The sequence below is a fragment of the Cinclus cinclus genome, chromosome 16 (genome assembly GCF_963662255.1).
Source record: "Cinclus cinclus chromosome 16, bCinCin1.1, whole genome shotgun sequence".
NCBI lineage: Eukaryota > Metazoa > Chordata > Aves > Passeriformes > Cinclidae > Cinclus > Cinclus cinclus.
Window position 1 is genome coordinate 15,308,660 of NC_085061.1, and position 71,367 is coordinate 15,380,026.

The window sequence follows — 71,367 nt, forward strand, 5'->3', positions numbered from 1 at the left end:
CGCGAGGCAGAGTACTGCGCACGCGCACCGCGCCGACGCCCCCGGCACGGGGCTGTGACGGCATAACCAAACCAGCGTTGGCCCCGCCCCCGGGTGTCCCGCTTGACGGACAAGTGACATGGCCAATGAGCTCTGGGAACTCCGCACGGACCGGCGGCACCGGGGCGGCTCTGGCCAATCGGGCGCTGCGGGCGGGGCGGGCCGGCTGCGCGTTCCCAGGCGCCTCGGCCGGGCTCTCAGTGCGCTCGGGGCGGTGCCGGTGGTCGGAGTGTTTGGGGCCGGCGGAGCGACGGGCGGGCCCGGCATGGGGGTGAGGTAGGGCCGGCCCGGCGCAGGAACGAGCGCGTCCGGCTGTCGGGACCGGTTGTACGCGGCGGTGGAACGCGGAGCCGGGCGGAGGATGGAGGACAAGAAAGAGGAGGGCGAGGCGGAGATCCAGGAGCACGGGCCCGAGCACTGGTTCAGCAAGTGGGAGCGGCAGTGCCTGGCTGAGGCCGAGCAGGAGGAGGCGCTGGCGCCGGAGCTGCAGGACGAGGCGGCGGCGCAGCCCGAGCACAAGCAGCAGAAGCTCTGGCACCTCTTTCAGAATTCGGCCACCGCCGTGGCGCAGCTCTACAAGGGTGAGCACGGCCAGGGGCCTGGGGAGGGTACGGCTGGGGCGGCCGCGGCCAAGAGGCCGGTGGAGCCCGGGCGCGGTGGACTCGGGGCCTGGGCAGTGGGGGTGGCGGCGCCGAGCAGCAGCGGAGCCACCGGGATGGGGAGGTTTCCGCAGCGGTACAAAGGGGCCGAGGCGGCGGGAGGAGCGGCTGCCGGCCCGCGGCCGCCGTCAGAGACGGACGGGAAAACAAAATGGCGAGAGGGAGGGGGAGCCGCGGTCGCGGCCCGGACAGCGCCCGGCGCGGCCTCCGGGGCGGCTCCTGCGCCGGCCCGGCCCGGCCGCACCCCCTTCCCCCGACTGCCGGAGCGCTTGGGCTGGAGCGCGGCCGCGGGGTGCTCTGGCGGGGGCCACTCCGGGAGGGTCGGGGCTGCGGGGGCGAGCCCCGAGTGCCGGGGAGGGTGTGGGGGTGGGCCGGGAAGCCCGGCCCTGCCGGTGGCTCCCGACGCCCAGCTCCGGGAAGAGACTCCGATAAAATGGCGAAGAGGGGCCGGGCTCATTGTGCGGCGGGGCCGGGGCGGGGGCGGCCGGGCGCTCCCCACCGCGCCGGGGGCACCGCGCCCGCTGCCCCGGCCGGGCCGCTGCCCGCCCGCCCCGCTCGGCCCCGATCCGGAGCTGCCTCCGGAAGGTGGAACAAAATGGCGAAACCTAACATGGCCGTTCGGAGCGGGTGACTCCAAAATAAACAGCGTGTGTCCTTCCCTCCCTGCAGACCGGGTGTGCCAGCAGCCGGGGCTCTCCCTCTGGGTCCCCTTCCAGAACGCCGCCACTGCGGTCACCAACCTCTACAAAGGTAAGGGGCTGCCCCCCCCCCCCCGCTGCCCCGGCAGCCCTCCCCGCCGAGCCGGGCCCCACTCTGCCTCCTGCCCCGGCTTACTCATAAGTAGGGCCTGTTAATGTCTCTTATTCACCCTGATAAAATCTAACCCGAGACTGCTTCCTGAATCTTGCAGGTTTTCCCTGGGCCACTTCAGCTGACGATAGCTGAATCTTTTCTGTTGCCTCATATCAGTGACTCAAACTCAAAAGCTGTTTTACTTTGGGACCCTTGAAAAAGGGTGTCTTTAATATGTGTCTGTTTCTTGTGAATTCAAGGCAGATGTACAATGGCTTATTAAATGGTACTGAAATTCCCTGCATTGTTTATATTTCATGGTACATTAGATGTTGGGGTGCCAGTATAATGCCTTCTTTTTTGTGGTGAAGTGGTGTTGGGTTTAATGTTCATAAAATTCTGCATAGGTATGTGACAGAAAGTTTTGTCTTCTTGTGGCAGTGGAGCTTCTTAAGTTAGCCTTCCAGTTTATTTTAAGCACTAGAATGTCATTGTGGCTGTGTCCAGTGTGGTTGTAAGAAGGCAGTGTTAGTCAGAACTTTGATAGGAGTTTGTTCTGCATGTGGCTTTGCTTTCATGGTTTTTTACTGGGTGTTTCTGAACTCTGCAGTTCTTTGGGCTGTCGCAGGAATTTTTGTGCACAGAAGGATGGTTCAGTGGTTATTAGTTTGTTTAAAAGGTTGTGCTAAAATGATATGTGTCAGTGAAGGCTGAAATTGGCACATTGTGATTCCCATTGTCACTGCCTTCCATTCCAAAGAAGAGAAGTGCCTTAAAGTTCCAGATGTTTGTTTTTCTGGATTATAGTTTGATTTTTCCCCTCCTTTTTTTTTTTTCCCCCTTGGTCTGTATAGCGCTGTCTGTAGTTCTGCCTCTATTATACCTTCGTTTACTTCCAGTTTAGTCATTTTGGATTTGCTTTAAGCAGTTGAACTTGACGTGTGGTGGGTGTTCAGGTTTCTGACAGATGTGGACAGGGCAAGGAGGAGATGTAGGTACACAGCCCTCACTGCCACAGTCTTGTCTCCTGCAGAAAGTGCATTTGAGTGCTGTCTGTATGTGTCAGGTCATGTGAAGGGCAGCACCTTGGAGCAGGAAGGTGCTGGCCTGAGGGAGTGGGTCACTAGAACATATATCTGGGGACAGTAGTCATTTGAGAATGGTGGTAGAGCAGCAGCAGGTAGAGTTAAATTGTCTGGAATAATTATAGTCTGTCTTTACAAATGGCATGGCTCTCCCTTACACCATCTTTAGTATGAAGACTTAGACTGTTTATTTCTGGTTAAAATATTTGATTACTTGTGCTCTAGGCAAAATGAGCCTTTCTGTTGGCAGTGATGTGTGTAACTGACAAGTAGGTGATCAGGGAAACGAAAGTTTAAGTTGGAAGCTGACTTAGGTATAATGTAACACTTCAAAAACCAGCACCTGAAACAAGTGTTTTCTTCATACAGGTCCTAAAGTGTTAAAGTAGCTGAGTTACTCAGGAATGCCATCTTTCAGTTTTCAGTTAACTTTCAAGTTAGTAGAAATTTGGTGATAACATGGTAGAACCACCTGAACACTGTCATATTTGACAAGTTCTAATCTCCTACTTGTGAACTTGCTTTCCCTAGTGATGAGCATGGCTCTTAAAAAAACTCCTGTTTTTTACATTCTCAGTACTGTTGGTTTTGGAGGACTCTGTCAAAACACTGGAGGAATACTTGGTGTGGTGAACTGAACACCACAAACTAAACTGCCTCTTGCCTTGTCAGCTGCTTTCTGATCTGATAAATACTTGGATTTTTGAGGCATCATCTTTTTAACAAGAGCAACCCAAGGAATGGTGCATAATGAGAATGCCATGATGTCTTGAATGTCAGCATTTCTTCTGAATATAGACTAGAAGTTTAATATCACACTGCACTGATGGTCTTATATCTGGAATTTCTGGTGCTGGTGATAGCAACTGCATTCAAGGCATTTCATTATCTTTCAGATTGCACTAAAAAAGTGAAGGCATGGCTTGTAATACAGGATTTAGAACTTAAGGCCACTGTGGAAAGTTCTAGGTATGTTAGAATAAGACTTCTGAGCCTACAATTTACCTTGTTTGATTTAAAAAAAACCCTGAATATTTTCTAATGCTGATTTTGACTTAGTAATTTCAGAATATATGCAGCTGGACTGCCTAGGTTTTGCCAGTTTAACTTTGTAAACAAAGTAGTTGTGGCTTTTACCGTAAAAATCTAATCTACCCGGGGTAATGATGCTTGAAACTTCTCTGGGCTTCATCAGCAGTCAGTCTTTGACCTCATACCTAGTTCACAGTTAGCACTTTGTAAAGCATTCTCATATACAAAGAAAGCAGGCTATTGACGTGAAGTTGGCCTCCAAGCCTCAGAAGGACACTCCTGGTATTTCAGGAAGTGATTAAAGAAGCATTTTCAGTTTCCAAGTTGGCTCCAGAGTGTTTGGGCAGCTTTTACTGCTAGTACATTGGAGACTGGGCTGCTGTGGAGGGAGTATAAAATGGCAGGGGGAATAATCTGTCATGTTGCCATTGCTTTGAGGAATTATCATTTATGAAGGTAGCTTTTAGATTACAAAGTAGTACAGGCAAAATACTCTTAGACTGGATAAAAGTAACAGGTTAAGTGTATTTTTTGTGCCTGTTTAGTTTATGCTCCAAGATTTACCTTAGCTCAGTTTGAGGTGTTTTTGGTCTGTTATGCTAGGTTTGAAGTGCTGCTCTTTGGCAGAGTAGATCTCTGTGCTGTCTTTTATGGACTGTGCAGTGGTGCCTTAGAATATAAGTCCGAGAATAGAATTTAACAGTAGTTCTTTTCGGGTTCTGGAGTGTGACAAAGCTACATTAGATGTGTATGTCACTGTTTATAAACCAATGTCTTGGGATAGCTGTTCTTAAAGAAATACCTTCATGTTCTGGGCAAATGGCTTTTGCCTTGGGCTTCATTAATAAAACAAGAATATAAAATGCTGTTTAAATCAGCTTTGCCACATAGAAAAAAATCTATGGAATTCAAGTAAGATTGGAGTGGGTATATTCATGTCATTTAAGGAGCAAGAGCAGTGTAACAGTAGTTTACATGAAACTGAAATAGGTGTTGTCAAACCTCTGACAGCAAACATATGACGAACAAGATGAGCATAATTGTGTCATGAACAGGATTTGTCCCACCTGTTACTGTGGTTTGAAACTTACTCAAACTGATAGCCAGAAATACACTTCCCGAAGTTTGAAAGCAACTTAATACATGGCATTTAAGTCTTTTGGAGACACAGTTATAACTGATGTGCACAGGTGACTAGTTATATTAGCAGAATGAAGTTGCATTTTGTAGTAGGCTTTTTTGTAAATAGTGTGTTTAAAACTTTTGTATATCAAAATTGCTGTAGGATCCTAAATGGGGAAGGAAACTTTCTTAGCCTTTTTAAGTGGTATGTTGGCTAATTGGAAGACATTGGTGACACTTGTGTTTAACTTGTTTCAAAACTATGGCCTGTGCTTTGCCTCTGCAGTTGAAATTCAGCTGAAAATAGAGTAACTTGAAAGAAACCTTGAGTTTTCTGGCAGTTTCTTACCTGTCAGAATGAAGAAAAGCAGTTACTCCTTTCTTATGTTGGGGCTTCCTGACTCTATTAATACACTTTGTGTGTCTAAGTCTGTTGTCCATTGATTTAAGTATCTTCCTCAGTCTGACAAGCTCTAAGTGTGTTTTTAATGTAAATAAACATTGCTGTAGTGTCGACCTAAAGTATAGTGAATGCTGCTTAAGTGGTGCTGGAGTTGCTGTTGACTATCTGACTTGTAAAGAGAATGAAATATTTTGGCTAATACTTTCTTCAGGTTTAATGGAACTCCTCTTTGCCGCTGCAGACACCTTGGTGCTGCCTTACGGTATAAGATGTAGGCACTTCTTTCCCGTGGTTGACAGGAAGCCACATCAGTGCTGTGCCATGCTGTGCATTGCTGTGTAACCCTAAGAACTTTTTTCTGTCTTCTTGCAGAGAGTGTGGATGCCCACCAGCGAAGCTTTGATTTAGGAATTCAGATTGGCTATCAGCGTCGGAATAAGGATGTGCTAGCCTGGGTTAAAAAACGCAGAAGAACTATTCGAAGGGAAGACTTGATCAGCTTCCTTTGTGGAAAAGTCCCTCCTCCAAGGAATTCTAGAGCTCCCCCAAGACTGACTGTAGTATCCCCTAACAGAGCTACTTCAACAGAAACTAGCTCATCTGTAGAGACTGATTTGCAACCCTTCCGTGAAGCCATAGCTCTGCATGGTAACAGTCACTTTTTCAATACTACTTGGTTAAAATTGGGTGGGGGTTCTTAAAGCATGTTTGGCATATCGTGATGTGCTTTGTACCTGGTATTCCAGCTGAGTATCCCCTTCATTCTTTAAGGGAGCATTTGCATGTGTAAGGCGTGTGTTGGCTGCTAGAAGTTTGTATAGTTAAGTATTTTAAATGAAGAAAAGGTATTGAATAAAAATGAAATTTGAATCTGTAGAATTGCACAGTTGTGAACTCAACAGTTAAGTATCAAGTCTTGGTAGTGTTTTTGAAGCGTGAAGAGACTTGGCATTCATACCAGTGCTAAAGTAAACAGAATTCTTGGAAAATGGCAATGCTATGCTAGCAACTAGTTAAATATTAAGATTTGACAACTAGAAAATTTTTGGTGGCTTAGGGAGGGAATTAGATGTCTGAGGTTTCTGTCTCTAGCTCTCCAGTACCTTTGTTAGGCACTGGATAATGCAGTTCAGCATTCTACTTAAAGTACCCTGGAAAGGGTGTTTCACTTACACATTTTTAAAATAATGGACTCCTGTTCAGAAGTTTGTTATAGTTCACTTTCAGATTTGCATGTCTCCCAGTGTCATACTGAATTACCTTCTTGCCATCACCAGCAATGGTGGTGGTGTATCTCTTTTCAGACAGGAATATTCAGTAGCTTATTCTGTATGGATTATGATTTAGTAAGTGATAGACAAATGTGCTTTAAACTGCTCTTGAGGTGAGATGAGGTAGTTCACCTCTGGGCTTTATGCCTTCTGAAATTCAAAAGGGTAGCAGATATCCTGAGGTACAAACCCTAGACCATTCTAAAGGTAAAAAAATTAAACTATCTAGAAGTGCAGCCTAAATTAAATTTTTACTGTCTGAATATTCTCAGTGGGGGGGATAGAATTGATAAGTTAATTAGAAGAGTGGATTCCTGAAAATGCAATCTTGGCTTCTGCTGTGCAGTGGTGGTTTTTCAAGATACACAGTCCAGACACTTACTGTCTAGGTGACAGCTGAAGTCTGGTATTATATTTGCTACCCTGTTGCCATTTAAACCAAACATGCTTCTCCACCTAGTCGTGTTGATTTTGGCAGTTTCCTGTCTCATACTGGAAGGGGGCTAGGGAATGCTGTGTACCACTGTTGCTTACTCAGTGTAGATAAAACTAATTTCAAGAGAGCAATGCAGAAGCAAGCTCTCACTGTAACAAGCACCCTTGTAAAAATGGTTTTCTGAAAATACAGTTGAATCTGTGGAGTTGGATTTAACTGTAAAGGCTCATTGTCAGGTGAGAGGACGCTTAGGACTCACTTCAGCACAGTGAGATCAGTGTGAACTCATTTTTACTGGTAATAGGCTCTTTTGTGTCCATGTAGTGTTTCCCAGAATCTGCTTTGTACAGAGGTGGTTTATGGAAGTCCCTTCTGTGTAGCGTGAGGATCTGAACAGTGATGTATGAAGCTTCCTGTATTTCATAATGTAATGCAGGGGCATGAGGAAGTTCTGTCCTCTGCAGCAGCACTGCACGGGCTCAAAATGTACTTTTCCCCTTCATCAGCTGGTTGACAAGATAGCATGTCAGTCACCCTCTGCTGTAAGTTCTCCTCATACCAGTTTCAGTCAGGTTCTTGACACAAATGCTTTTGTGCTAATCCTATAGTGATCAGGGTTGTGTTGGACCTCATAACTGTTTTTAGGTTATTGCCTACAATGTCTACATTACTCCAGCTTCTCCCCCTTTTGTTTTCTTGCACATTAAGAAAGTTGTGATCAAGCCATCTCATGAACTCATTTCCTATTTATTGTAGGGCTTCTCAAAACTGTTTTGATTTTGAAACTTGCTGAGGATCTTCAGGTGTGTGTAAATTGTCCTCATTATACCTGTGCTTATCATAATTTTTGGCATATTATTGGAAGTGCTGCTTCTAGGTATCATGAGGGAACAAGAGAACTTGATGATGGTGCGGAGCAGTCCAGGCATGGAGGTTTTGAGGGGAGTTTCCAACTGGCATATAAAGGAGGGTGGCTGTACTGTGCTGGTTGGGGCTTCTTTGTGGGAATAGAGTATTTCTTCATTGATCATGTGGGTGGGTTGAATTTGATTTGAAGGATAATACTGAAACTTTGCTGCTTGCAGTAAGACCTCTTTTAGTGAAGCTGGGATAGGTATGAATAGCCTATGGCACCAAGTAAAGCTCAGTGGAAGCAGAACTGGTATATTGACTTCTCAGAAATAGGTATTAATACATGTCTAAAGACCACAGCATTATAACTTGCTGATCTTCTATGATAGTGGAAAATGCCTCTTTTTTTCATTATGTAACCCTGAATGCATCACAAGCACATCTGAAAATTTTGACAGAAGCAGTGGTAACAAATTAGCTAATAATTCAGCATGTCTTGGAATGTCAAACACAATTCTAGGTGTATGCCCTAGACTAAAACATTAGGGAATAGCATCCTTTATGCATCAGTACACTCTTTGAACTTTACACATCTTAAAACTGGATTTTTTGCCTTGCCTTTTCTGTCTCCAACCCTGTAACCTCTGACCTGTGTTTTTTCTCTGCAAGATAGTTGACAGTTTTTTGGACTAGATGTTGACCCCAGAATTTAATCTTGTGATTCTGATTGATTATCAGGTCTTTCTACTACAAGAAAACTTGTCTTGAAAGCAGAACAGTAGAGAAGAACTTGTTATAGTAGCTAAATGCAAAATGATAATGAGAAAAAATTAGGCATGAGAATGTTTAAGCTGTGTAATTTCCCTTTTCTTATAACTCCATGGCACCTATGCTCTGCAGTTGTTACTGAAATCTTAAGTGTTACTTAGGTTCCAGTGTCTCCTTCTCACTTACTCTTGAGAGAGTAAACTTTGGTAAACAATGTCTTTTCCCTTATTATCAGCTCTTCACTGTTAGCATGCTCATGGGTAACCTTTGAAATAAAGCATGGCTGGTGACTTGAACTGTCAATATTGGCAAAGAAGTTCAAGCCTTTTAGAAAAGCTGAGTAGTTATCCCAAGGTAATACATGATGCTTTTCTCTGAAGTGCCAGTGCAGTTTTGTGAAACTTTAATGAAACATCAGCCTGATGCTTGGTGTTTTAAGTTGTGGTAGTAGAAGATAATACCTTTATTGTCTAACGTCTCAATCACAGAGTTGTTTTTAACTTCCTTTAGTCCCTGAAATGTGATTGCAGCTAGGGAGAGGATAGATGTAGCTTCACCTACTCTCTGGATGTGTATTGACATTTCCAGTTCTGTAAGAGATGAGTTTCAAATGACAGATTTACATCAATCTGAGCTAAGGGTACAAGATTCCCAAACACTACCACGTGCTTGGCTACTTTGTGCCTGGCTGTAGCTGGCATAGTCAGTCTGCTGCACAGCCCGTGTCCTTTCCTGTGGGATGTGCTCCATGGTTCACAGACTGTCCTCCCAACATAATGTGAGAAAATGCTGTGACGTGAGGAGGGGGAAGAAGCAAGCTCGGAAAGTTAATGCTGAATGCGTTTGACTTGAGCATTCTGAATCAAATCTTAGGTGGATTTGGGAAAAAAATAGGGCAGCATTACAGTGAAAGAATATTAGTTCTTTTTCTCCTTAGCTTTAGTGTTGATGTGTGTCATTCATGTGATTTGGTCTCTTTGGGGTAGGGAGAACACTTGCACATAAATGTGTGGCCTGGCCCCTGAAGAGTCTGAATTTCCACTGATTCTTCATATATGTTTCTTAGAATATTCAAGTGCAGTTTAAAACAGAAGCACTTAGCAGAGTGGAGAAGCAGCAGTTGGTAAAAGAGAGAGGATGGGAGAACCCTGTTCAGATTGGTCTGACACAGTTTAATTTAAAGGTTGTGTGTATATATAGCTGTGATGGAATTGTGTGTTGGTATGTTCTTCTAAACCTTGCTCTTTGAGCCAGTATTATGAAAGGGTGAATATGACAGAAGAGTGACAAGGATCTCTGTGCATGCCATTTTATATTTATCTGGTGTTATTAGCTGATTCTTGCTTTAGTCACACTTATCTAGGCGTGAATATTCTTTTTGATATTTCCTGCTTAAAACTTCTAGAAAACAATAGTTAGTACTGCTGTTGTACAGTAGCTACCCAGTATATTATGGTGTGGTAGTGACCTGAATAAATTGTACGTGGGCATGATTGTAGTGCAGGTGAAACCACATTTACAGTTTGTTAGGCCAGTGGTGATAAAATTGTTAATTTTGAGTTGACAGTTAAGTATTTCGTAACCCATGAAACATACTTTCAGTCAAGCCTTCTATCTTGATAGTTTTGGAGTGTACTTAGTTATAATAAAGATGTCCCTGGTACAAAGGAATGGGAGACTTCAGAGGTGGATGTGAGACTGTGGGAGAAGTAAAGCCACTTCAGCAGCTGTTTGGATCTCTGTGCTGTTGTACTGAGGTTGGGAAATGGTGTTTGCTGACAGTCATGTCATCTTTCCACTTCCTAGTGTCAGTTATTGCTTTAAATGTTTCGGGAAGAGTTCTGAGTCTGCTGAAAGCTAAAACTCAGAGTAGTTCACAGCAGATGGTTTTTCTGAGATTTCCTCTGCCTTGCCACAGCTTCCCAAGGAAAAACTGAACTCTCTTCCCTGTCGACTAAAAGTAGAGATTTTTTTTTTTTTTTTTTTAAGCTTTGCAGATTGTTCTCAGAGATGTTGCTTCCATGAAGTGGCATCTTGATATTTGAATGTATGCCTTGAGTTTCCTTTGATTCTTCCATGTTAGCTCAATTAGTCAATCCTAAACTGTGATCTGAGTGATTCATTTGGAAGTTTTGCTCTCCTGGATGGATGGGCAGTGCTGTGTAATCTGGTTCACTGCCAGGAGCTGAGGTTGTCACTGAGTCTGTCAGTGTACCCAGCCATGACTCTTACTGGGTACTAAATGCCAGTGTGAGATGCAAGATTAACCTGTAGCTCAAAGTCCATGCTGTGATGTAATATCCTTGTATTCTGATCTGTAGAAATTAATTCAAATCTACTCTTCTGCCTTAGACACCAAGTTGGATTGAGGATGTTAATTTCTAATTATCTCCTGAAGGTTGTTTGTGTATTTAAATGTACAGTGATTGAGCATTACCTAAATACTGGGAAGTCAGTGACTGCTTTAGGCATTGTTTGTCAACTTTGGCAGTCTGGTTTACAATATGCTGCAGTGTGTTACAGGTGCATCTTTTAACTGTATCAACTATTTTAAAGAATGCTTGTTACTTGAAAAGGCTCCACTTAAAAACAAAGTTCCTGAGTGGTGCTAAGAAATGTCTTTTCACATCACAGGTTAGTTTTGGGGTTTATTTAGAATAATTTTTCTTTCTTTACTTGGGCACTAGATGCAGTAAAAAGATATAATGATAAAGCTGAATTACTATGTTGCTCATTTGGTATGAGTTGTATACCAGTAAATAACTGATAAGTGATGTAAATGTTGACTCTTAAGTGTAAGTAATGACACTGAACTTGTGTGGTCACAGAAAGTTGTGTTTGGAATAGGGATGTGGGGGGAAATCTCTGGATTTGGAAAAATGTCAACTGTATGCTCAGATGTTTTCCAATTTAAATGTACAGGATGAATTCATGTTTTTTCTAATGTATGTCATGCCAGTTGAAATTAAACTACTGATATCTTTGAGTTGTGAAGTGATTTGTTACCTGCCAAAATTATGCATGTTAGTAGTTTATCCAAGGTATGGTATCTGAATTGGCTTTTTCTCATACATTTGTCATCAAGTAGCTGCTTTACTTTTTTTTGGTAGATGCATGGGAAATTCTTTTCCTGATGGTTTTGAATTTAAGCTTGACCTTAATCCTGAGAGTACTGTCAAAAACCTAACATTTCTGAGTTACTTTTACACTCAGACAGCTTATTCTCTTTGAATACTCTCTGCCATTGTGAATGAACAGTGATTTTGCTGTTAAAAATATCTGTGGGGTAGCTCTTGGAGTTCAGACCATGCTTCTGAGCCCTGCTGGAACACCACTTGGAGGTGTAAGCAAAAGCCCTAAGAAAGCATCAGTGATTAGTGGCTGTGTAATGTAATCTGTGTAAAAGTATCTCCTGTGCTGTTACAAGCTTGAAGCTTTAAATGTTCATTTGGTAATGTTCAGTAGCGTGACACTGGTTCCTTCTCCATCCTGACTTGTGTATCAACCTGCCATTGTTGCAGATGGCTTTGAAAATTCAGCTTCTAACTGAGGTTTCTGGTGACTGATGTTGTAGTTCTAGCAGTCCTCTCTTCCCAGAGCCTCTGAAGTTGCCTATTTGGCTTGCCAGCAGCTGTTGGATTGGGTTTTGTTGGGCTTGATTTGTCAGTCAGTGATTTTTGGCTGCTCATTTGACATTAAGTGGAGATATGAATTAATGCACACACAAGATTCATGATGGCTGGACAGAGCTATAGAAATATTTAAGACTGGAGAAGAGAGCTCTAAGATTTTGAAGGTTACTGAGAGCTGAATCTTCCTGGCATTCCATGCAAAGTTCAGCATTTCCTTGTTCTTGCTGTTAGAAAATATGCAGATCTCTCTTCTTTCTTTCCTAGGACCAGCAGATGTTTCTGTACACTCCTACTAATACTCAAATTTGAAGAAGTTACGATAGCAAAGATGTTTGTCTTATTTCTGAGCTCCTGTTTACCTCTAAATACAGCCTGGATTGGAAATTGAGAAGAGTGGTTAGACTTTTGTGTATTAGTCCTTACCAAGTTTGTTTTGAAATGTGCCACTTTTGTAAAATTGTAATGTTACACAAGGCAGAGGCTAAATCAGTATGAAAGTTAGTTCATGGTTGTCTTTTTGTGGCCTTGTTTCTACAAGAAATAAACTTCAATTTGAATCAAACGCTTCATACGAATACAAACCAAAGTACTTGTAGGGTGCCTGTGACAATGATTTATATCAGATCTGTTGATAACAAATTTTGGGTGATTGTCATGTGGTTTTCCTTGCTTGTTCTTTTAGGTGCATTTCTGAATTTAATAATACCAATGTGTTGGCTATTAGTGTTAGCCATGAAATAAAAGCTTGTATTTATAAACTAGCTGTGGTGTACACCTGTCTGAGACCTGCTGCCATACTGCAGTTTCCTTCAGGGAGTGAAAGGGAGCAGAATGGTGGTGTTGACACAAGACCAGGTCAGTTCAGCAGCCTTAGCCAGGGCTGGGTAACTCTTGGTCCAGTGTGAAGCCTTTAAATTGAAGTTACCTGCTTTTGAGTATGTCCATGTTTTGAATAGCATGTCATGCTTACGGAGTTAATGTTTGCCAGAGTGTGCTGTTACAGCCTGGTGTATAAGCTCACTTTTAAGGTCATACAATGCAGTTCTGGTAATTACTGGATTATTACACGGGCTGAAAGCTGAGAAGGTGTGTTCTGGACTGGAATGGTACAAATAGTAGGATGAAGAGTCCTTAAGGTGTCAGCGGAATCGGGCTGAGCGCGATCCTGTGTGGCACACGTGGGAACTGAACTTTCTGTGCTGTCTGACTGAAGCCCTCTTTCTCTCTCTCCCCAGGTCTTAGTGGTGCAATGGCTAGTATAAGCGTTCGCTCGAGTACCCCGGGCTCGCCTACTCACGTGAGCGGTGGCTCCAATGCTAGTCGAAGGAGAAATGGACTCCATGATGTTGATTTGAACACTTTCATATCAGAAGAAATGGCACTCCACTTGGACAATGGTGGAACTAGAAAGCGTACCTCAGCCCAGTGTGGCGATGTCATTACAGACTCACCAACTCATAAACGCAACAGAATGATCTAAACTGCAAAAATTTCAAACCCACCATGCTGCTTGAAAGCCACTTGATCCTCAGAGTGCTATTGAAAAGGAAACATGAGGCCATCTTTCCATATTCACTGTTTAAGACAAAGAATTCAGTAAATGCCATAAAGGAAATTTTAGATATTACATTAGATGCCTCTTGTAACTGCGGCTTTCTTAAACTATATTCTTAGCAGAGGACATCAGATATTGTGTAGTAGTTAGCAAGATCATCATAGGTGAACATGTATCTGTTCCAAGGCTAAAAGTGACCTTACTTGTATTATTAAAGGGAAAGGAAATTTCAGATGTTTATTTGGCTATAGAATTCTTTTTTTTTTTGTCCTTTATTTCCTGCTTTGAGTATTTGCTTAAACAGTATTGCCAGTTGGACTGAAATTGTCTACAACATGACTTGGCATCTTTGTCAAAACTGCAGGCTTCCATTTTTTTGCAGCACTGTACCATGCACCTAGTTTCTGTATAGTAACAGTGTGCAAGTTATAAATATTGGACTGTACCCTTTTTAGTTTTAAAAGCAGTTGATAATTCTGGTGATTGTGTGATAATGTAAAGAGGTGCTATGATGGTCATGCAATTAATACTTAATATTGAATCAATACAAGGATCTTTATTGGATTCACTTTGTGTGTTCTAGTGCTCTGAAGTAGCAATATTAAACTTTCCCCAATTAACTTCATAGGCTTTTAAATCAGTTTGAGAAAATATATGTACTTATTGGTATTATCCTTGTGGTAATCATACACAGTGCAGACTGCACCAGTGCTGACCTAAATTTAGAGAAAAATGTCCTGTAATTGGAAAATAGGCTTTTCTGTTCAGTATTAGTGAAGGGTAGATTTTGTGTACACCCATATCCTATTTTACATTTCTTGTGAGGTAATTGCCCATTGCTGGGGAGGGGTGGGAGGAGAGGGAACGTGGGGAATAGTTGGAAGAGGGGTGTGTTCTAACAAGTAAGACTTCTGGTCACATGTGGAAGCTTGGACTAACTTAAACAAGATTCTGTTATGCCATTCCCTTCAGGAGGGAGTGACATGCAGGTTCTGTGAAGTGCTAAGAAAATAATTTAAAACTGGAAGTTGTTTATAAAACTCTGGATACACATGCTGTAAGCATGAATTGAAAAGGATAAATGGCTTTCTTTTTGTGTTTAGCTTACATTCATAGGATTGAACTCTGGCTGCTGTAACTTAAGCATAGTCTAAAACTGAAATAGAGATCAAGACTGATCTAGATCTGCTGCAAATCTGTTTCTAAATGGGGAAGGACAGATGTCAGTCTCAGTGTCCTGACTATTTTCTTATGTGGAGGGAGAAAGTCTTTGGTGGAGAACTCTGGCTTTAGGGCCTCCGAATCTCTGCCTTGGAAAAGGATAATACAGGAAGAGTAAGAAAATGAAGAGCTCCAACCTTGCACGTTGGGAAAAGGGTATTTAGAGAGATGGTATCCATGCTTTAACTGGAAGCATTGGCTGATCCTGGGATTAAATGTGACTATGCTAGATTCCCAGTACTAAAAATTGTGGTTTCTGGTGAAGTTAAGGCACCTTGAGCTCCATGTTGATACACAGCTCTTCAAGACTTTTGCTTATGTGCTTGTAGAATCAGATCTCTTTTGTATTATCTTTGCTGTTTGAAGCAGACTTCACTGTAGGTTTGCTTTTTTTACCCTGGTGCCCTCTCATCGATGTCTGTAGTCAAGGCAAGACAGCAATGCTGTGTGAGATACTCAAGGCTCTCTACTTGAGTGCAATTTTCTTGCCTTGTGGTGCTTCCATCACATTTCTTTACAGCCAAGAGCCCTTGAAGATGTCAGCAGTTGCACAGTACTGTAGTGAGAGGCTCTGTAGTTCATGGACAGCTGTTAGAACTGTCCAGAACCAAGTGGTAAGGTAAGAATTGCTCCAACCCCCACCTGTGTTACATAGCTGAACTTGCACATCACTTGAAGACAGTATACATTAATTTCAGTTACTGCTGTTAACTACAGTTCATAAAGTTTAGTTAATGTAAGATGTTAATACTGCATAAAGCTAGTTTTCATTTGGAGACTGCATTTTCAGCAAAGATTTTGAAGATGGTATCTGAATATACATTAGTATTTACTAGACTGTTGGCAGAGGGATTTTCTGTTCTAAAACCAAGGTGGAGTCTTGAACAGGTAGGACAGGTGTGAGAACCATTCTTTGGCTCTTCTGTTTATTTTTTAACTGGCTTGTACAAGTAAGATGCTTATGCTCTGCAACTTCTAACACACTTTATTCTTGATGTGGTACAGGTGACATTGTACTGGTGTCAGTTCTGCACGTGGGGACTGAACTGTAGTAGTGCTGCTGGTCTAGCCCAAATACAGAGCCTGTTTAAATTACTTCTGCCCTTTCTTGCAGTGAAATAAATCTTGCTAATGCTCTGAAGCATTAATTCAGTCTATTGCCATCTAAAACTAAATTTGTCTGGCTTCTTATTTAATTTGTGCCATTTTTCTTTGAAAGAAAGCAGACTTTGGTATTAAACTGGTTGCATTAATGGTTTTTTGCTTGTACCTTAAATATTTGGCAACTTTTGATTGTTTTTGATTTAGCCCCAACTGTTGTTTGCTCTTTGACCTCTGCCAGAATGATCAAAAATGCATGTATTCACCTGGTAAACACAGGAGAACAGGTTGTCTCTTAAAAAAAAAAAAATAAAAAACAAGTCCAGTACCTATTGCTTTGAAGACTATTTCTTGTGCCAGTGTAGAAAACTGATGTTCTGGAAATAGCTTTGGGCTATTATCCAAAGTGTAGCTCCTAGAGCCAGAAGTGAGTTGATTTTTGGTAAGGAACACTGACTGGAGAGCTGTTTAATTTGGTAAAAATGGTGCTTACTTTTGCTTTGTCCTCTGAGTCGTGCAGTTGCCCGGTCTCTTCTCCATGTACGTCCAATCTAACCTGAATGTGCGGCAGTTACATAAAGTACATCCTGCACTGAAGCTGCTGAGCTTGGCTTGCTTATTAATGAAGTAAGTTTTAAATGTTCAATTTAAATCTATATTACAATAAAGTAATGCAAAAATGATTTTGGTTGAAATTGAAGTCCTGCAGTTAAACTTACTTTCAAATGTGGTTTACCCAGCTGGAGTAATAGAAACTCTTAAGTCATAATAAACCTAATAAAAAAATCCAACTAATCAGGCTGTTTTGTACTTCTTTAAAGTTTCTGAATAATACAGTCCATGGGTAATCCCAGACAAGATGTGATTAGTGTGAGCTGGCAGGCTGCCTTGGTTGTGTGGATCAGGACTTTCCTTGAATGCACTTTGGTGGTAGCTGTTGGGTGTAACTTAGACAGAGGTTTTTGTTTTGTTTCCTTTGGACTAATGACCATACAAAAAATTGGGGTGTACTACATTTTGTACAAGATGTTCTGCAGATTTCAACATCACTAATACTTAAAAGAAGCATCTTAAAGAGATTTAAGTGGCATAGTTTAGGAAGTGAAGTGGTGTTGACTTCAGTAGTAGAGCTTTCCAGTCTTTTGCAACAGACTCTTTGGACTTAAGTGAAATCAGGTGCTTTAATTAGCAACATTTCCTGTTTCATGTGGGTGTCCCTAAACCTGCAAACTATTTTCCACTTGTTTTATCAGCAGGTTTTAAATTCCATTATGAAGGAAAGCTTTATTTCATAGGAGCTTTCAAGTTAAAAAAGTATCTTTTTAATTACTGTTAACATTTTTCTCACTTAGCCACCGAAATGTTCCAACAGGAATTTAGATTCTTTAATGGCTTCTGAAACCCAGCACTTTCAGTTATTAGCCTAGGGCTAAGTGATCCTTTGGCAGAGATGAGGAATGCATGCCTGATGTGTTCTGTGGGGTTCTCTGCAGCAGGTGGGGCTGATGTGGTTTTGTGGGGTGGCCACAAGGCCCTGTGGGCTGCTCATTGCAGAGCCTCTGGTTGTGCAAGGTCAGGGGCAAGGCCCTGGCACTCCTTGTCTGTGCATGGGGCTCCTGGGGATAGATGGAGCCTGGGGAATTCCCTGGGAGCCCTGTCAGCCCTGGTGCTTTCTGCTGCCCTGGGCCCCTCTCAGACTGTCCCAGAAGGACAGTGCACACGGGCTGTAGTGAATAAAGCAACCAGGGTCCCTTCTGTGTAGGAAGCGTGCATCACCTGGCTCTGGGGCCTTCCATAAAAGATGGAAGCCAAATGTTTCTCAGTGGGTAGTGAGACTGCAGCATTTCCTGTGTGACTTGGGCTGGAGTTGCTGCTGTCCCAGCAGTTAGCAGGGTTGTGGAACACCAGGGCTGTTCATTGGTCACAATGGGATGTGAGGGGTTAGTGCACAGTAAAGTGCATCTCCTTGGAATCTGCCGTGAGCCCCTTTGGGCACATACTGCATTGTAGAAAGTCTTAAATTTCAGTATTAAATGCAGCGATCAGCTGGTTAAAACAGCATGCAAGACCAGTCACAATCATGTTTTGTAGTATCTCACTGTTCTAGTGAAGTTATTTTAAGGTAAAGTTGTCTCTGGATGCTATAGAACAGCAAGCTATCCATAAAGGGGAATCCTGGGGTCCTTGTTGGTGTTCTGGTGTGACAACTTTGCATCTTAGATAAACTCACAATGCTTTTCCAGCTCTGAAACTCAAGCCATGAGAATTTTTTTTGGTACTTTGAACACCTGGTGTGTTTTTTACAAAACACCAAAGCAGAAGATACAGAACATTTGCATTTTAATTAGGTATGCTCAGAACCTTGTTCCTACTGGGGTTCTCAGAGGGCCACGTCCAGCTCCTGCCCATGCAGCCCTGTGTACCTGTGCTCACAGTGCTGCCCAGTCCAAAGGTTGGAGTTTGGTACTTTCCTGGGCATTTCCATTTTGATATTGCTGTTTAAACCTAGCTTTCTTGTTTTGAAGATAATTCCTTGGGTATCATCTATAATGGGGCATGGAGATTAAGATGGGGAGAAAATACCAAGTTCTACTCTTGGGGTAATTACTGGATCTCATTAAATTAATAACTCATAGTCACTAGTGTTACCTCTCTGCAAAATGATGGTTTCTAGATCACTTTCAAACCACAAAAATCTCTGCATCTTTAGTGTGCTTTAAGCCAGTCTTGTGGCCTAAAATATTGTTTTTAAAAAAAACCTGCTGTGCTTTTTAGAATATATTTCCAATTTCAGAGCTCTGGGGAGAGGGCTTCACTGTAAGTTTGCAAAAGTGGTATTGCCATACCTATTTCATAGAGTACTGCTGAAGATAACTAATGCTGTCTTCAACGGAAGTGTCCTAATGCCTGTTCTACTCTCTCCAAAAGTCCCAGCAAAAAGAAATACAAGGTTTGTGCTTAGAGGTGAGTGAACTTCTCTGCTGAAGGGGACCATATTCTAGAAACTTGCATTGAATGCCCTGCCAGTAATCCAGCTGTTTATTCTACTCGGGGAACTATATTTTGTATTTTTGCTTTCATCTCTTTTTCATCTGTTGAAAAACTCACTCAGTGAAACCTGCTTTTTTCCTGACTACATTTAAATTACTTCCTGTGAAAGAACATCTGTGATCTCCCATGGGGTAGGCAGGCCTTTTTCCTCTCCCTGGAAGAAACTGTTGTCCTTAGTGTGAATCACTGAAGATGCGTGTCTTGCTGCTAAAATGAATTCTGAAGTCTTGATTTTAAGTGATTGCAGTTTTCAGAGCAAGAATCTGCTGAAGATGCTCTGAATGTTGTAGCTGCAGAGGCTTATGTGCTTCCAGATGACAGTGCAGGGATGCAACTCATTTGGAGTCTGAGATTATTAATTAAAACCTGATTTGTCTGCATCTGCTTGCTTTGTAACAATTTCTGATGTAGTCTCACCAGAATTCAGAATTCCTTAGGCCTAGATGCATATGCCAAAGTATGAGCGGTTCATCTGTCCTGTGTAGAAGTTTCCCAGAAAAATGGGTTCAACATACATAAATCCTAACAACTGGGTCTTTAATACCTTCAACACAAGGCCTAAGAGTTCCCTCAGTGTAAGTTTTCAGGTTGACTTGATCTTTCCTGATAGACCCACAAGCCTTGTCTGCATCTGGTTTGCTTCCTCCTGTGTGTGACCATACCCAAGAAGCTTCTCTTTGTGCTGAACACAGCCTGTCTGAAGGTTCAGGTGTTTCTGGTAAGTGCTTTTATATAATTTGTGGTTGTTTTTCCAAGATAACGTAATCTTGGATTGCCTGCAGGTTGTGGGGCTTCCGCCCCTGAGGACACTGCGGACTCCGTCCTGTTCTTGGACCTGCTTTGGGCAGAGATAGGAGCAGGTAACCTCCCAGGCTCCCTTTCCACCTGAATTAGTCTTAAGATTTGCTCTGTTCTGACCTTTTCAACACAGTTTTATCTGTGAGGGGGTAAAAGGCACTGTTGTGTTTGCTGCCAAGCCATACCTACTGCTCAAGACACCGACTGCTGGCAAGAACAGATGAATTTTCCTTTCCTATGAGGCACATGCTTCTCTGGAAACTTAAAGGCAGTCATCAAAATTGCTACTCCTAGGTATAGGTAGCCCTTCAAAGCAGAAACCTATTCCAAATTTGACAACGTGGATTTCTTGTCTCAGTCTTGCAAGTTTCATGAGCTTTGAAGTAACTGGATGGATCTGGGCTGGATTGTGAAGGTGCAGGTGTGTGTTGGGAGTTTGTGTCACCTGATGGACACATCACCTCCAGCGGAAGGAGAACATTTGCCAGAGCCTGGTTTTGATAAAGGCATAGAAATGCCATTTTCTAAGGGCTGAAATTCCAGTTAAAAGTTCCTCAGTGGTTCTGTATTAAGGCCAAGCCCCCTCCTAATTAATGTTTTGTCAGGTTGGCAACTAATGCATTGAACTGGGGAGTGAAATGTTGTATATGCTGCATTCTGTTAATGTGCATTTTGATGTGATTTGTTAAGGGCAAAGGGCAGAACACTGGGGATTAGAAACATCATCAGTTCAGGCTCTAAGTGTTCTTATGTCCATTTCTTCTATGACTTATTTAGAGACCCTAACACTGAACTTAACATCTGTTGTTTTGCATACACTTGGGATAGTGCAGAAAATTAGACTCAGAATTAGTTAATTCTGTTTCAGCCTAAAATCTCCAGAAGTTCAGATTTTTCTGAAGTTGTTCCAATGCCTGAGTGAGCCCAGACTATGCACAGATGGTCAGCAGGAGATGCTGAAAAATAGAAGGAGTAAGTGATATGGACAAGGTGGCACAGGAGCATTGGAAGGTGAAGGGAATTTTTCTGTGGGCTCTCATTGCCCTCAGCTGCAATAGCTCTGGGCTTAGACTGGGATAGGTTTGTATTCCCGCTGGCCCTGGTTCAACATTGGCTGCAGTTGCCAATGGATGGCTTGGTTGACTTCAAAAAGTCATTTTTACAATGGTCCACGTGCAATATTACTTAGAGCTATGGAAAGCCAAGTGGCCTAAATTCCCAAATAAAGCTTGATGCAATGGTAGGAAGGGGAATCTTTCTCCTTTTTAAGCCTATTGCTTTGGTTTGTGGTTTAGGCTCAATGGAGGCATCTCTGTGTCACAGGGGATTTCATGGGAGTGATGCTGATGCTTTAAAATATCTCCCAAATTTTTTAAAGCAATGCAAAGAGCCCTTGGGATTACTTAAATACTATGCCTAGTCCCTTTACCCCTTTGAAAACCAGTCCTTCAGCAAACTAAAATAATTCCTCAGGTGAATCTTGCCAGTGATTTTGCAGTGTTCTTGTGAAACAAAATGCCCAGAGTCAAGTAACAAGTGCTGTGCTCAGAGACAAGCAGGTGATCTGCTGTTGCTGCACTGAGAATCTCACTGCTCTGAGAAAAAAAGAACCAAACCCAAACTGCTTGACCACAATAATGAAGGTTTGGTATGAAGAATGTGCAGTTATGTGTCAGCTGTCCATGGCCTGTGGTGCAGGGTAGGATGACAGCAGTGCTCCTGCCAGAAGGCTGGAGAAAGCGCAAAGCACCAGAGCTCTCATCTGCTGCCTTTCCAACCTGCCTGGCAAGCACTTGAGTAGGTGTGAATAAGGATCTCCTGAAGGAATACAAAAAAGGGCCACCAGGGGCCATCACCTTGAACTTGCCCTTTCAAGTTTTATCTATAAATATGGTTCCCCAGAGCAATCCAGCTGGCACCCTCTAGTGAAGCTCATCATGATCTCAGATAAAACCGGCAAGCCGAGCCAGACCTTCAGCTGCTTTATGGAGCCTTGCCAAATTCCACTGCTTGGGAATGACCTGGAGGAGCTTCTTCCCATGCTGGAGCCTCCCAGGAGAGAAGAGGGATGAACCTGCCAGCGGTGCCTGTGCTGCAGCTCACTGATCTTTGCAGGGTGCAGGTAGAGAGGAGGAGGTGAGAATCCTCTCCAAGATGACAGAGATCTCGTGTCCTATAAGTTCTCATGTGGCATTGGAGTCCCTGGTTATTCGGGTGTCTCACACTGGAGTATCCCTCTAATGTGACAGTGATCTACCTGCTGCCTAAATATTTTTAAAAAGCAGCATTTGTCCCCATATTAGCAGGCAGAGAAAAGGCAAGGTGGTATGCACAGCCTGAGGTGTGTCCTGGGAAGGAGTCCTCGCTCTCCCAGGGTCCAGAGTTCTGCTTCTTGTGTTTTAGCTCAGATTTTCTTTTGGAATGTGGCATCCAGCAGGTTGGGCCAAGAGATGGTCTGCCCTGTGTGATGGCAGGGCTGCATCCCTCCCCTGTGGGTTTGCTTCCCTGTGCCTTTGCCTGCTCCTGTGACTGGTGGGGAATCGATGCTTGTTTTAGCTGATGAACTCCTAAGATTATCAGATGAACAGAACTCTACAACAGAAAATCTTGAATTTACTAGCTGTGTTTGTATCCTCAGAAGCACAGTGTGCTGTCATCTTGCCTTTATAAAGATCAAAATCCATCCCGACAGCCTGCTTTGCCTACTTTGAATGGCTGAAGGCAACTTTGCAGGCCCTTGGAGCTGGAACTGTCACTTTTTGTTAATCCTGTGTGTTTCTTGTGCTTAAACTTTCAACTATATCAGTAGAGCTGGTGTAATCTCCATAATCATCACTTTATTATACAAGAGTAACTCTTGAATATCTAACCAGAAGTTAACTTTTCTCAGGCAGCAGTGAAATGGGTGACAAGATGGCCAAGATATTTTTCAGGTGATTTGATAAAACCTGTGGCACTGCCCAGCCCAGCAAGGTGAGGCTCAGGCTGGTGCCTTGGTTGCTGCAGGGAGATGCGTGAGGCAGTGGATGGAGTGATGCTTTCCCACTTCTGTTACTTGTATCTCAATCTGTTTTTCATTTGTAGATGTATTGTGTCCATTTTGTGTCACGATGGCACTTAATCCATGTGGAAAAGTCCAGGCTTAACATTTCACATCTTGAAGCTGGTGATACATTGCAAATTAAACAACATTATTTGCTCTCTTTTCTTCTCTCTCAAGTTCATGTCCATACAGGATGTGCTCAAGAAATGCAAGATGGAGAAAGAAAATCAATAGTCATTGATGATAAAATATTAATGTTTCTTCAGAATAAGGGGTGTAATAGAGTGAACTCTCAGGAGTTCACTGCAGGCCTAACTGCAATACTGCAGAGTTTGCAAGAGCATCGGAGAGCAGAGGTAGTGCCAGCATGGGCAGGGACAGAAGAGTCGGGTGTGAGCTGACTTTTCTGGATTCTCTGAAGGTCTCTGACACCTTGCAGAGTGAAATGGGTGCTGTGCAGTGCCTCTTCTCTGTCAGCATGGGAATGGCACCCAGCATCAGGAAAAATCCTGACAGGGTGGGCATCCTCTGCTCCTGGGTGGATGCAGTGGGAATGTCCCTGCAGCTCCTGCTGTCCAGCACTGTCCCAGGCAGCCATCGCCCCCCGTGTGCCCTGTGCCACTGCCAGATCTGTGCTCCTGGACTGGGACTGTCCTCTTGTCTGGGTACTGAGAAACCACGGGCACAAGTACTGGAAGGTGTGCGTATGGCTGAGAAAGGATTACACAGAGAAATGGGCCAAGGTTTCCCCATGGTGAAGGTGCCATCCCTCCTCAGTGGTTCAGTTACCCCTTACTCCCAGTTACCCCTTCACAGCAGGTTTGTTGCCATTGCTGTGCCAGATGAGTGTGCTGGTGACAGAAAAGAGCAGACTGTCCTTGTGATCTTTGCAGGCTGCCTGGCAGAACTGGCTCTGTCCTTGCTGTGCTGGCGTGAGGGGATCTGCCACCGTGGTTCCCAGCCTCCAGAAATGCTCCGTGTTCACCTCATGCTCAGCTTTCCAGAAGAATTTCTTTTTAGATGGAAGCCTTCAGATGGGATTTCTGTGAATGCGAAAGCTCATCAGGCATGGGCAGATTTGGGTTTCCCAGCCCATTCCTTGGGTGCTGCTGCCATCTAGGGTGTGAGCCAGCAGAGCCTCGGTGCTGGCCAGGGGCAGCCACGGCCTGGTCACGTCGTCCCTCGGCCTCGTCACTCTGTCCCACGGCCTTATCTCGCTGTCCCACGGCCTTATCTCGCTGTCCCACGGCCTTATCTCGCTGTCCCATGGCCTCATCGTGCCGTCCCAGGCTGTTCTGCAGGGTTTGCTCCTGAGGGGTTCATGGCAGCCAGGCCAGGCCCCGGCGCAGCTGCCAGGGCTGAGCCGCGTTTGGGGCCGAACATGGCCGTGCCGCCTCACTGCAATGTGTTATTCCAAGGAAAAAGCTGGGTCGAGGACTGCGGAGGAGCGCTGTTCTGGGGTGTGACTGTGGTGTTGGGGACATGGGTTTGTTTTCTGGCGCTGCGGGGGCAGTGACCCCTCTGGGGCGGCCAGGAGCCCTGGGCTCGGAGCAGGCTCTTGCCCCTGGCTGGGCAGGTCGGCTTGGTTGTTGTTTAGAGGTCCCTGTGCAGACTGTCAGGGTGTGCGGAAGGGCTCAGAGATGGCCGTGGTCACTCTGAGCTGCAGCTCCTCTGAAGAAAACTTGTGTCATGTGTTCCACCTGGGCAGTACTGCCGCCTTTGTTTTACACATATTTAGAGAGAACTGGAGCCAAAGCCAGGCTGGCTCCCGTTCAGCCTGAGGGGAACAGCAGGGACAGATCTCACTTCATTCCCAAGCTTGAATCTGCACTAATGGCTCTGGACCCGCATCAAGGTCTTCAAAGCAAAAGGAATTTTTTTAATAGTTCCGGCTCAGGTGTAACAGAAATCCCATTTTACAGACTATTTCCACAGACTCCATGTTTGTGAAGCCCAGGCACCAGGACACACTTTTCTGCAGCAAACTGGAGCCTGGCTGAGTGCACTGTCACCACGTGGATTTTCCCTGGGCTTGTGTTGGTGAGGTAAAGCTCTGAGCTTGAACTCCTGGTTGAATAAATTTAACCACGCTGTGAAATCCCCCCATCTGTCCTGGAGCCAGGTGAGTGGCTGCCAGGGCTGTTTGCCACCCTCGGTACGGATGAAGCAGGCATTGAGTAATCCAGTTCAATAACACAGCTGTATTATTGTGACCCTCCTGATTGAAGGAATGGCCTTTGAGATGCATGTGGACCTCAGTACGGGAGACACGGGTGCCACAAACAAGCAAATACATTTTTTTTTTTAAACTGTTTTTTATTTTTGACCATTGATGTAAGTAGAACCAAAGCTGTGCATCTGCATCTTCTTCTGGCAAATCGTTTCCCCCTTGTGCCCCCCTGTGGTACCTCCTTTCTCTGCTTTCAGTTAATAATACCTCGCCTTTTCTGTCATTCTTCCCTTCCCTCACATCCTCTAATTTTTTCCTTTTTTTAAAATAAGTCTGTGTTGTTATCTGTGATATTATCTGTATAGTCCATAGTGTACAGTTGTGAGACAAAGTCCACCAAAGGGCCAGCAGGAATTAGGTGTTTTCATCTCAATGGGAGCTATGCTTTGTTCAGGGTTTCCTATTGATTCTGATTAATTTCAGCAACTTAGAGCACAGATTCTGACATATTTTTCATGCACTGTGGCTGTAGAATGAACCATGGATCAGATATTAGAAGATCTATAGTTACAAATACTTTTACATTCTTTTGGGAAGCCTAATAAAGTTATTAGTCCATTCAGGTAACTTGCCCTCCTCCATTTCTTACAAATCAATTCTTTACACAGCTACTACAACCTTTTGCTCTTCTGATGTAAGCACAGGTTTGATCAAACCTTAGAATGTGCTCAGGAGTGGAGACATGACTTAAAACATGCAAAATAATACATGCAATAAAGCAAACATGCCTGTGGCTTGTAGTGCTGCCTGCAGTGGGGCAGATTTAGTGTTACTTGTATTTGCACCAAGGCTTTGGGACTCACTATTTGCTTACAGTCAATAAATATTAGTAAATGCCAGTAGCCAGTATTTACTTAACTGACTTGCTACATTGTTTTGGTTTCTTCTTTATTTTTTCATGCTTTAAAATTATGTGAAGTTGAAAGAAAATATTCCTCCCTTTGAAAGAAAGCAGAAGACTGCACACGAAGGAGTCCTTCAGTGGATAGTTCCCTGAATTTTCTTTTGGGTAGCCCCTGTTTTTTCCTTACCTTACTTACATGGCAGAAATTACTCAGTGTTGCCACCCTGAGTTTTCCCCCCATTTATTAAGGCTTCTCCAAAAGGTTATTTCCCACTTCTCTGAAACACTCTTTGGAGTCCTGTGGGGCTGGAGGGAAGGTGATTCAATTCCTAGAAAAATGTCGAGCTGGCACTTTTTAATGTGTGAGTGTTTTAGATTAATCTCAAATGAGTACATTGAAAACTGTATTGATTTCAGTGTGCTTGGGGCTTGACTTTTTTTCTTATTTGTTAATATGGATGTAGCTATTGGAGATAACTACTCACTTTAAGTATTACAGATGGACCAAAATCCATCAATGACTCAGAGTGCAATTAAATGCTTTCTACTTTGGGGTATTTAGGGATTTCAGAGGCTGCTAGCAATTTTTTTATGAAAGCAGTTTGGCTATCACAAGTATTTTACATTGTATCTTTATTTATAGAATTATATCATACCTTGAAGTGATGCTCTTGGATCAAAAAACAAGAGAAGTGAGTGCTTCACTGAGGAGGCTTTCTGGATGGGAACTGTGGTGACATTGTACCTCAGCAAGTCCCTCTCCTGTGTTGTGACATTTCACAGGGGTAATTATTGCCTAAATTCACTCCGAGCACATGGATCTCAAAGCTCATTATAGAGGAGGTGGAAGAAAGACACTGAATATCGGCAGAGAAAAAAAAGCAGCTTGCAGGGTACAGGTATCAGCTATAACTAGGAATTTCAGGAGAGACCTTTAGTGCCATAAATGGCTCTAAAGTCATTGATTAATTAATATTTGTATCCCACAGAAAAGAAACCTTCAGCAGGTTCCCTTAGCAGTGAGGTGGATGCAGAGGACGTGCCCACCTGGAGTGTCATGGTGTGTGTCACCTCCTGAAGGATGGCTCTGTCCTCCCTGGGGTTCATCTGGCTGCTGCCCTACAGTAGGAGGGGATACCCACACCTACAGCACATGAACCAGCACTAGGAAGCTCCAGCTCAGCTGCTGCCAATTCAGGCCAGAAGATTGCAAACCTGATAGTTTTAACATAAATGAGATTATTTCACTGATGAAATTGGCCTGAAACTGGCCATCATTGGCCTGATGAAGGTTCAATTCAATGCAGGTAGGCTCCTGGATGTATGGCTTTCCCTTCATATTTTACTTTGGGACTGATTTGCTCAGAAGTATGGGGCATTGCTTCCTGCTTACATGTCTGTCTGGCATCCACTGATGCCAGAAGTGCCTTGATGGGCTTTTCCTCAAAGTGGTATAGTAGGGCTCCTATAAACTGGGAGTTTGAAGTAACAGCCACAAGACATTGCATTTAACTAATTTTAGACTCCAACCACTACAGTTTATGGTGTGGAAAGACCTTTAGAGTCTTCTAAACTTCAGTTTACTTTGGTGCAACATCTCCCTTGTTTTGTAAGGGTCCCAAAACTTGTTCTTAGATAAATCCTCATTTCCCAGCTGGCTTTCAGCAAGTTGCAGATCTGGTCCTAATTGTTGCAGTGTGAGCATATGTTATATAAAGTACTGACAAAACCCAAAATCATCACAGGAAAAACCCTGGTGTAATGATGGGTTTTGTGTGAGCATCCAAACTGGGACACATTAATTTTCTTTCACAGAACTAAGCTGCAGAAAAAAAGAAGTTGTAGATGTCCAACTTTGCATGTGAGGAGCTGTGGGTACCCCCTGGGTGTGGCCACCAAGGCTCTTGCACAGGTGCTCTGTGCTCTGCGGTTTGCTCTTTAGCTGGAGCAGGGCTCTGTGGTGTCACCCTGGTGACATCCAGTGGCTGCAGTGTGACCTTGCTCTTCTGTGACCCCTGTGAACACCCCACCAGGTCTGCTCCCAGCAGGAGCTGCCAGCAAATAGGTTTATAGAATGGTAGTGGCAGGAGACTTGGCAGCTGATAGCAGAGCAGCTGTATTCGTTGTTTCTGGCTTCCAGAACACAATGCAGAATTAATTTAAGCTACTGTACAGGTTAAGACATCCTTTCAGGTGGGAGATACTGTATAAATACAGTGCCACCAACATCCTAGGCAATATTTTAGTATGAAATTTTGTCTGATCTTATTAATTTTACTTGGAGAAAAACATAGAGGAAATGTAAGAAATAGCACATAATGTCAGATTGCCCATCCATGATCACAGAGGCCCTGCTCTTGTCATCCATTGCTGGTTGATGCTGGTGAGAATAACTGAGACAGTGAGAGGGGCACTACAGTCACTTGACAGGGTGAGCTGCTTCTGCCAGCTCACCTGAGCCCTGGTTTTCAGTTGGGAAAACTGGTATTGCTCCAGTTAGAGCAATTGAGCTTTCAGATGGCCCAGCATCCCCAGGAGGAGAGTCTGACCTTGCCAGGATGTACTGTCCACCCCTGGCTCCCTGCAGGGCAATTTCTCTTGGCACTGGTGACAGTGGTGCCACCAAAGCTGTGCTCTGCCCAGCACGGTCTCAAGGAGCTCCTCCTGCACAAGGGTGCTTGTAAGCTTCCTAAAGCTGAGCTAAACATGTTCCTACTCTGCTTATCTTGGGTGTTCTTTGCTCCCCATAAATTCAGCTGATCAGAGTTGTCTCTGTCAGCCTGCTTAACATGCTCTGGGTATGACTGAGATGGTCTCAGCAGTTTGTGTGCCACCTCTCTCCTTCCTGACCTGTTGGGTGGCCCTGGCCCCTGGGGAAATGAGGTTGTGTGAGCCCTGTGGCACTGAGAGGAGGCAGGAGGAAAGGTAATTGCTGGGTTTGCAAGGACAGGTCAGGAACTAGGAAATCCTGTTTGAATGGAGGCCCTTCACCGCATTTACAGTGCTCTTGCCAGTAACCTTGCTCAGCTGAGTTTGTTTTGAGGAACCTTGGGTTCTTTTTGTCTTAGTTTCAAGCCGTTAAGGGTTGTGTTGGCATGTGTCATTAAGTGTGAGTTCTCTCAAGGATGGGAGTTGGAGACCTTCATTCATTGTAGTAGCCTGGTAGCTGGAATTCCCACATTACAGCTTGGCTCCAGGCAGTGGTGATTCAGAAGGAGGAAGAAATGTTCCCTCTGTTGACACATCAATAACAATTCTAAAGGCATCTGAGGGACCTGTCCCTGGGAATATTCCCACTTTCCAATCGTGAAAAGGTTTGCTACTCATTCTTTTAATTCTTTCAGCTGCTTTAGGATGTTTAATAATATCAGACCAGAAAACTTCATCACAGCTCCCTTTCAGAAATCCTTGGGCTGAGAGGAGAGCTGTTTGGAAAAACACTTTGTAGCGGCACCACTGCTTTTAATACCGTGGTAAAATGAGGATAAATCTGTGCTGTTGTATTGCATGACAGTGTAAGAAGTCTGGAAAACTGTCCAGGTAGGGTGGAGGATAAACCCCAATGTCAGATCCTGATGACTCCCTTTGGCTTGGGTTTCCTCCTCTGTGACTTTGTGAATACACTCGGCAGCTTCTGGATTCAAGTTACAGCCACACAGAGTAAAAGTGAATGTCATTGAAGATGTGCTCTGGAAGAAAGATGCAAACCTGCTGTACATAATGACATGGGATAGTTTGAGGATTATTTCTTCCTAAATGGCCCGATACACGCGATAACTCTTCTGGACTGCAGCAAAAAGGATGCAGCGTCCACAGAAGTTCTGCAGCATTTTCACATTTCCCTTAACCTTATAAATACCATTTTTAATGGGCTGTTAGCAGGATGTCAGGCTGGGAATGGTTCCCCAGCCTCTGGAGGCGTGCAGACATGCTGTGGAGCAAGCAGGAAAGCTGGTGCACACTGAACAGGAGAGGGCACTGGCACTCCAGCAGCTGTGCTGGGCTCAGCACCCAGACGCTGCCGAAGGATGGGTTTTTACTGCAGCTCAGCACACACATTCTCATCACCTTCTGCTCTTAATGTAAGAAAGGAGTCTATGAAAAGAGTGAATGAACTGCATTTATTGTCTGTGTCTCTCTGAGGAAAGGGAAATCCACTTGCACCAGGTGGGAACCTGCCCCTTTCCTTTGAACTCCATCTGCTGCTGTCTGGTGCAGCTCCTGGGAGTGTCTTTTTGAAAAACTCTGCTTTAGTGTCCTTTTTCTGTACTGACATTAGGTATTCAGTACACAAACTAAGGTGACATTCCTGTTGACCGAGGCAAGCTCAGGCTGTGCATTCCCTCCTGCAGTTGTCCTGCAGTCCCTCACTTCACCCCAAGAGCCTGTATGTGCTGCCTCTGCTCCTGCCCCATCTCTCAGCAATCAGACTCTCTGAAAGGCTGAATTTCCCTCCTGCTTCACAGCATTAACCACAGTATATTGGGGAGCACTGTGCAAGTGGGTGAGGAACTCTGAGTCAGGCTCTGTGCCTCTGGCCACCATCTCACCATCTCCAATGGTGATGCTCATGAAGGGCTCCATGGCCTGACTCAAAATGCTGGACACAAGCCTCTTTTTCCCTTTTTTTTTTTTTCCCTCCTCCTTGAATTTCCACCATTTTTTTCCCCCACCTTTTTTGCTTTGCACATGTAAAGGGTCTATCATACTGGAAAGAACCAAATTCTGTTTGTTTTCAAATTTAGTAAGTCTTAATTAGACCCAAAGTAAAGCTTTTGTGGAGCTGTCAGCATAATTACAGGCTGGAGAGCCTTCCTGCTGAATCTAAATCCAGACCCCAGCTTCCTGGTCCTGACATAGAATGGCAGAGGAAGAGGGAACAAGGCAGGGGTGACAGCAGCCCCTTTGCTTCTCTCCCAAGTCCTTTGCAATTTTTCCCTGTTCTGAATGAAGGTTTGTGAAAGGCAAAGCAGAATAGGCCTGACAGCAACAGAAGGAAATATATTTAGAAACATGAAAAATAGGAAGAGAAAATGTTTAATTTGCACTATTCACCAGATTCTATTATTTATTACATTGCTGTGCTAGTGCCTGGCTTAATAACTCCCAAAGAAATGATCGTGCTTCTGAGGGCAGCTTTGTGCTGCTGTCTTTTAAATATGGACTCGATACGAGGCATTCTTTGGCTGTTGTTGCTGTGAGGCAGGTGAGGCCCTGGCACAGGGTGCCCAGAGAAGCTGTGGCTTCCCCATCCCTAGAAGTGCTCCAGGCCAGGTTGGAAGGGGCTTGGCACAATCTGGGGTAGTGGAAGATGTCCCTGCCCGTGGCAAGGGGGTTTAAATGAAATGATCTTTAAGGTTCCCTCTAACCCAAACTGTTTCACAGGTCTGTTTCAGTGCTGCTTAGTTTCAATGGTGAATTTGTCAGGTCGGGTTTTGACAGGAGAAATGTGAACACATTTATTCTGATTGCTGTGTCTCCTGCTCAGCCTTCTGCTGATTTTTTTCCTGAGGTTGTCTTGTGAGCTTTGGCAAGGGCAGGAAGCAAGGTGCAGTGGAGTGATTTCCATGCTGGATTTAACAAAGGTGATGGGGCAGCAGGATCTGCTTTCCTGCCCAAGCAGGTCAGTGGGGACTTCATCTTCCTTGGTGACTTTCACAAGCATTGGCTTATCCTCAGGCTCATCTAGACCAGAAGGGCTGTCCTGGGCAGCAAAGACACTTTTCAGTCTTGCATAAGCACGTTTAGGAGGTCACTGCATTTCAGCTTTGTTTGTGAGGGGCTATGGAGCTGCTGGTGTTCTGTGGGGTGGTTGTGATTTGCAGTTATCAGCTGGGTATAAGGGAAATGTATGAGCTTAAGAGAGAATTTTTTGCACTTTTCATACTATTACAGAAATGAGAATGCCAGCTTGTTTTTTAACGCAGGAGAGCAGAAAATTGGTGTTGATGTGGTTTGGTTTCTTACTGCAGGTTTGTGGGAACACTGTCCCTTGGAGCAGGCCTTTTCTGCTGCAGCGGCTGCCGCCCACCACATGGTGGTCATCTCAGATTAATATTTTTCCACTTGTGATACAGGCAAGATTTTTACCCAGTCACTAAAAATCCACAGCTCATGGAATATATGCCTTGCAATACCTCTCCAAAGGCAAATATTTGCACATATGTAAAAAATTCATTAATTTGCATGCAACGCCCCATTCAGGTCCATGTGTCCTTTAATGAGGCTTCACCTGGAAGTCCAGCATTAGAAATTGTCCTGATTCAGTGGTCATCTAAACCTTAAATAGCCTGGAAAAAATAAGGAGCTAAAATGTTTCTCTATGAGAATGCATAAATATTCAAATTCTAAACGAAAAGGGCTCTCATCCCACAAGCCATTTGAGACCATTGCTCATTCAGCCACGGGAGGATTTTATTACTTAAAAAAAATTGCCACAAAACATCTGCAGTGTGCAAAGAGCTGCTCTGCAAAGCATCTTGTAGGTATTCTGTGATGCACCCCTGAAGGATTTATTGCCTCCAGCTGGCTGACTCGCAGCACATCCTCCTTGCTCCATCTAGATGGCACTCTGCAGTCTGCTAAAGCCTTGTGCAAATGAGCGTGGGGGGAAGCTTCAGCAGTCACAGCCTGGAACTTTAGCTGCAATTTTGTCAAACTCTGGTTATGTGAATGGGCAGGAAAGGAAAAGGAGGAGAGAGAGGGGAGAGAAATTATCTCAATGGAACCTTTTAGAGTTTATGAGCTCTGGGAGCTTAGAACAGTCTTTTCTTCTGGAGCAGGTGCTGGTCCCTTAATGTTCATCTGATAATATGTGCTGAGTATTCTCCTTAACCACTTCTACCATGCACCTACATATTTCTTGTCCTTGAAGGTACTTCTGAGTCTTTCTGGTACTGGATATTTGGCCCATCTGAGCTTGTTCACCCTTTCTGTCCTCCAGGTCACACAGCCTAGCTTTCAAAGACTTGCAAATAAAGCAAAAGGGTTAGAAAATAAGGATGTTCATTAGTTAGATACTGGCATACTGCTGACCTGTCTCAGAGTAATACATTTTTACCTTTAAAGGCAAATTTATGTTCTTCTACAGGTTTATTTTTCTGCTTATTCTTGGGCATGAAGAGCTATGTCTGGGGGCACCAAATACAAAGCAGGATCCAATAAAGGCAGCTGGGGAGGATGATGAATGAATGTATGGAGATGTGCTGAAAGGGCTGGGGGAAGTTCAGTGAGGAAGTAGGAAGAGAGATGGAGGAGGTAGAAACAGCAACACGCATTTTTAAACTGCATTAAAATGGCAGCATCCCCAATAGAAGCAGAATGCCACTGGTGCCATTTTTCCAATGGTTTGAGTTCATGGTATGGAATTCAGAATGAGACCATCAAGTTCCTTATTTTTTTCAGATATCCGAGATACCCAGGGTACATGTGTAAGATGTGTATGCAACTCCCTATATAGCTTATTGTAAAATTGTGGAGTTTATTGGCTTAAATGGGATGTTTGGAGAGCATCCCAAACTGCTGCAGGGACCCTTCTTTCCCTGTGCTGGGGCTAGATGTTGCTTAGATGTTTTCCAGAAGCAGCTCTTTGTTGGTGGCAGTTCTCAGAGCATGCCAATTCAGTGCCCATTGTCACCAGGGTGTGGTTCTGCCCTGGAAGCCCACTGTGCTGCTGCCTGGGGTGATGCTATGAGCACAGCTCACATGATCCTGTACCAGCTCCCACTGCTTCCTGTTGGCTGCTGTTACTCATCTCTGGCATGATTACCTGCATGCCTGGAAGCACGTCCTAAAGTTCTACCCTTTAATCTCTGTTCCTCTGGCTGGGCAGCTCTTGTACAGCTGATTCTTACCAATGTGTGAGTTCAGTTTGCCAAACTCACGTGTGCCTCATTTGTTGTTTAGTGATAGTTGTTGTCTCTTTGGGGCTAAGGAGCTCTGGGAAATGGTTTGGTAAAGCTGCTGCCCAATCCTTCAAATCCATGCCCTCAAGGCCTGCTATCTGAAGCAAGGTAGAATAGGATGAAATGTGTGCAAATTAGGAGATTTAAGTAAATTAAATAACATAATCTTCTGGTGTCTATTGACCAAAGATCTGTCAAAAGAAAGTCTACCTATCCATGTGTGTGTACCTATACTCTCTCTCTCCATCCCTGTCCTTCCCTTCCCTGGCCACAAAGCATTTTGTGTGACACTTTGCCTTGCAGCTCCAACCCTCTGCTGCATGACTCGATGGTCCTCCTAAAATTAACAGGTGCTCTGAAAAGCACAGCTCATGGTGGGTTCACGTGAACCCACTCTTTCTTCAGAGCTGCTTGACCCTTGCTTTGGGCAGCTTTAAATTCTGTTGTGTCTGCTACTCCCAGGCGTACTTGCCCCACAAGGATGAAGGCAGGAGAGTGATGGAAACGCTCCTGGTGGGTTGTCACTCATCATGCTGGCTGGGAGGTGTGACTGGGTGGACCACAGGCTTGGTCACGCAGGATGTGAGTCACTTGAAGGAACTGTGTTGTTCTGACACAGAGCAAACAGGGGTAGAGAGTCACAGGTGGCCTGAGCATGCCATGGTGGACCACCAGAAGTAACCTCAGACTGCATAGAGGAGCTGCTGACATGGGGACAACAGGAATTTCAGGATTCTGACAGTGTGTAAGGGGGTGGCAGAGCTCCAGATGGGGCTCCCTGTGGTACGAGCTGGAGCAGGCTTTGAACCTGTGCTACTTTTAGAGCTGAAATAGCTTTTCATGTCTGTCTGCTGGCCCAGCAACACCCTCACTGCACTGAGGAGCCTCTGACTGTGATCTGCTGCACAGAGAACCTGCCAGGGCCCAGCAGCAAGATTAATGCGTCTGGGAATTTCCTGGTGAGACTTTTTGTGCTATTTACCAGAAGTCCCTTCAAGACAGAAATTATTGCATTAAAAGATTAAGGCATCATTAATCTTTTTTTTTTTTTTTTCCTCTTCCATTTTCTTCTGGCAGGCTGGCTCAGTATTACTGGTATTTTTTTTTTTTCTTCATTTTTCTCAGTTCAGAAGAATAAGTTTTTTCAAGTCTTTTCTGTGACTATGCCATCCTCAGGTAAGAAGGACCCTCGAGAAAATTTTCAGCAGCTGAGTGGAATTGCTCACTATTGTGGATACTAACCTTTTGACCTCATCGCTTTCTTGGTTTCTTTTGAGTGATGTATACAGTTTGTGGTTCTTCATAAAAATAATAGAAATGGTTTCAAAAAAATAAGTAAAAAAAAAAGTATTTATAAGATATAATATAACTGTCCAAAGATATTGCCTGGGTGTGAGGGGGCAATGTGGGATGGAAGGTGGCTGTAGAGGTACCGATTTCTTCAGGTGTGGTGGCAGGGCTTGGGATGGAGGAGTTGACCTGCTGGTGGAGCTTCTGGGTGATTCCCAGGTATGGTCGGGCTTCAGAATGAGTGTGGTTGAAGCACAGTTTAGATATCCATTTTGGAAATATTTGGAAAATGCATCCTAACTTTTTAAGCAGAAAACTTGAAATGTAATCAAGGAAGAAATAGCTGCTATGATAGAAACGAGGTGAATTTTTAAATTTGCTTTCGTTATTGAGAGACTGCACCACGGGCCATAGATAGATATGACAAAAAGTTTTGTCCTGGCTCCCTGGTGCTTCATTCATTTCCATCCCCACAGCTTTCCTTCTGTGCCTGGTTACTACTGCGAGCAAAGCATTTCTTAATTTATGTGCTAATTAACCTGACAGAGCGACTTGATGGTTGGGAGCTTGGGCTCCGGGCAAGCCTGTGTTTGCAGGCGGGGTTCCTTCCCTTTTATTTGAACCGGAGCAGGGAAGGCGAGGCTGGAGCAGTGGGAGGCAGCGGCTCCTGCGGGGCGGGGGCGAGGGATGCGAGCGCTGCGGAGGATGCGGCAGCTTCAGAAATATCTGCTTTCAGCTCCCCTTTTAATGGAAGTTTTATCTTAGAAAGTTTTAGTTAACGTCATTCTAAAGTTTATTTCCATTTTATCTTTTAAATAAAGAGGCTGTAAAGCTCCTGGCTGGGTTTTTCATGTCTGCCGGCTGGGAAAAGAGAGGCGAGCGAGCATCCCCGTGTCCCGCGGGGATGCTTTAGGGGCTGACCTACCTAGGGCCGGGACTCATCGGGACTCGTCCCGCAGCCTCCGCAGCTGGATCACCCTCCTGTGACACCGCATGCCTGTCACTTGTGCCGCTCTGTCCTGGGGCCGCTGGCTTTGCTTTGCTTCCCTCGCTGCCGCCGCCCCGGGCTGGCCCCGAGTCTGGCCAGAGCCGCTGTTAATGGAGAAGCGATGAATCCGGGCCTTGCTGCCAGGGTGAGGCAGCTTTGTGGGGGCCGTGCCAAAGTCTGTGCCCTGGCCGCTGGCGTGGGGAGGGGGATGCAGCAGGACAGGGCTCCCTGTGGCCGCCCGCAGCTCGGGGGATCCCTCGGGATGTGCTCCGTGGGCTGAGGGCGAGCCCTCCCATCGCCTCTTGCAAAATGAATCTAAACGGCACGGCTGGTCTTTCCGTGCTTTTCCTTAATTTCTGCTTTCCTACATGCTTGACATAAGCTAATTTTACGGAAAGTCATATGAAATGGAAGTACTGTAGTGACACTTTTCCTAACGAAACCGATTTTGTGTTAAGTGGGAGCCCTGCAAAGGCCAGTTCCAAAGCTGGACTTCGGCCACTTTTGGGTTAATTTCCTGCACTGCCAGAGGCTCCTTTCCCGCACCTGGGCAAGTCACTGGAACTACTGCGGGCTCTTGATGGAAGTGTGTGACGAGAGCACCCAAATCCCTCGGATACCAGAATTCTCCGTGCTCCCACCCGCGTCTCGGCTGCTGCTCTGCAGAAGGGGAGCAAGGGCAGCATTTGCTCACAGACGTGACGACCGCAAGAGCCACGCTGGTGTTCTCTTTACCCTGTGATGGTACCCAGGCTCCTCTCTTCCCTTGCTCCTCTGTCCTCTTGGCTGGAGCAGTCCTTCTCTGGAAGGATGCACACGTACAGCCAGTGTGTGAGGGTACTCTGTTCCTGAGGAGCTTTTTCAGCCCAACACCAGTGTTAGGACGTTTGGACTGGAAGCAGACTTGCTGCTCAGTTTATTCTTTGGTTTCCTTGTGTGGAATAGGGGAATTCTGAGCTAAATCAAAATGATAAAGTATTTCATTTCAGACCGAGGGCATCCACACAAGAATAACTCTTCCAAAATAGCTTATCACATAGACAAACTGAAAAAAACTGATCTATTTTAACCAGAGGAGTGAAGGAGGCATGGTGCTCTGGGTGACAAGCACAGCTCCCATAAACACATAAATCACAGATCACAATAGGCTCTTTTAGAGCTGTAGAAATGGTAGTGCTGTTTTGGTAATGGAGCATCCTGATCCCATCTCTATGTGCATGTACTATATTTATATTCTACACATGTATATATTCCATTTATATATATGACAAATCCAATTTACAGGTGTGAGCTTTAATTAAGAGCTCTGATGTGTACATTTTACTAAAATAATATGATAGAAAGAAACGTAATTTATCAAAGAAATGCTGCTGAATTTATGACGAGAACAGGGAGATAATGGGATTTATGAGACTGGATGGATACTCTGCAGTCATTTGAGAGGGCAGGATATGGGGGAACTTAACTGAAAATGAGTTTTTCTGAGATTGTTTTAAACCTAATGTATTTGCAACTCCTATTTTATGGATGCACACAGATTCTTATATGAATACTAATGTTTCTAGATACTTTATTGTAACAAGTAGCTTTTGCCTGGAAAAGATCTGATGCTGCAGGTTCCATTACAGTATATTCTGTCATAATGCCAGCCTGTATTTCTTTTTAGTCAAAGCATTCTAACAAATTCTAGACTTGAATTAAATCTGCTGTTCTGACATGTGAAACATTGCCTAATCACTCTGGAGCTTTGAAAAGTACTTTCCCCCACCTTTTAACTGGAAGATGGGCAGAGTCCCCCCCAGCTAATCCATGCACAGGTTTGGGTGGAAGTGCTTGTGGTGGTTTGGAAAACACAACATACCTGTGACAGCAGAGGATGCTTCATTTATGTATAATTGGGCATAGAGGCTTGATGAGCCCTCCTGTTCTCCTCTTGTACATGATAACCGGATCCCAGTGCACTCTTCAGTGAGCAGAAATGAATGTTTCTGCCTTGTGCCTGGCATCAGAATCTGTAGTTCTGCAGATGTGAGGTGGCCAGTGGGGAGGAGGTTGTCCTGCTCCTCTCTCCCAGTGACTTTGCTGAGGCTTTGTGGGTATTGGGCAAACCATGTGGACCTGGGGAGAGGCTGGGAGGCTGCTGGGCAGCTCTGCTGAGGCAGCTGGAGGCACTGTCCTAGGTATGATCTGTCATTTTTTAAATTCATTGAGTCTTGCAATGGTCTCAGTGGAAAGGTACAGTAACACAGCCCCAAACCATCCTCAGGTTGTGTCAATATGAGGAATAAGCCCCAAAGATCTCAGTGTCCTGTGCTGCAAATGGCCCTGGCAGGCAGTTGGAGCTGTTGGCTCCTCATGTGCTCTCCATGGAGCATCCTGGAATTTTTCCCACTGCTATTAACCTCAGTTTTGATACTGTTAAGGGATGTGTCACACATGAGTCAGCTGGGGAGGGCCATTAAGTGCAACTGGGTGGGGCTTGTCACCTGCAGGATCCCCACACCCTTCTCACTTGTGTGTCCCAGCCTAGGAGGTGCTGCTTTGCACATCCAAATTCCACCTGCACCTTCTGCTTTGGGCTCCTGACTTCAGCCAGGCATTTTGTCCACACGACACTCATGCTTCTCACTGAGTGGAATGGAGCTGATCACAGTCCAGGGTCCTGCTTTAAAATGTTTGCTGCATTTACTGCTTCTGCAGTGTGTCTGTTTTGGCTGGGCCAGGAGCCAAAAGGTATCAGATTTTCTTCCTCTCAGAGGTAATCACAGACTGGGGCTGAATTATCCCTGCCACCTCTTGGGAAAGCTGCATAGCCTGAGCCACAAAAGCCTCTTACTAGGAGGCAACTTTTCCAGAGCCAATATAACTTCAGAGTCTTGTCTGAATCCTTCATATATTTTCAGGCCTATCCTTGCAATATGGTCACCAGAGCTGCTCACAGCATTTAGCAGTGGTATCTTGGATACTGGATGCTGAAATAACACCCTTTCCCTGTGCTTGCTGGTTAATCTCCTATTTATGTAGCCCTGGATTGCTTTTCCCCTCTTAGTAACAGCATCACATGAGGAGTTCATGTACAGCTGGTTCTGTACACACCTCCTCATTTCCTTTCCTTAATTGCTGCTATCTGTATGATTAGCATGACCTGTGTACTCGGTCCTTACACAGGCACTGTGCCATTTGCAGCTATGGAGAGCACTTTGCTCAAATAAACGGATATTGCCTGGCTTTCCAGATCTGTTCCCATCATTAATGCTGTTCCTGACACCCAGTGCTACTGTGCACCCTTCATCATCATCAGCTTTGTGTGTTTCCCACATAATTGAGTAATGTACTGAATACAAGGACAGAAACCATTGGCTACGTGTCTGTTTATCGTGTAGTACCTATTGGATAATTAATTTTAAAAGAATTTGAGTGTCTTTGTTTCTTTTATAAAATACTTTTAGACTGAAAAGCTGATGCACCTGGAAGTCTGCTTCAAGCTTAGGTCTCTGTAAAAGTACTGATGCAACCCAAACACCTGGTTTACTTGATATTTTATTTTCCATGGTTGATGACATGCAGATTAGCTGATCTTTAGCAGATCTTTCCCTCATACCCCATTTATTTATTGATATTGGCTTATGCTGAGCTTTATCCATAGTCCTCAGATGGATCTTGCTGTATGTTTTGAATGCATTAAAAGTTGGCTTGAACTGCTCAGGGGTCTCCTTGGCACCTGGTCTCCACATGCTTGCTGGGAAGTAATACAAATCTGCTTATTTAGGAGTTTGTTTAATGAGAGTTTGTCATAGGAGAAGGGGTTCTGGCCAGAGGTGCAGGTCCCAGCAGTGCCGTGAAACACACTGAGAGTTAAAATATAACGACCTTTTTGGTGACAAATTTTGGTGACAACCTTCAGCTGGCTTGGTCAGCCTGTGCCTGTCCCAGCTGGCTCTGTCCCCAGCCTGTCTCACAGGCAGCAGGGCAGTGCTGGCACACTCTGCTCAGCTGCCCTTCTCAGGGCTGGGCTGGCACTGCCAGGGGCAGGCGTGGGCTGGGGCTCTGTCGGTGCTGCAGAGCCCCAGCTCAGCCTTTCACTGTACCAGCCCACTGCTCCTTAGGGTCTCACATGGCCAGGATGGAGATGCTGACTGAAAGTTCTGCTGCACATCGCCAGATGTTGATACATAGTTGTCAACAATTGTCCTGGGATGGATGCAGATCTGAAATGAGGTTACTTCGCATGTGGTTTGTTCTGTATTCCTTAAGCACCTACAGAGAATTATTGCTTCCACAAATAGGAGGGGAAGAGTGTCCTGGTTTTGGGTTTCTATATCAATACTAACAGGATTTTCTCTGCAGCTCCCCCAGTGAAAGCACAGGCAATATTGGCTTCCCTGTCCCTGAGGTGTGCCTCACCTGTTGCAGAGGCGCTGCAAGGCTCAGTTGGAGCAGAGGGAAGGGGTCTTTGCCTCCTGGAGCACCCCATTTGAGAAGTCTGTGACTCAAAACAAAGAGCAACCTGGCCCATAGGTGTAAACCCATTCCCAGCCAAGCCTGCAGCTGTGCCCAAGTCAGCAGCACTGGTACACTGGAGCTGCAGTGCAAAGCCTGGCTGCTGCACAGGTAAAAACTGCTCATCCTTTGGGCAGAGTCCAGAGCCAGGCAATATTTGGTTTTGTTTCTGCAGCACGTGCTGCTGCTGTCATTTCTGTAGCTTGTTGCTTGAAAAGAGAGGGCACATCATATCTTGTGGGGTTCTGCAGGGCAGCAGCCTGGTCTTTCAGGAGGAATTTGCCTCAATCTGTCCCTGTTAGGGATCTTCTGCATGAGGATTGTTCAGTATTGCCTTCAAACCAGGCAGTACCTGCCAGGGCTATCCCCTGGGATTTCTTACTGTCAATTCTCCCAATAGAAGAGACATATTCACATCAGTAGAAAAACAAAACAGGAACAATTAACCCAAAAATACAGGTGGGGAGAGAAAGGCAGATTTTTGGGTCCTGTGGCTGTCATGGAGCACGCTGCTCACGCGCCAGTCCCCTGTGATGCACAGCATATGTCAAGGCAGCTCCATTTCAAGGGATTACATCAAGGCATCTGAAAAGCTGCCTCCTTTTTGCTCTTATTTCATCCTGTATTACAGGATTTTATTCAGGTTTTTCAGTGTCCTCCTGGGTAATGTTTTATTACAGTGACAGTGTGGAGTTCTAGTTTGCAATAATGGGATCTATATAAATAACACTGATTCTGCTGCCTCCTGTAATGCTTCCTGCCTGGTGAATGCTCAAAAGCTTTTGAAAATGTTAATTTCCTATAGTCTGGGATAGAGAAGCACCTCTGTGTACTGCAGAGGGCATGGCAGCAGTGTGTGCTGTGCTGGTCAGCTGCCTATAACAGCCATGCCTTCAAATCAAGGGCTTCAAACAATTGAGGGTCTTTTTGCACCCAGAATGAGTAATTAAAATAATTGTTTTTATAGGTGTTGGGATTTTTGCAGAAGCCAGGTAGTATGAGACTCAGTTCCAAGCGCTGAAGATACTGTGAGGGGAGATTCAGCCTTGAAGATAGTCAAATGAAGGCTGGGAGAAAGGGATTGTTGCACCACTTCACAGATTTTGACTTGATAGGCAAATAGATGAGAGATTCTGCGACCCAACAGAGTGCAGTGCTGTGTTGAGGACAAGTTTTTTGGCTCAGAGCAGCATCCTTGGTCCCATAATACAACTTTCCTTATGGTGCTGCCCTGTGCTGGGTGGATCAATAGTCAGATACTGAGGCACAGGATAAGGCCCCAGGTATCCAGGCTCAATCTGGGCATTTATGCTGCTATAAACAACCTGTGCTTGGTCTGGAAGAGGAGGGTGACCTGAGTCCCTCAGACTCTGTCCTGCTTTTCCCTGGGGAGCTGTTACTGGTGAGAGCTGGTGGGAAGGGAGATGCTGTGCTGGGTGTGGAGCAGAGCCCAAAAGGCATGTGTGGCACTGGCAAAACGGCAGCAAGGTAAAGGCTTAATGGATTTCCTGGAACCATGCTCTGTAAGGGCCTGGATTGACATGAGTTTTCAAAGAAATGAGGGCTGGGTCGTGCAGCAGCACTGCCACTTCCCTTGGCTGAGCTGCCGTGCTCCCTCCTTCCAGGGGAACGTTAAAATGGATATTGTACAGCAGAGAGAGCAGAACAGTTGGCTGCAGACAATGCATGTGCTGCGCTGTTCTGTGCGATATCGATTGCCCCTTGTCCAAATGTCTGTACCTAGGATCAGTCCATGAAGCAGAGCCTGTCAGGTGGATGCCAATCCTTCCACTGCCGGGGCTCTCGCTCCATCCCGGCCGTGCCCCAAGCGCCGTGCTCAGTCTGCAGGCACTCCACAGCCTGGCACACAGGGACACACAGCCACGGGCAGCTCACTGCCCAGCGTGCTTCCCCAGCCACTGCCTTTGTGTGGGAATATTCTTTGCTCCAGTGGAGATGTCCCCCCTTGTGCTGGTGTGGTCAAACTCTCAGTGATGAGTGAGTGGCACTGGTACCACGTGTGCATCAGGGTTTCGTGAGGCTGCAGTTAAATCCCAATGGAAAACTGGTCTTTTTTTTACATAGATCAATTAAGGGGCGAGCCCACCACGGCTTAGTAGATGCGGAAGGGAGTCCTGGAGGTTGACATCATGAGCAGAAGTGATGCAGGTGCTGCTGGGGCACATCTATGTCCTGGCACACTGAACAGCCACCTGGGCTGTTGGAGGTGGTAAAACCAACAGTGCAGCTGCTGGATGGGGCTCTGCTGCTTGGTCATGCTGGGGCTGTGTTGTGTGTGATGCTGTGCTGGTCTGTCTGCTGGCACCCACCCACCCCCCTCCCATGTCCCCTGCAGGGATTGATGGCAGCACAGCTCACAAAGGCTCATTGGTGGGGTTTTTATTGCCTTTTAACACTTAAAGGCTTCTAAGTCTCTGCATTCAGAGAATAACAGTGGTGCTTCTCCAGCAGTGCAGAGTGTTGCAAGAGAAGGAAGATCCATGCTGCTTTTCTCTGTCCTTCATCTCCAGTCTATGCCCAGCAAACTCACTCAACAGCACGTGCCAAAGCTGTTTGGTCCATGTGCTCCTACATCTTATTCTATATATGTGTACGCATACATGAACGGGAATCATTCCTCTGTTAAATCTAAGCCAATTACTCCTTTCCTCCTGCAACCATTTAGTCTCCTAGCAGATCCTGTGATAAATTAATCTTTATCACTTCTTTAATCAGTTCCTCATAACCAATGAGCAGTGAATTTTTCTCACCTATTGATTGATGTATAATGTAAGATTAACGTATAATGTAAAATAATAGAATGCAAATTACAAGAGCTGCCATGTGGTTTGGTGCTGCTGCTGAATATGTGCTACAAGGAACTCGTTCAGGGTCAGTGTCTTAGTCTGTACCTTGCATGTAGGAGCAGCATGCAAATGTTTGGGGAACAAGGACTTCTGTGGAGTTAAAACTTGAATAGTGGAGAAAAGGGGGTGTCTGCTATTTTACACGCCCCACACTATCTGTTCTAAAGAGAGAAGAGCAATATGCTGTGATGTGACAGACTGCTAGGATCAACAGCTGAATTTTTAAATAATGTAGAATGACAAGGAGCCTCAATGTTTGACTGTTGGGGAGCTGTGGGTGGCAGTAGTGGCTGTTGGGAGGGGAATGTGGGTTCATCTCACCTGAGGTTTGACATTTATTCCATGGGATGGGACAGCATTCCCTGTGGGCTCACTTTGCAGGAAGAAAAGACTGAGGTGCTCATCTGAGTTGTTATTCAGCTCACCTCAGCTGTTTCTCCCTCTGAACTTTGAAGGGTGCCATGTGTGGGCTGTGGGCATTTGATACTTTAAATTAAAGTTTGCTATTTAGGTGGGATGCAAACCTGCTCACAATCAGTTCTTCAGTGCCCTGCTGTGATCTGATGTGAAAGGCTTAGTTATAAACTGTGCTTATTTTGGCTACAAATAATGCTTTAGGGCTTCCCAAAATTCTATTGTTTTAATACAGCAGTTGGCAATGGTTGAAACTGCTCTACGTACTTTTCCCAAGACAGTGGAGGGAAGGAGAAAAGCAAAAAAGGAAACACAATAAAATGTCCCTGTGGAATTTCTTCTATTACGAACCTGCCAAAACCTGTAGTGGGATGTTAAGATAAAGGGCTGAGCCTTCAGTGTTGTCCAAGGGAAAAGCACAGAAAACTCTATTAAACCCTCTGTATTGCACTGACCTTTGGTTTGTTCTCATCTTTTCCTGGTTTCTGTGATGTGATGCATATCAGCTGAGGGGTAGGGTGGGCACTGCAGGTCCTGCTCTTGATTTCAGCTCAGAGATTTGAGGCACACAGGTAACACATGGAGTGAAACCATCAGGGCAAATGGAAATCTTGTTTCTGTGCTGGGATTCTCCACAACACTTAAGTGTTGGCTTTGTCCTGCTCTTGGACTGCTCCTTTGAGAAGCCAGTGCACCCCTAACCTCAATCTGCTGTCTCCTCAGCCCTCCACTGAAGGTGCTAGCTGCTCATGCTGCATACCAGGGAGCCTGGAGCTGCTCACAGCTGATAGAAAAAGAAGAAAAATGTGTTTTTTCACCTGTTTTTTCTTCCCCCCTTTGTTATGGGGAAGAACCAAGGACCAGAAACTTCTGTGAACTGTCCCAGTACAAGGAAGAAGCTCGAAAGGAGTCAGGAAAGCATGTTAATCCTCATGGCTGTCTGGATAAGGCACAGAATTTCTGGTGACACTCGGGCATGGTGCTCTGTGGTGACAGGAGCTGTGTTTCTGCTCCTGGGGAGCTCTATCAAACACCCCTCAGAGTAAAGCAGAAAGGAAAGGTAAGCTGGAAAATGTAATTTCCTTTGCTTAGCAGGAATATTTACTAGGGCTGTGGTCCTAGTTCACAACAGAAGGGACCCTCACACTCCAGAGTCACTCATGTAAAAAAGTATCTCCTCCTGTTTCTACCCAGTAACTCTCACAACTAAATAAGGCCTGTTTTTTAAAAGCTTAAAATGTGGGGAGCACCAAAGATCAATTCAAATAATAAATATAATGTAATCTAGTGAGAAATTACAGAGACTGAAGATGGACTCTCTTCTGAGCTGCAGAGCAAAGGGCAGTGATGAGCTGTTTGCAGCAAGTGGAATTGTGGTTAGATAGGAAAATGGTTCTGTCTGTGAATGTGGTCAGGCATTGCCATGGGGACCCCAGGAGGCAGGGAAACCTCTCCTTGGAGACACTCAGAGCTTCACTGGGCACAGCCCTGAGCAACCTGACCTGACGTTGAGGTTGGCTCCAATGTGAGCAGGGCTTGGAGTGGGGATTCCTGCCAACCTTGACCATTCACCGCTTCTGGCATTTACAGGGGCAAATCCTCTGTTACAGTTAAGCTATCATTTTGTAGACCTGTTTTCATCATGAAAGTACACAGCTTCATGAACAGTGGTGTCTCTGAGCATTCATTATTCAGAAGAAATTTGTCTTCCAATTACAAAGGATCATAAGAAGAAAAGTGTCTGGTTTGTCAGAACTGCAGAGCTAAAATAAGCTGCAGCAAGCACATCTCCTTGGCAAGGAGCTTGTGTCTCTAATTAGAAAAGCTCTGGAGAGTTAATCTACTTGGGTATGAGACCTACTACTTCTTCCTGCAGCATGTGATGGCTGGAGCTGAGCAGCATTGAAAAAGGCCTGGAGGCTGGGCTTCAGATAATTAATATATCTTACTTGGTAAATTATATATATTCATATATATACAAATCTCCCAAACATGAGGTTTGGTGTGCTCCTGTCAGAACTGCAGCAGAGAATTAACTGGGAATTGAAGATGTAAATTCTTTTAGTTAAAAGAAATGTGCTGAAAGTCCTAATCTCTGGCAAGCAGCTGCTGCAGAGAAGAGTAAGTCACTGTACCATCTAGCTGTGTGAGAGCAGTGTCCTCAGCAGGCAGGAACAATCGTGGTTGCTTGGAAGTGCCCAAGACTGGACTGGTTTCTTGTTTGGGTTGGTCATGCCTCACCCTCATAGAGGTGTGGGCATCAAGAGGGGAAGAGGTTGTGATAAGGAGATGAAACAAGCCTTTCCTGGGACAATAGCCTCAGCCACACTGCCAAAGAGATAACCTTGATATTTCAGTGCCTATCTAAGGTGTCTTCTGCTCTCATGCTAATGCTCTCCAGAGCAGGGGGAGCAACTAATCAGCATTGCAGCAATCAGTCAGGTTTCCCTTGGCACATGATGAGTTTAATTATTTTGCAGTTCACTCTATGCTCTTGGTGGCTGTAGCGATGTTTATTCTGGGAAGCTTCTGGGACTGAGGTGGTACAAAGGTTTTAATTTCAGACAGGAACTTACCAGGTTGGGTTCTTGGCCTGGGCTCCAAATTTCCAGAGTTTCTCTGAAGTCCTGGTTGGCCTTATTAGACTTTATCTGTCCTAGTTCCTTTTCTTGAGACATCTTCCACATTCTGATCTACCAGAATTGACTGATGAGTCCCATCAGACAAAAATAACTTGTGTGTATCAGCAATTGAACCAAATTGCTTGGTTTAAAAGCAAAGACCTTGTCTGACTTTGTCTCCTCCCCAGCAAAACTTCCAACTTTCCCTGCAGCCCAGCAGTTCATTGGCTGGAGGCACAGGAGCTCATGGCTAAGGAAGGAGGGACTGGAGCTGCACTGGAGCTGCAGTGACTGTTCTTGGGCTCCAGGAAAGCTCAGGGTTTGCATGCCATGTCCAGCATGAGCTGTGGTGCCTCCACTGGCAGAACTGTGTGGCTCCCTGAGGTTTGAAAATACCTACCTGGTGCACTGGGCAGCTTTCTTTCAAATACTCAAGAACCACTGAGCAGGTTAGCACTGCCTTAGACCTCACACTTACCAAGAGGCACTTATGGAGTTATTAGTTAATAAAAACCTGGACAGAACTCTTTCAGCCTTCAGGCAGCAGAGAGCTCACTCTGCAATAGGTTCTCTCCTGACCAGTGGCACCTGGATAGAGCCAAAGTTAACTTATCTCATTTTAATAATTGCAGTTACTTACAGACATCCTTCTCATCATGTCATATTCTCATATCTGAATCATCCCAAATTTGCACCTGACCCATGAGCTCTGCCAATAATCTCAGAAGTGATTCTGTAGAAATTTTGGTTTTGCTGTCAATCTCCTGTGCAGCACAATACCTTTGAAAGTTGCAAGAAATATTTTTATTGTTGGACTCCCTGGGAATGTGCAATTGATTATTCAAACCTCATGGTGCTGCTGCAGAGATTTGTGTTGCTGTGACTGACTTTGACTCCCTGATTGTCTGTCTCATGTTCCTGTCCCTTAACGGAGCTAATAGCGTTAAGTCATGCAGTTAATCAAGTGAAAGAAATTGTTTCTCCTTATTCAAAGACCTGATGACTTTATCCAACAGGGAGGGTCTCTAACAGAATGAGACAAGGAGAAGCAGATGAGATAAACATCCACAGGACTCAATAAGCAGTGGAATAGAAGTGTCTGTAAAGGCTTCAAGTTTGGAATAGAAAAACATTCTCAATGATCTATGGAAAGCCAGCCATAAAAGCTGGCACTTTATTAATTGCATTTTTCAGTATTTAGGAGTCAAAGATCAAGAATAAATTCAGTCCAGCTAATGATACAGAGAATTGTTAATTGAGGTGCTGCTCAGGTGAGGACAGTGTGGAGCATGGCAGCTCCTTGGAGGAGGCAGCTGGCAAAGATGGGTGCATGGTCCCAAATTATCTGTGTGTGATGGGTTTTCTGCATAGTATTTCCATCACTGATAATGAGGAATTAAAATATAATTCACTAATGCATGAAAATAAAGGTCTTCACAGGGCTGGGTGCTCCTAGGCAATGATTATCCTGATGAAATTAACTTTAATACAGGAGGCTCAGGAGGAAGCATAATTCTCCCTCTTTTTCATGCTACCCATTATAAGAATGATCTGTGCAAAACCAATTTGACTATTAGATCATTTCTACTAAAATAACTCCAAACCATTTACAAGTATCCTTGTGGGACTTACTGTAAGTCGATGCTGAAGCATTTCCAGTGCTGTTGAGTTTAATTTATGCCCTCCCTGTTACCTTTCCACTTTGCCAGGTGGAGCTGTTGTCCCTGGTACATGGAATTCCTGCATTTCTGTGGAATGGCAACAGGCAGAAGGAATCAGTGTGCCTCTGAGGGGGCAGTAGCAGTGTGCTCTTGTTCACTGACTTTAAGAGATGGCTGTTAAGAAGTGATACATGGATGCTGTGTGAAACTGCCATTTGAGACAGGCCCCACTCTGAGCTCTGCTGTGCTCTGGTGAATTTATAACAGTTCTGCTGCACTGAAGTTCTTCCGAGGTTTCGCTGGTGAGGATGTCCTCAAAATCTCTCCCATGGGGAGCAGAAATACAGCAGAGGAATTCAGCCCCTTCACCAGGTCAGTTTGAAGTTTTTCTGCCCTGCAAAAGTCTGTTGCCTTTATTTGCAGAGTTACAGGTAAATAAGAAAGGTAAGGAACAAGGTATTTTCACTACATGGTGGGGTTCTTTGGAGCAGTGCTTTTCTCTGCCCAGGGGGTCAGGGAAACAGAAACCACACTCCTTTTGTGCATGCTGCATAAGGGATAAAATCATGCAAGTGTTTTCCATTCCCAGGTTCATATTTTGCTTTAAACTTTGGTGAGCAATAATGTTAGTAGTAAAAGTTAATGAAATATAAGTGGGAAAAGCTAATGAAGATTATGTGGAATAAGGTTAAACGTGGACTAAAATATTGATAAATGAAAGTTTTAAGGGAAATCAAAAAGCATTTTTTTCTGGCAAATGCTAATGCGTCTTAGTCTCCATTTAGACAAGATCTTACTTGCAATCAGCTGGTAGAGGCATTGTACATCAGTCTAGAGTAACCAACACAGTAATTGTAAAAAAGACGTTCTTTTAGGGTTTATCTGCTTACTGTTTAGTGATTGTATAACTCCCTTGTGTCAAGGAAAGACAAGTTTTTACTCTTTGAAAAGCATATATCCTGCTGGACTAAAGAGTGCAGAAAATGCTTGTTTGCTGCTGAGTCACTAGTGAAATCATTAGATTTGAATATCTGGAGCCTTGAACTGCAAATTGTTGATTCAGGTGCTGAAGAGAACCAAGAGCCATGAACACTTCCCTCAGCACTGCTGAGCTTCTGGTCCCCAGCTTTGTCACATGTGTGCACATCTTTGATAACAAAGCTGGTAAAGGTCTATGAGAAATCCCAAACCTGGAGTAAGGAGGATTTCTCAGTCACATCCCCATCTTAGTCCTGGTTAGGATACTTTAGAGCATCTCAGCAGGTTGCTGTTTAGTTGTCAAATTCTCCTTAAGGCAAAAAGAGGTGAGTCTGAATTTGTCACAGCGTGTGACACTGACAGAGCTAGAGCTGCTCAGTGCTCTGGTGTCACTCAGGATGTTGTGCCAGCATCCTGGAATTTATTGCCCACATGTTGGCACGTGTTTGAAGGTGAGCTGGCACCCCGTGAAATGTCATATTGGCCAGGTAATGCCTTTAGCACGTATTAAAGCTGTTGTGGGATTTATCATGCTGGGTCTGGGCTGAGAACCACACTGAGTTTTCACTGTCCAGTCCAGCAGGAGTTCAGGTATCTGCACCTTAATGTGTCACATCCTCCTCAAAAGACTACCAGGGACTCATCTGCAGTGCTCACCAACCTGCATTTCAGTCTCTGCTGCACTTAGCTTCTCACAGATTTCATTTTGCTCAAGATAAGCCCACACTACAGAGAATTGATTTGGAACGCTGTAAAGTCAAGTGTTACTTCCTTCCATTGATGTTTTAGGCTCTTCTCTTTTGTCTGCCGTAATTACTACAGAAAACAGGATGTGATAATGGTCAGCATCAGAATTAATGAAGGGGAAAAAAAGAGAAAACATAAAAGGCCATTGCATAGTGCAGCAGGCTTTGAGCAGAAATGTAACAGGTCCTCATGAAAAATTTCCCTGTGAGTTTTTAAATACTGATTTTCTTCTTTCTTCTTGCAGTTTCTCGCTCCATGTTCACAGTGGCTTTCTGTTCCCTGGTGGTAAGCCAAGGCAGAGGAAATCCTGCCAGTCACTGTCCCCAGCATGGTCCCTCCCCAGATCATTCCTTCCAGCCAGACTGGGAATCACCTTGATGCTGGGACTGTTAGGATTTCCTGGTGGTTAGGGCCTTCTGTACCCTTTCACTGCCAGTTCTGTTCAACTGCTGAATGGTAAAAGCAGTTACCTCGGGTAACACTGTGCTGCTGAGTTGGTTTGGGCTGCTCCATAGCTTGTGTTCCTCATTTGTTTCTTTGCAGTGTATGCAGCACCCCGGGTGGGTTCTGTCTTTGCCCTAAATGCAGGGGTTTGAGATGTCCTGTGGGTTCTGCTCATTCCTTCCTGCTGATCAGAGGACTTTTGTCTCCTAGTACAAGTCCAGCGCTCTCAACCACAAGTGCTTCTGACCAGGGAGGGCATGGATGGGACTGTAGGAGTAGGTGGCTCCTGTGCCTGTGATCCACTTTGTCATCCCCTTTTGCTGGTTGACTTCAGCTAAAGAGGCACCTGGGAGAAGTCTGGTGTTTACCTAAGGCACACCTTGGTGTTCCAGCCCAGCCTCTGGGTAATGCTGGTCATTAACTTTGCAGTATTGGCCATAAACACTGTCACAGGTTTTGTGTATCAAACATCTCATTGGGTAAATGGTTGGTCATGTTACAGAACTGTTACATAAATGAAGAAAGCAGTCATTGCCAATGCTTAAGGAAAAGCATAATCCATTCCTAAAAATAGAAGTGTGACTGCTTGTGATTTGGTTTTTGGGTCTTGGTCAGAGAGCATTTCATTGACTTCCAATGTGGTGCATATAAGTCATAAGCTATTTTTTGCCTTAGGAGACTTTTGCAAAGAGAAGGATATATTTCATCATATCCATTCAGTAAATATTTTAGTAATAACATGAAATAGGTCAGAAGCAACAGGTTATGAATTTCCTTCATAGAACACAACCTGCTCATCAGCTTGCTAAGGATTATCCCCCCAGTTTGTGGGAATTTTAGGTCAGTGTCAGGAAATTTTCTGACATATCTTTTGCCATATAGGTAATGGAATATTTTTAGTAATAAGATACTCAGACTTTTTCATGATAAGTAAATATGGTATGATAACAAGTGACTCTATTTGAAATCACAGATATATTTACTGGCTATTCAGTGACTGTGTGGGCTTTCCCTGCAGTGCCTCTATACCTGTCTCTATCCTCATGTGTGGCTGTGTATTCCCTCTCTCCCTGTGCCCACCCATTCCTGTGCAGTCAGGTAAGGAGGTCTCACACCACATTGCTTCTGCCTGCCAAAGCAGGGACATTTCTTTGAGTCCTTCCTGGCCAGAGATTGGTCACAAAACAGGTCTGACAGTAACATCTCTGAGACTGTGTTGTCATTAATTCAAGTTGAACTTGGCCAGCAGGCTCCAAACCTAACAGAGGGGATAAACAGGCAGGCAGCCCAAGCACAGTGGCTGCACAGTCTTGGGAAATGAACTAAAAATAATAGTGTATTTATTTCTGGAAGAATAAAATTGGGTTGGATCTACTAATCTCTTGAGCTAATAAAGGTAATGAAAATGAGATTACCCTGGCTGATTTATTATTTCTGGTGGCTATTAATTATTGGGTTTTTCTTTTGAGTAATTAAAGAAGAATTTTTCCTGCTTTAAGTGTGTGCACTAGGTCTCATTAATCTGAAGTCATAAAAATATATCCTTAACCTGGAGAGCCTAAAAAAACCCTCATTTCCTTATAACTGTTCATTTGCAATGTAAGACCATGAAGCTACTCTTATAAAAGTTTTCTTGACTTTTTCTATGCTCTATGTGTGTGTAAGTCCTATTTATCCCTTGGCTGTTTATTGGCATTGTTGTTCTGCATTCTGTTTCTCACCTGGACAGATCCAAAGCTCCTCTGCAGAATCAGTCATGGCTAAATTTAAGCACACAGGTATAAAATAAATACTGGATTTTTTTTTTTATTTTTTATTTTTTAAATTCACAAACTTCACATTCCCTGAGAGAGACCTTAAAGCTGAGGCATGTTGCAGTGATTTTAGGTGGTAGCCCAGCTTTTAGTTCTGAGGACATGTTGTGGAGGCAGTTTTCTGCCACGGAAGAGCCAGCTGATCAGGGAGCTGCTGTGGGCTGCTGCTGACACAAGTGTGGTCCGACAGCAGCAGGACGACGGCCTTTAAAAATAGGACCTCTTGCCATTTTGTGTTCTTGTCAGTGTGTCACAAATGCCATAAGGTCAGGTTTGTTTTTCCTCCCATTTTTCTCTTCTGGTTATTGCCTTCATCAAAGGAAGGAATTGGTTTTGTTGGTGTGGGGTTTCATCCTTGTAGTGGCAGGGCAGGAAGGGCCAAAGCTGTGCAGTGCTCGGGGCAGAGGAGCTGTGTTGGCACAGAGCACGGGCTCTGCAGAGTGCTGCCCACTTCCTAACGCTCCCGTTGGGAGGCATTTGGCCTCCCCAAGGATAGAAACAGCAGCTGCCCACAGTGCAGGAGTGGAGGCAGCACTTCTCACCCTTCCCTCCCCAGAGCATGAACGCCCCACGCTCAGGCTGTGAGGTCCTCTCAGCCCAGCAGCCCTCAGGGTTCCTGTCCATGGGTGTCAGCACAGCCACAGTGAAAAGTGTTGTATTCAACACCTCCTAAAGATGGCTGTGAGAAGAAACAAAGCCAAACAAATTAAATCTTCTCCCCGTGAAGCTCAGCCGGGCTGAGAAGCGATGTGAGCACAAAGTAGGGGGAAAGAGAAGGGTGGTGTTTGGTTGAACCAGTTGTCTGAATGATTCAAGTGCCTCCTGCTCAGCTGGCCCAAAACCTGATCCCTGAAGTCTGCAGGGTGCATGCCAAAGGGCTCTGGCTGCCTTTGGGAATGCTGCAGTGCTACCAAGCCAGCCCTTACAAGCTCAGGCGAAAGCCAAGGCTGTGTTCGGCACCAGGAATGATCCTTTGTGCCCAAGTGGCACATCCAGGGACAAGCTGTGCTCATTGCCACTGATTTCCAGGTCACAATGGGCTGTGCCCTCCGCTGGCTTCATTCCTTGGGCTGGCTGGATCCCCTTGTGTGCATTTATCAGGAATGGTGGGCAGGATGGGTGCTGGGGACACCATCTTCCTCAAGCAGGTCACTGGGAGCAGCTGGCATGGCCCTGTCCCCTCTCCACATCAACGTTTATTCATCTGCAAAATTGGAATAGTAGGAAGCTTAATCTGTGGGCTGAAGTACTACCCAAGTCGAAGGTGGGCTCTTTATTGCCTGTAGTAAATAAAAAACATGTTCCCAAGGCTCTGTAATTAACCTTTTCTGTAAAGGGCAAATCAATTTCCACAGTTTCCTTGCAGAACTTCTGCATAGCATTTGCATCCTGTCTGGAGAGAGCTAACATTTATCAGCCTTCAGTAAATCCTGTGGAGAAACTCTGGAGCTGGCAGCAGGAGGGTCCAGCTCAGAGCAAGCTCCTGCAGGTATCATTTCCATGACAATTTACCTTTGAGCTTAAGACCAAATTCCTCAAAACAGGAACAATCCCCCTGCTGTAGGAAAGGGAAGGACAGTTTAGGAATATCCTCTTTTGCTTTAGGAAAGCAGAACCCAAAAGAGACAGTTTCCAGAAAAGGATTAGAAATTTTAATCCTGAATTCAATAGCACATAGGGAAATCTGTTCTAGAGCAATCAAACCTGCTCAGACCCATCCCCTGCCTCTAACTGCTGACACCAGGATGTGGCCAGTGGTAATCTGCACCCTTGGGGTATGTGATAGACCATCCAGGAAATGAAGAAATGGCAGGAGTTTGACCTTTCAGCAGAAGTTCTGCAGAAAAACACCTTCTCAAGTATGTTTATATTTCCAGAGAAATAAACAGTCTCCAAAGGTACTCTAGCAAGCAGGTACATAGCAGAGTACATCAAAGGGGTTTTTATTTGCCCTACATGCTGCTGGGCAGCCAAGATTTATCACTTTACCTAGGGAAAATGGAAAAATCAATGTAAAAGAAGGAACAGGTTAAGTTTTAACTGTAAAAAACCAAAGCTTTTCTCATGTGTCCATAATCTGATGCCATTTTTCACAGAGGATTTGCAGGGCTGTCCATTCTGTCAGCATCAGAGGAGCTGGGAAGTGCAGGTGAGCACGAGGGGTCTCATCTGGTCTGCAGGGCTGGTGGGGAGGTATTTGTGTGCTGGTGTTAGTGGGGGATGAGCTAAGAAGTGGAAACCTCACTTTGTGCCACAGGAAAAACTCCTTGGAAGTTCCAGACTGGAAAATTCCCACTTTGTTTTAAATTAAAGGAAATTTGATTGTATTTCAGTAAGGTTTTTTTTTTTTTTTTTTTTTTTTTTTTTTTTTTTTTTTCTGAATGGATGCTATGTTTTTTTCAGAATTGGAATATGGAAAATGACAAGTGTGATACCAGAACCCTTAATGTAACAGAACCACAGAATCACAGAATGAACTAGGTTGGAAAAGAGCTTTGAGATCAAGTCCAACCTACAACCTAACACCTCCTCATCAACTAAACCCTGGCACTGAGTGCCACGTCCAGGCTTTTTTAAAACTTTTCTCTTTGGAAAGAATCTTTTGCTTTAAAACTTTTGACCTGTTCTAAGTGTGCCACTGGAAATATGGAACTGACTGTAAAAAATCCAAATTTGCAATTCAAAGCTGTTTTCTGGGTTTAAACCCAGCTATTGCTCTAATATGGGGTATTTTCAAGGTTATCTTTACAGTCACAGGCAACAAAACACTTTTCCCAGTGCTGAGACATGGAAGCAATGAATGATGCTGTCCTGGGAGCTCCTGGGAGCTGTGGCAGTATGGGTTTGTTTATATTTACAAATTAGTTGGACTTGTTCGTGGCACTTGTTCGGATTTAGCTTACAAATAATCCATAGTGCCCAAATAACTTCCTAATAATAAAAACCCACAGTCACTGTCAGAGCTAAATCCCAATATTACACTGCAAACCAGCTGGAGAATTAGCTATTGCCTTAAGTAAAAATCACATTTTCCCAAACTAAGCTGTAATCTGTGAGAATTGTTGATTTTCAAGACTGAGCCAATAAAACATGCTGAATCTTACCTTATCTACACCTCGAGTACCAAAAAGCATTGACATCTCTTAAACAGAATTATTGGTTTTTAAAACACAGTGAAATGAGAATGTACCTCTGCAAATTTAGCATTTTGGAGAGAATGGTTTCTTGAATAAGAATGTTGTAAAATCCATCAGAGAAAAAAGTGCTGCTTGGAGGAGGGTGTTGCATAAGGTGTCTGAGATAAAGGTTTTACCCTTTTTCATGTTCTCATAAAATTTTACTGAAATGGAAGATCTTCTCTTTAAATGTTCATTGTTATGCACATGCTTTGCAGAGATAATAGCTACCTTTGCCTAATCCTCATGGGCTGACTTGCATACAGAATTGGTATCATTCTCCAGTTTCTTTGAACCTGGGGAGAAAGTATCAGTGTTTATTTCAAAAGAGTTGGTGAGTTTTAAGTTCCCCCACACATCAGAGAGATTTTAGTCCATGACTGAAATCAATTGCAATATTTATCTGTTGGCTTTAATTTTTAAATATCCTTCAATATCAGGACCCATGATCTGATTTGCTTTTCAAAGCAATTAAAACTTTTCAAATTAAATGAATTAATTTCTTTTAGATGTAAGAATTTTTCTCTTTTTCAGCACAACACATAAATGTAGTTAGCATGTGTAGTCACCTTGTGTAGTGAATGGGAGTTCTGTGCAAGTTTCTTTTTTTAGGGCTGATTCTTAGAGTACCACATTCTGTGCAGGAGAACTTGCTCTGCTGGTCTCAGGCAGTTGTACCAGCCAGTGCTGTAAGGATGCACCATGAGGGGCTTTGTCACATTATGGGTGTCAGAGTTCCAGTTCTCATATTGAACAAGTATTTTGATTATCTAAAATGGAATCATGACAAGATCCAGTTATTCAGCAAAACTGATCATCCTGCAGACCATTCTGCTTGTAGACCTGCTGCCCTGTGTGAAGATCATCATCTCTGACTTTCAGTGTGAGTAATTATAAGCTTTTCCTGAACTAGGAATTATCTTTAAGGAAATGCAGTCGCTTCAGACCTCTCCAGAGCCATCCTTGAACCTGAGGAGTACCTGCAGTGAATGGTTGATGCAGAGCCCTGTCTTGACACTGTGAGTTAAAAAGATGAAGCCATCGTATGACAGAATATTTAATTGCTCCTGTGAGTCACTGAAGGTAATATAAACATCAGTCTCCAGCCTACAGATGTGTCATGCACTTTACAGAAAGCAGCAGCTCTCTTCAGGCTGCTGAGGAGACTGATGTAAACAAAACACGATTCTGAGGAGGCATTTCCAGGCTTTTGCAAAGGTTTGGGCTGGACCTGGATATGGCCAAAGAGCAGATCTGCACACTGGGTGGCTCTGGGTGCTACTGCCTGTGCTGCTGCTTTCCTGAGGTGCTCAGAGCCCTGCTCAGAAAAATAAATGTTTAATTAAATCATCCAGTCAGGGAAAAATTGATGTCTGCTATTTAGGTTTATGGATATGTTTAAAAGACATGCCTTTAATTAATGGGACTGAAAGATGCGCTGATTTTAAACACACTTTCAAATACTTTCTGAAACAATGTAACCTTACTGTTTGAAAGCTTTTGTGTGAGCTCAAGGCCACCTTAGTACAGTGCTGCAGGGACAGCCACAGTTGTGTTTGGAATCACATCCTTCATCTTCTGGCATTGTTGCATGATCCTTAGCTGAAAATTGTGTTCATCGATCATGGGATGAGCACTTCATCTTAACCCTGATGAAATCTTACTGATTACACAACACCTTGTAATTTATTAATTAAAGATAGATGGTGGGCTCCCTCATATTTTAATTAACCCAGTAGCTTCCACAGTAAGAACTGAATTAAATCAGAAATATCATAACTTTAAATATAATGATCTAGAGGGATACTGAGTGTATCCCTTGAAGTGCTTTTACTTATGAAACAGCTAATTTGCATGAGTAACCTCTTGACAGCTGAAAAAAAAAAACTACCATGGAAAACATTCCACTATGGAAATTATCTGAAATCTTCTAGTCATGCATGAGAAACTCCATCAGTTGTCTTTTGGCTTTAACTCGATATGTTTTCAGTGCGAGAAGATGTGAAGGACAGGGAGCTCTGACCTCCTGCAAACCTGTGAAGGAAGTGGCAGACAGTAAGATGTAAACCTAAGGACTTCAGCCAAGATACAGTTTGATTACACATGCACTGAGTGATTTGGAAAGATAAACTTTGCATGACCCTGGGAAGAGGAATGCTGCTGAATGCTCAGGATTTCAAGTGAAGCCACTGAAGCATTCAGTATTCAAGGAAAATGTTGTCTCTTTAGGGCTAAAATGGAAGTTTACATCCCTTTTCTGAAGTCTGGGTGTGCAGGTGAATGATCTGCACCTCCCTTCTGGAGCAGCCGGGTGTGTACAGGAGAAGGGCTCTGTCACTGAGGTCTTATTGCTGGCTGTGGCACTGCGAGGGGGAACTGGGTTTGGGAACAGTTAAAACTCGGGGTTTCCTTTGCTGGAACACCTTGTGAGGTTGTACCTGGGCTCAGGCGAGTGCTTGGGACCAGACCTGCTGTTTGTGTCTCAGGCACGAGCAGCTCAAGAAAGGTGTAAAGAACAGCAGTGGGAAGACTTTCCCCCCTGCATCACCTCGTCTTCTTTCCATTCCCCATCCACCTTCTTTGGAGAAATATGGATGCTGCATTTTGGGAATGCTGCAAGAACCATATCTTACCATTGTTGTACTTCAAGCAGAAAAGAGTAAGGAAGCTGTTTACAGATATTCATTGTTCTCACATTTGGTATTTTTGTGTATTTCTGTAGAATAAGTGATGATATTTATTGCTTTGTCTCTGCAGAAATCTGGGATTTTGTGTTACCCCAGCACAGTTTATCTCCATGCTCAGGGGTGTAAAATACATTAATGATGTTACTGTTTATTATATTAAAAGCAGCTTTACAAGAAAAGACATCAAGTCAATTTTGCTGCAGCATTTCTCTTTGTAACTGAGCCTTTGTTCTGAACCTGAAAGTGCACCAATATAATTTTGCTCAACTTTTCATATGTCTGAAATTCAACTGGAGTTTTGACAATCTGAAGTAGAACAATTTTTAAATATCTAGATTGAAGCAAAACCTATTTTCCCCAAGAATGTAGGTACTAAGGCTTCAACCATCCAGAAGTGTTGTTAAATACTGAACTAACAATCCTATGTTTCATATTTAGCTCTGGAACATGATGAAAATGCCATTTACACACTCTGGGAAGTCACTCCATGCTTTGTTTTCCCCCCACATGGGTCACATACCTTCATTCCATCATATCTTTGCTAGGAACTCAAGCTGTGCCTCAGTACTTTTTCACAGAGAACTCTCACATTGCTTCATGTTAGTTGAACAATTTAGGGCTTTGCTTATTTTAATAGATCAGACTTATGATATTCATCTCTCCTATGCAGCAAGGCAGCAATAGAGTTTCCAGTCTCTGTGGCCGCTGGACAATTTTCTGTGCAGAGCATCCCTGTGTGGAAAAGCTGCTGAAGGCTGTTCCTTGGAATAGAACCATTTCACTCTCAGCTCCTCCAGCCCTCATTTCATGCAGGTGTAATTGCACTGGTACTGAGGTAATGGTTTTTGATTTGTTCCAAGGTGCTGGGAAAATGCAGCCTTTCAGCTGGACAAAAGGAAGAGCTCTTGCAGGATTCCTTCATCTGCCATCAGCAGGACACAAAATGACTGCTTTTGGTGGTAGATGGCAGAAGATGTGCTCCGAGGGGATTTAGGAGGAGAATGGGAACCCCAGAGCAGGAGGTGAAATATCACCTAGTCACTTTTTGTCTCCTAAGAAAGGCTGTGGTGAGCCAGACCTGGGCTGCTCACTGAGCTGATGGATCTGTGTGTGCCATGGGCATGGCTGAAACTGGCTCTGGGAGATGGGCCCCAGACAGGTGAGGTATCCTGGTGGGGTGAGACAGAACTAAATAGGACTCAGAAGCCACGGCAACATTTCCAGGAAAGGCAGGGGTGAGGACAAGGAGCTGCACTGTTGTGATGTTGGGTCGGTCTGAGGGGAGCTGCTGGAGGGTGGGTGCACTGAGAGCACAGCCCTGAGTGCCTCCGAACCCTGCTGGGGGCTCTCCTTGCTCTCCTGGAGTCACTTGACTCCGATTTGCACAGGTTTTGGATGTGTCAGCTGAGTTGCTCTTTATTCTTTCCTAATCTTCAGACATTTAAGAAAGATTTCCCGTGTGGCTGGGGTGAATGCTGGGCTATAGCAGCAATGGTTTATAATCCTTTCAAGAACATTGCCACTGGTCTTTAAAGTATCTGTAGCTTATGTCAAGAGTAGCTTTTTGGAATCAGAGACAACCCCCATGCAGTGCTTAAGCAGATTACACACACCAGGTAGCAATGTTGCTGTTGCAGCTTTTCTATTTTTAGCTAAGAAGGTCCCTGAGGATGTAAGCATGGGTTTCCCTCATTTACCAGCTGCAGGAAAGAACATGAAATGGTTATTCCTTTGCTTGTGTATGATCAAAGAGTCTTTTGCAGAGATGTGATTCCACATCATGAATTCAGGGTTTCATCAAAGCTGCTGCTCTACTGGCCTGCATACAGGTAACTGTTTAATGTGGCTGCTTATGTTCCACACACCTCAGAGATAATGCAATAATAAAAACAACCAAAGCACATTGCCAAAAATGGTCATTGCTCTCCCCTTGTTGAAATACAGAACAGGTTTTGGGGATATATGTGGATTTCTATAAAGGACTAGCTCGCTCCTGCAGGCGAGCTCTAGAGATTGTGTGTGTGTTTGTGGTTAATGCTGATGGTTGCTAATTATTTTAATTTTGTGTAAGAGTTCCTTATGAGTAGATAAAAGCTCTTATAGGCTACATCTTGGAAAAATATCTATTTTTTTATTCTGAAATTCTAAAGGTCACTGGGATCCTCATAGAAAGAAAAAGGAAGAAAGAGCAGTTACCTTCAAAGTCACTGCTGGGGCAATATTGGAAGCTGATCCTCACCTGGGCTCCTGGAGGTGATATACAATGGAAAGTCCTCTAAAGCAGAAGCACTTTGCCCTATCTGAGAAATGAACTATCTTGTTTGAACAAGAGTTTCATTCTTATATGTTGGTTGTTCCTATGCTTTGATTCCTCTATTGAGCTGCAGACTTCTGCTTGTTTCTGGTCAGGCTTCAACAGATTTGTCTTCATAGAGAGCACAATGCCATGAACCTGCAGTTTCTGGTGTCAGGATGGTAATCCACAGGAGGCCTTTTAGATCACTCAGGGTATCTTCAAAAAGTGTCCTTGAAATCTAATTTCTTTCTCTCTTAGGAGCCTTAGAAGTCACCTGCAGTGACCTAGAAGAGGATATACCTTAAAATATGTGTGAACCTGTTCCATGAGCCACTGTTGCATTGTGTAAGTCGCAGTAAGAAAATATTACAGTGCATTTGGGAGAGATGAACATACTTCCAATAATTTTGCTTAACGACTGTGCTCTTTTCTGACTAATGCTCCCTGGATTTTTGTGAAATACCATGGGTTTGCCAGAGACACTTCTCCTGGGCAGTAAACAAAAAAAGCACCGATGGGAACAAATTACCAGACAGAGCATTGACCTCAGAGCAGTCTCTGCAAACAGGAGGTAGGACATGGACCACTGCTCTGCCTTGTCAGATCACTGCAGAAAGGGGATGTGCAGGGATGATGTTCTCTCAGAAGACATTAAACACCAGAGGCAGAGCTATGCCAGAGGATCAAGAACAATTTCCACAGCTATATCAGGGCCTGATAGGCAGCTGTGAGTCTCAAGGGGCTCCAGCCCATCTGTTGTACATGGGCAGCAGCCAGAAGATGACAGGCAGCACAGGAACCAGACCTTGCAATATGTCCCTGTGGATGTTAATGACAAATCAATCCAAACCTCTTGAGTTTCAGGACATTTTTTCTTATGTCTAGTTTCAAGTGAAAAAGACAATTCTTATACAAAAAGCATGTATAATAAAATTTTAACTGATAAATAAGTCTCAATAGGATACATTTCCTTGCAGCTTTGTTAATCAGGTGTACTGCCCAGTCAAGTCTGCAGTCCTACATCTTAGGGCTCTGCTAGCCCAGCACACTGTGTGAGACACAGCCACTCCCAAGGGATTTCTCACCTGAAAAACAAACCAGAAGAGCAGAAAAAGAAAAGCAAAATTACTTACTCAAGGTTATGAGGATCTGCAGTAATGCCAGGAGTGGAGTTCAGATATTTGAATTCATGGAACATCTCCCAGCTGCAGGTTGTACCAACCTTCAGTGGCATTTAACCTCTTAATTAATTAAGATATTAAATTTAATATTTTAATATTTTCTCAGATGTGCTGAATTTACTTTTTGGGGAACTCTTCTTGTAGGTGCAGTGTGGGAAGATGTAGTTGGTCAGAGCAGCTGAAGCATGTAGATAGGCTCAGATTGCCATCTCTTCTTGTAGAAGTCAACAAAGAGTTGCTGCAAACATTTGCCTGTTGAGAGTAAGTGAGGTATCAGCTACTGATACTGATGCACTCTTCTAGATACAGGATAGAAGAGTTAGAAGATGCAAAAGATACCCAAATGTTTCAAAATATTCCATCATTTCTTCAGTTCACAAGATTTACATTTGTTTTAGGCAGTAGTTTCAAAGTTCTTATAAAAACTAACATCTGCTATTACTGGTTTTCAGAGAAGTTTGAGTCCACAGCTGTCTAGGTGCCAAGTGATCAGGTCAGTACATTTGTGTAACTCGCAGATTCTCCAGACCACTTTGGGAACTGCTGTAACTCTGGCAGCCTTTCGTTTCTCTCTTTCTCAGCAGTGATGTTTTCTGCCTGTAAAAGCTACCTGGAAATCAGTTCACACACATGCCACCAAACACCTCCCTCACACACAAGTGGCTCAGCATGTGCACAGCCCCAGTTCAGAACAGTGTCAGGGCTCAAGAGCACAGCAGCAGTGGGGTGAGTAGGGCAGCTCCACTCCAAAACCTTCCTGAGAAAGCTCCTGATGTTTGAGCCCTGCAGGAGGCAGGAGGTGTTGCTGTTTGTAAAGACGTTCTGGGACTGGAGATGAGATCTGTTTCATGAATGAGGGGTATGATGAGGCCATTCTCCAAGAGGGAAAAACAAACGAACAGAATAAAGCCTGCTGATGTATTTAGATAGAACTGGGACATAGAGTTGAAGAAATTTGCATATTGTTTTCATAAGGCACAAAGAAGCCAAGAAAAGAGGGAGAGTCATAAAATGAAGAGACAGCAAACCTGAAGCCAGTGCTGGGGGGCAATGTGGTGGCTCCTGAACTGAGTGTGTGAGTGAAGTGGCCATGCAGTCTCTCTGGGCATGTGTGTTAATCCCCTGGGAAGAGTAAGGACACCAAGGCAAAGGGAGGTAATGCCCCCTTGGTGATTCTCACACATTCAAATGTGTCTGTGTGGTTATCATTTTGTCAATGTGTCTTTCTTGCAAAAGGAAAAATGGGCTTGGTGGAAATAAGAATGCAGTTGTGCTGAGAGATCCTGATCTGTACTTAACCTTCAGTGTTTCCAGACATGGAGGGGGATAGGAAGAATTTTGGGCCTCCACCCTAAACATTAAATTTATGCATGGCAATCCTTCTACATGCTCAAAGAAGGAACGTAGCTGCTTGGGAAATACAGGAAAAGCAAATCAGAGTACATAATTTTGGCAATGTTTTGGCTCATCTAGGTGCTTGAAAAAGCCTGATGGACCTTAGACACCTCTGTACCCCTCCAAGGAACTACTCAAAATAGCAACACAGAGGGTGAGAAAAACTGACTGAAGAGCTGCCAGAGGAAAGAAAAAGCCAGAGTCCCATTACTTTTGTAGAGTTAATCTAAATCCTGGAGTTGTCCTCCACCTAAAGCCAAGCCATTTTGTTTATGTCACTTCTTTCACAGTTTATCTCTCGTGTCTCTCAAGAATCAAACCAGGACCAGGTTTAATCCAAGACTACATTTCAATCTCCAAGCTGTAGATTTCTTACTGCTGAGCATGACTGACTTTGCAGATCCTCATTAACAGACTTTGATCTTGAATCTTTTCTTAGCTTGGATTTCTTGTTTGTATGTCAGATCTGGAGCTAAAAGGAGGTAGTGAGTATCAGGAGGGGTCTAGTCCAGTGTTATGGCCCAGCAGGACTGCACACTTATCTGTGATCAGTTCAGGTCAGGTGGAGATGGTGTTTGGAGCAGGGTGGTACCAGCTGTGCAATGTTAGAACAAAAGCTGTGATGCTTTGGAGTTGAAGGGAACGAGATACAAAGTTTTAATACCATGAAATCTTTTTTCAAGTGGTCTGTGGCCATTCTGCCAGCTGGTGGGTCTGTTCTAGTCCGAGTGCATTCCATACCTTTATGTGCTCTTATTTCACCCTGACAGCCAGTGAGCCTGGGCTGGAAAGAGAGGCCAGGTTAGAGTATTAATAGCACAGACAGTTATAGCTGGAAGATGCCCTTGAAGAAGCGGAGGGGACATGGAGACCTTCTGGCCTGCATAAGTAATGCTCCAGCACAAACATGCCTGTCACTGCACATCCAGACTTGGATGGGGAAGGAAATCTGCTGTGACAGCTCAGGCACTGTAACTGGCAGCAAAACAATGTGTTGTGTAAATAGGCCAAGGCAGATCGGCTCTGTAAGCTGATTAGGTTTTTGTATTTCCAAGTAATTACTAGTTATGAAGAAGGTTTACAAATGTTCTTAACACCATGGAGGCGTCCCTAGGCCTGTTATAGAAACACACTTGGGCAGCTTCTGCATTCTTCACTGGGACCAAGGCTGGTTAATGCTTTCTCTCATCACCAGTGACTGTGCAGGCTCTGTGGGCAGCACTGCAGAGACAATTTGCCCCATAACTTTACGAAAGCAGAGTCATAGCTCAGATGAAAGCTCACATGAGGCAAGCATGCACGAGAGAGGAGTGAGGCTGCAGAATGACCCATCCTTTCTGTGGGGAGCTCAGGGAATCACCTGGGGCTGTGTCCAGCCATGGGAGCTACGTTCAGATCTGGGAGTTCTCTGTCTCAGCAGATCTGCCACAGCAGAAGCCTCACATGAGTTAGGCTTTTGCTGTTATGTATACACACATCTTGGTTTGTTTCCCTCTTCTTTCATCAAGAAAATATAAATTAACTGATACTTCTGGTGAAGTTTACAGATGGACTTCAGTCAGAGTGAGACTTGAGAGTTCAGATCCCTGGAGGGAGAGAGCAGGAAGGGCAAGAAAGCTGGGGATGCAAAGCCTGTCATTTCCTACAGCCACAGTGACTGCAGCTCCCTTGTCATCTTTCCTTTACTTGCTGTGGCATAAAGGGATCCCAGAGCAGGTATTAATGACTAAGCTGAAGAGCTAAAAAAAGTAATTGGTATTTCATATTTTAATGAAATGTGCCTGTATTTCTAATTTGTATCTTTCTTTTATATCTTTTGACCTACCAGCCTTTGCAATTGATTTTTCGTGTAGTAAATTCACTTTTTATCATGCAAAGATGGTTTTATCATCTGGCCAGCTGTGTAGGTTTCAGTAAGGATGGCAGCATTGGATGGGGAATGCTGTTAACAATTTAAAGATACCAAGGAGTTTGTGTGATCTTCTCATTAATGGACCACAAGTTCCATCCAGTGTTTCCCCCACGGAGTCTGAGAACCTGTGGTTGAACATTGTGCTTCCTAATTTAGCTGCTCAATTGCTGATAAATCCACAATACCCATGAGTGGTCTGCTCAGTGTTTAGTTGCATGAAGATCAGATTTGATTTTCAGTGTGAATGGCTGACCGTTTTTCAGGCGTGGCATCTTGGCTTCAATTTTCTTCTTTTTTCCCCTGAAATTTTCTAGCTTCAGATATCTCTTTTCTAGGCTGATAATTATAGCTCACGAACAAGGTGTCTTCCTTTGAATATCTTTCTAGACTGAACTCTTTCAGTTACCTGAAAAAATAATGGATCAAAGAAACTTAGGAGTAGATGTGTAATTAGCTCTGAGATGACTAAACAGGGGGAGTTACAGCACGTCAGGAGGTGCAGCACTGGCCCAACAAGAAGGAACAAAAGGAGTTGGGTCACACTGTGTGCACCCTGTTCATTTCTTTTATTTATTTGTCTGGACTGGGAGAACTCTCCATTGCTTGCAGGACTTCAGTCCTTTTAACTCTGCTGGGCTCCTCATGGGTGATTTACCCCACTATAGGGCCACATCCAGTAGGGACAGAAGATCCCAGAATGGTTGGGTTGGAAGGGGCCTTAAAGCTCATCTCATTCCAAGCCCCTGCCATGGGACACCTTCCACTATCCCAGAGTGCTCCAAGCCCTGTCCAGCCTGCCCTTGGACACTGCCAGGGATGTGGCAGGATGGCCAAACCTTTGTCTGTGGGGGATGTCATCTGGGCAGGCCAAACCTTAAGGTGTTTTACCTAGAGCAAGTGCTTTGGGAACACTTCCCTTCTTGTTTGGAAAGGGGAGCTGAAGTCTCTGTGGTCTCTGAACTGAGCTGAGATCCAAGGGCCACAACACATGCTGGTGGCACACACTGTTGTTGGAGCTGACTGGAACATCCCTGCTCCACAGGGACACCAGGGGTCCCTTCACATCTGCAATAAGTCCATTTGGCTGTGAAATACCTGCACTTAGGCTACAATTTTTTCTTCTGTTCAGTGTGCTGGGGAAGCACTTTTCAACTGCAAGGTCTGCCCCTGCTGAGGCAACACCTGCAGAATAAGCAATAAGCACTTACACCTCTGTGGGAATGAGGACTGGAAGCATTCTGGTTTGCTGGCAGAGGGACATAATCTGGATCCTCTTGGCCTTTCAGCCCCCAGTTTGTCCTGTGCTCATTTCCAGCACAGTAAGTACACCATGGGCAGGGGACTCTGCAGGGAAGGGTGAAGTGGAGCAGTTTGATGCTTCCACTTCTCATGGGCTACTGGCAAGGATTGCCTTTCCTTACCCCCTTCCACATCTATAAAACAACTGCTCCCATGGATTTTGAATTTCATTACTGGGAATATGTTTTGTAATAGCTCCTGACGCTTCTTTCTCAACTGTTACTTTAGTTGAGCTCTCTGCTGCATAGGCTAATGCTTCAGTGTGGAGGCAGTGGAAAATCATTTAATAAAACTTAATGCTGCTTTCATTTCATGGCTGTTATTATTGAATATTAGTCATTGCTGAGAATCATTCCTTGAACAGTTGGTTCTTATCATCTGGATGCATTTGGCTATCACCCCTTTGAAATGCAGCAGCATCTTGGGTGGTAAAGGAAGGCAGCTTTGATTTTGTTCAGCTGTGCATCTTGAAAGCAGCTGTGATCTTAACAAACAGGAGTTATCGTAATTTCAGTGTCTTCTGTGGTAGCTCAGCATAAAAACGAATTTTTAGCTGAAGTTTCATGAAAGAACACCAGAGCTGAAAAAGTTATGAGTGGTTCTGTTACCAGTGAAATTTGTTTCTCACCAAAAGTTTATGTGGTTGGCTCAGTCAAAGTTAAGACACAGGCTGCAGAGTGGGTCAGAAATATGCTTTGCCTTCTAATAACATGAATTGAGAACAGGTGGGAAGAGTAGACCCAGACCTTGCAATGCTGTTTATATGTGTGTTTATATACAGGTATTGACTACCACAGTTCTGCTGCCTATTTATATGAACAAAGCTCCATGTACAAACATTCAAAACACTTTCAAGTCTGGTAATGTTTGCAGGTAGACAGAAACCCTTTAATAATGTTTATTTTCTCCTTATATTCATTGGGTAATGAAGTTGTGTGCTACCAGTGTTACTTTGGTGAAAAACCAGTGCATTCCCACCTGTGATATTCTATTGACAAAGGCGTAGCTGTCTCATCCAGCCACACTGCTCTCTCAGGGCAGAAAAACATTGTGTTTTATGTTAGAATCTAGATCTACAGAACTAACAACCTTCAAACAGTTTTTAACACCTGGGAGATGTTTCAAAATATACCCTGCTTTCCCATGTTTTTTTCTTTCTTCTAATCTTCCATTCTGAATGCTGTTTTGAAGTCAGACAAAATCAAACTTTTCTGTGCTTGATGCTGCTATGTGTTCCACCCAAATGGCACACAGCAGGCAGCACTACTTATACTATTTCTTTTCTACAGCTTGGATAAATTCTAAGAACCTGATCCGTGTGATGGTGCTGTCAGCTGCATTTCGCACTGCTTTGGCAGGACCAAACCTGGTTCACCAAGAGACATAAAGAGGTTTGGAAGGAACTTTGGGAACATCTGGAGCATCCCAAAACACACAAATTATGGTGCTTACAGTCTCGTGGATCAAAATGTCACTGGTGAAAGAGAAAGTGCCACTGTGGCTTGAATGGTTTGATATTCATGTTTTGAGGAAGGCTAATTGTGTTTGAGCTCTGTACAAGCCCCAGCAGCAGAGGCTTCCTGAGGAGGTGTTTATTGCAGTGATGCTGCCCCACAGCAGTGAGCCAGCCAAGCCTGTCCTCATCACAGCTTTCGCTGTGCTTCCCTCAGATGCACCCTCAATGGAAACATGGGAACCCTTCGTTTGCTTTCTGTGTGGGCGTCTTGACTCAGCTCTCCCTGTGGGTGCCAGGAAATGATGTTTTCTTACCCTCACAGCATTCCTCGGGCCTCTGCGTGACGGGCAATGTCTTCTCTGTAAATGAGGAGTCTGCCTGTTCAGGGCACTTTCTGAGAAGGCAGCAAAACAACTAAAACTGAGAATAGATCTCTTGTTATTTCCAAGGTTGTCCTCACTCAACATTTACTTAAACATTAATTATTTGCTAAATGTTTAAAGGACTTTTACAGAAGCATCATGGACTCCTGAGCCAGAATTTTCCCTGTCTGGAAGAAACTGGTCCTTCCCAAACTTTTATCCAAGATGTATTGCCATTTCAGGAGTCAGATAGAAAGCCTGATGTTGCAAGAGAACTAAATCCCATGTCACTCAATTGCAGTTAATTTCTATTTGGAGTAAGATGTGTGGGAAGAGGGAATATCTCTAGTTGTCACATTTAGAAAGAATAGGCAAACTTTGGGGTGCACAAGTGTTTCCCAGGGGACAATGTAACTTTTAGGGAAGCTGTGTCTACCTGCCAAGCTAATTCTCCTCTCCTCTCCTCTCCTCTCCTCTCCTCTCCTCTCCTCTCCTCTCCTCTCCTCTCCTCTCCTCTCCTCTCCTCTCCTCTCCTCTCCTCTCCTCTCCTCTCCTCTCCTCTCCTCTCCTCTCCTCTCCTCTCCTCTCCTCTCCTCTCCTCTCCTCTCCTCTCCTCTCCTCTCCTCTCCTCTCCTCTCCTCTCCTCTCCTCTCCTCTCCTCTCCTCTCCTCTCCTCTCCTCTCCCTCCACAGAGCTGAGTTTCCTGGCAGCTACCCAGGGAAACTTTGAGGATTTGGTTTTGCTCATACTGAATCAGAGGTTCACAGGCATCTTTTGGTTATGCTGGTTTCCATGTCCAAACCAGTGCTTCTCTGTGAGCTGTCCAGGCTCTGTGCCTGTTAGCCTGGGCACAGGAGATCCTGGATTCCCAGTGGCAGTCGTGTACCTTGTGCTGGAGTGGGATCCCTTCAGCATGAATACATCTCTGTAAATGTAAAATGTGATCACTGCAGTGTTATTTTAGAGGCCAGCCTGCCATATTTTATGACAGCACTGAGGGTGACTGTCTCATGTGATTTATGTGGGCCAGGCTTGTGGCCAAATACTAATAATGCTGATTTAAAAAAGGTTGGGAAAGGTGTGTCCTAACACTGCAAATATTGAACCTCTAATGTTTATAATCTTATTTAAAAAGGGAAATTAGTAGGAAAATTAGGCACATACTCCATGATAGAGACTTATGGGAATTTTTAACAATTCCAAAGCAAACCCCCCCCAACCTTGTTGGAATCAAATATCTGTGGGGATAAGGCCAGCCTGTTGTTCTGATTAATGTAATACAAATGCAAATAACATCAAGATTTAAAACTCAGGCAGCTGAACTACGACCCAAAGCAAATCATCAGCAAAACCATTAGAAGGATTTGGTTTCTTCAAATGCTGAAAACATTCACAGGGTTTTTAATAGGAGAAGGAAGGTTCCTCATAGAGAGTTCAAAAAAATAAGGGGGTTAAAAAGCACCATGATGGATTTTGAAAGGGGCTGTGGGCAGTCATCCATCTCAGACTTATTAAACAATGGGTATCAGGGTCAGATGATTTATACATGCCCCAAATCCCATTAACACAGACATTGCATATTAGAAAATTCCCTTTTGTAGATATAATCAAGTAACAGTAAATGATCAACAGAGGAAGAATTAAACTCATTCATCACTAACTAGCACATCTGTAGTAAATCCAGAAAAAGAAAAAAGGGAGGGAAAACAACCATCTTTATCATCTTGTATGTGTTCCTAATTTACTACTGTGCACATGAAGGGTGAGTATCAGTGTTACAGCTGGAAGTAGAGAGAAATGACAAAGCAGAGAGCAACATCTTCCTCATTTTGCAATGGTTCTGAGGCTTGCAGGGGCTCAGGACGTGTCTGAAGGTGCAGCCTGGCCTGTGCAGCCCCTCAGTGCTCCAGCCAGAGCTCGTGGGGTGAGCTCCCTCTGTTGCTGTCCATTCCCAGACCACTGTTCATTTTGAGGTCTGACAGTGTTATGGCAGAGGACTTTTTCTTCTCTGCATGATTTAGTAGGATGCATCCCCAGCAGCACCCAGCTCTCAGAAGCACAGTGTGTCCCAGCGTGCTCCAAGGACTGCAGGAGGAGAGGAGGGGCTGCAGAGGAGGGTCCTTGCTCACACCTCGGGGGTCTGAGCTCTGCCTTGTGCCACCTGCACGTGGACAAGGGGGCTTCCCTTAAACAGAGAGCACTGAGTGAGGGTTTGCACAACAGCCCCAAATGCAATTTCATTAACCTACGCTCTTGTAAAATGCTCTACAGCACATTTGGTTCTGGATATTTCTTCCTAGACCTAATTTTTACCACTGTAATAGTTTTGATCTGCTTGCTCACAGTGAAATCTCTCTTTATCAGGACTTTGTTTGTTTCTTTGCTAAGCATCCCCTCTTAAGTATGGCAGCATACTGCAAAGTGTTCTTTTAAATAACTAGACCTGTAGCCATCCCAGTAAAGGAGCTAGGAATGCTTTATGGAGCAAAGCATTGTTTTCATTGTGTTTTTCCAATTACTTTGTAATTCATAAGGTTCAGTAGCTCACAATGGGTCTCCCAGCCATTATTGCAAATTTGCAGAGTTCTGCTGTGGGTAAATGACAGGATAGAGAACTCCAGCAAGAAAAGAAGCTACTTTACTTTCTGCCAAGCCTTCCTTCCCCTTGACTTTCTCCTTCCTCTCTGTGTTCTCTTTGTTCTGCTCCGGCTCTGTTTCTGAGTACTGCTGGTGGACGTTTCAGAGAGCTTCCTGGAAAATCAGTGAGATGGGACTTGAAACACTTCCTTTCTGATCTCTGAGAGTCCTTTTCAGCTTCAGGAGGAACAGCCCCACAGGTTCCTGTGGCTCTTCAGGAAAAAGCTACTTTAACTCAGCAGCCTGGAGCAGGAAAGAAGCCCGGTGTCCCTGTGTCTGTCCTGTGCTGTGTTTATCAGGGGCAGCTGGGATAACATTTCTATCCTTCCTGGGAAACTGTGGACCTTGAGGAGAAACAAGCTTGTTCATCTTCTTTTTCCCCTTCTTTTCTCTGTGCTCTCCATTACTTCTCCCTCCACCATCTCCTTCTCTCTTGCCATCTTCTGTGAGCTGTGTGTGCTGTTTAAACCCCTCCTGCTGTTCCTCTGTTACAGCAACAAAGGCCCTGTGGAGAGATCATCAAGAGCCACTTTATCTGCTGAGGGTAGATTACCACAGTATAGCAAGGAAACAGAAGTTTATATGGAGGAGCAAACAGTGAACAACCACCTTTGCAAACCATCTCAGGACTGCTGTGTCCCAAAGAAGTGAAACCCCTGAGACCTCTCTCTATACCCCAGGCAGAGTGGACTTTCATGAGTTCAGGTTCAAAGTACAGACTTGGACTTTGCTTGCCTGGACTCTGTGTGTCTGTCCATCCCTCCTACAAGCTTCTGGCACTGTCAGACAATTTCACCAGTTTGA

General features: G+C 44.3%; 1 protein-coding gene across 2 annotated transcripts; it reads left to right on the forward strand.

Annotated features, from left to right (window-relative positions):
• Window positions 1-263: 263 nt before the first annotated feature.
• HAPSTR1 (HUWE1 associated protein modifying stress responses) lies at window positions 264-16,651 on the forward strand. Of its 2 annotated transcripts, XM_062503906.1 has the most exons (4): window positions 264-620; window positions 1,368-1,448; window positions 5,505-5,780; window positions 13,327-16,651. In XM_062503906.1, the coding sequence occupies exons 1-4, from the start codon at window positions 401-403 to the stop codon at window positions 13,569-13,571; spliced, it is 822 nt and encodes a 273-aa protein (XP_062359890.1). In that variant the 5' UTR covers window positions 264-400; the 3' UTR covers window positions 13,572-16,651. The 2 variants fall into 2 exon arrangements, with proteins under 2 accessions (XP_062359890.1, XP_062359891.1); XM_062503907.1 differs by lacking the exon at window positions 1,368-1,448.
• Window positions 16,652-71,367: the final 54,716 nt, after the last annotated feature.

Bases quoted from the DNA above. Each gene is read 5' to 3' on its own strand.
- HAPSTR1 (XM_062503906.1), top strand. From the start codon at position 401: ATGGAGGACAAGAAAGAGGAGGGCGAGGCGGAGATCCAGGAGCACGGG. The intron at 621-1,367 runs GTGAGCACGGCC...CCCTCCCTGCAG, and splicing joins CGTGGCGCAGCTCTACAAGG to ACCGGGTGTGCCAGCAGCCG. The intron at 5,781-13,326 runs GTAACAGTCACT...CTCTCTCCCCAG, and splicing joins TGAAGCCATAGCTCTGCATG to GTCTTAGTGGTGCAATGGCT.